General features: G+C 46.8%; 1 protein-coding gene across 1 annotated transcript; it reads left to right on the top strand.

The window, feature by feature from the left end:
* Positions 1-37,035: 37,035 nt before the first annotated feature.
* Positions 37,036-47,431, top strand: LOC140465947 (uncharacterized). The gene is made up of 2 exons (XM_072561931.1): positions 37,036-37,760; positions 42,315-47,431. The coding sequence occupies exon 2, from the start codon at positions 43,114-43,116 to the stop codon at positions 44,617-44,619; it is 1,506 nt and encodes a 501-aa protein (XP_072418032.1). The 5' UTR covers positions 37,036-37,760; positions 42,315-43,113; the 3' UTR covers positions 44,620-47,431.
* Positions 47,432-72,089: the final 24,658 nt, after the last annotated feature.

Here is a 72,089-nt window from a genome sequence, read left to right as displayed (position 1 = left end):
CATTCGGGAGGTGGAGGAGGTTATTGAGAGGAGTTACAGGGAGGCAGTCACTCCTCAGGTACAGGATAAAGGTAGCTGGGTTACCGTCAGGGGACTGAAAGGGAACCGGCAGGCATTGCAGGCTTCCCCTGTGGACATTCCCCTCAATAATAAGTATAGGTTTTAGATACTATTGGGGGAGTTTGGTGGGGAATGACTTACCAGGGGTAAGCTATGGGGTACAGGTCTCTGGCACAGGTCCCTGTTGCTCAGAAGGGAAAGGGGGGAGAGGAGCAGAGCATGAGTCACTGGGGACTCCATAGTTAGGGGGATAGATAGGAGGTTCTGTGGGAATGAGAGAGATTCACGGTTGGGGTGTTAACTCCCAGAACAGGGTTCATGATGTCTTACATCCTGTTTTTGGGATCCTTAAGGGGGAGGGGGAGCAGTCCCACGTTGTGGTCCAGAGAGGCACCAATGACGTAGGTTGGAAAAGGGATGGGAATGTAAGGCAGAAATTCGGCGAGCAAGGGTGGAAGCTTAGAGCTCGAACAAACCGAGTTATTATCTCTGGTTTGTTACCTGTACAACGTGCTAATGAGGTAAGGAATAGGCAGAGAGAGAGGAGTTGAACACTTGGCTACAGGGAGGGTGCAGGAGGGAGGGTTTTGGATACCCGGATAATTGGGGTTCATCCTGGGGTAGGTTGGATCTCTACAAACAGGATTGTTTACACTTGAACCAGAGGGATCCCAATTTCCTGGGGAGGATATTTGCTAATGCTCTTTGGGAGAGTTTAAACTATATCAGCAGGGGGATGGGAATCGAAATTGTCGTTCCAGTGTCCAAGAGGTTGAGAGCAGTGAGGTCAGAAATAAGGTTTCAAGGTCACAAGAGTGCACCAACAAGCAGGAAGGTGGTTTGACGTGTGTCTACTTCAACACCAGGAGCATCTGGAATAAGGTGGGTGAACTTGCAGCAAGGATTGGTACTTGGTACTTCAATGTTGTGGCCATTTCGGAGACATGGGTAGAGCAGGGACAGGAATGGTTGTTGCAGGTTCTGGGGTTTAGATGTTTGGGTAAGAGTAGAGAAGATGGTAAAAGAGGGGGTGGTGTGACATTGTTAGTCAAGACCAGTATTACTGTTGCAGAGAGGATGTTTGATGAGGACTCCACTATTGAGGTAGTACAGGCTGAGGTTAGAAACAGGAGAGGCCACCCTAGTGGGAGTTTTCTATGGGTGTCTGAATAGTTCCAGAGATGTAGAGGCAAGGATTATAAAACTGGTTCTGGATAGGACTGATGGTAACATGGGAGTTGTTATGGGAGATTTTAACTTTCCAAAAATTGACTGGAAATACTATAGGAGAAAGTGAGGACTGCAGATGCTGGAGATCGGAGCTGAAAATGTGTCGCTGGAAAAGCGCAGCAGGTCAGGCAGCTTCCAAGGAGCAGGAGAATGATGGAGATCGGCGTGGGGGCGGGGTTAGGTGTGGTGACGGAGATCGGCGTGGGGGCGGGGTTAGGTGTGGTGACGGAGATCGGCGTGGGGGCGGGGTTAGGTGTGGTGACGGAGATCGGCGTGGGGGCGGGGTTAGGTGTGGTGACGGAGATCGGCGTGGGGGCGGGGTTAGGTGTGGTCATTGTGCAGGTGAGTGATGTCACTGGGGGGGGGGGGGGTGGAAGTTGCTGCGGCGACGGCAGAAACGGTGTTGTTCCCGATAACCGTGGACCCTCCTGAAGAAGGGGTCATGCCCGAAATGTCGATTCTCCTGCTTCTTGGATGCTGGCTGACCTGCTGTGCTTATCCAGCATCACATTTTCAGCTCTGGAAATACTATAGTTTGAGTACTTTAGATGGGTCAGTTTTTGTCCAATTTGTTCTGGAAGGTTTCTTGACCCAGTTTGTAAACAGACCAACAAGGGGCGAGGCCACACTGGATTTGATACTGGGTAATGAACCCAGTCAGGTGTTAGATTTGAAGGTAGGTTAGCACTTTGGTGATGGTGACCACAATTCGGTTATGCTTACTTGAACGATAGAGAGGGATAAGTATATACCGCAGGGCAAGAGTTAGAATGGGGAAAAGGCAATTATGATGTGGCTAGGCAAGATGTAAGATGCATAGGGTGGGGAAGGAAACTGCAGGAGATGGGTACGATTGAAATGTGGAGCTTATTCAAGGAGAAGCGACTGTGTGTCCTTGATAATTATATACCTGGCAGGGAGGGAGTTGTCGAGCGAGGGAGCCGTGATTTACTAAAGAAGTTGAATCTCTTGTCAGGAGAAGGAGACTTATGTAGGGATGAGATGTGAAGGTTCAGTTTGGGCACTTGAGAGTTCCGAGTTAGCCAGGAAGGACCTAAAGAGAGAGCGAAGAAGAGCGAGGAGGGGAGATGAGAAGTTGTTGGCAGATAGGATCAAGGAAGTCCCTAAAGCTGTCTGCAAGCATTCTGGGCAGATTCTTTGTGGGTCATGACCTCCCTTCACAACCCCCCGGAAGAACTACAAGGGAATCCTGGGAAATCCACCAGAAAGCGGAGACTTCACATCCAAGAACCAACATTGCAAAGTATCAGGTCCCCTTTTTGACCCCTCACTGCAGTGGAGGAAAGATGGTTAACGCTGCCCAGACCCTGACCATCCCTTGTATATTCCGACTCAAAACAGCATTAGAGGGTGATGCACATTGTATTCTGTCTTCATTACAGAACTGACGGGTACTTTTGGTACCCCCTCCACAAGGCCGTACATCTCTAGGTTCAGTCATTTGCAGGCTGAGGAGGGCCAGGATTTACATCCACAGATTTCCCATCATTCACTTTAGTAGTTGCTGAGTTGGTGGGTTCTGGATGTTACAGCTGGTTGTGTGCACCCACTCCTTCTGTCCTTCCAATTTAACAGCAGTTTCACGTGGTCAGTAAAACCTTTAACGGTCCCTCCCAACAAGGAGAGAGCACTTTTTTAAGAGACTTAAAGTACACGAAGTGGCTTGGTCTAGAAGGGTGTGCATTTGACCCTGTCACAGCGCACACTGCCCGGCTTCCCAAAGGTGAAGGCTATCCTCATGCAGTGGAATGGGGCAAAACACTGAGCAATGCTCAATAACAGTGGGACAAGCCGAATCCGGGGGAGGGGGGAGGGAGGAAAAGATGACATTGGTATCAGGGACGACCGGTGCCATGGGGATAATAATCTGATTTACTTTGCACAAATCCTGAACAAATCACTCATTGTTCCTGCCCGCTATGGGAATCGGTGAAATGGGATTATGACAGGACTGTGAGTAGGACACACCACCCCCTGAGAGAGCAGAACATCAATAAAGGGGGGGGTGGGTGGGGAGAGGGGGGGTGGGGGGGAGGGGGGGGGAAAGAGGGTGGGGGGGGAGTGGGGGGAGGTGGGGGGGAAGAGGGTGGGGGTGGGGGTGGGGAGAAGGGGGGTGGTGGGGGAGGGGGGGGGAAAGAGGGTGGGGGGGGAGTGGGGGGAGGTGGGGGGGGAGTGGGGGGAGGTGGGGGGGAAGAGGGTGGGGGGGGAGTGGGGGGAGGTGGGGGGGAAGAGGGTGGGGGTGGGGAGAGGGGGGGTGGGGGGGGAGGGGGGGGAAAGAGAGTGGGGGGAGGTGGGGGGGGAGGGGGGGGAAGAGGGTGGGGGGGGAGTGGGGGGAGGTGGGGGGGAAGAGGGTGGGGGGGGGAGTGGGGGGGGAGGGGAGGTGGATGCGAGGACCGGTGGGACACATAATCATGGGGCGAGTGAGGCTAATACTGGCCTCATCAGGAAATACAGTAATCTGAGAGTTCCCACAATGGGTCTCCCGAAGAGATTCACTGCAAGACAAGGATTGGATCATAGCACCAATTTCCTCAGGTTGATGCATGGACTTAATCGAGACAGTGACATGGGGCACCAAGGTGGGACCCAATGTGAACAAAGCTGATTGGACAGTATCAAGCTGGATGGAAGCAGCTAGGCCCACGGGACTGAAATAAACTCACCCATTCTACTCTAATGACCTGACTGGCCTAACCAAGGGGGTCATAAGTCTTGCACATCAATCAGGGACCAGAGAGTGGGTAAAAAGGGCCGTGCGATGGGTAATTACAAGAGTGTGGGATGTCAGGAGAAGATGATGGATAAAGCTGAAACAGGGATTGGTGCTTCCTTCTAAATCCACTATCGGGGGTACAGGAGAGGTTCATGGGGTTGTTCTGTATTTGCCAGCACTACAACAGTGCCTGTGTGACAGGGTGAGAGCACTGCAACAGCAAACTCAGGGCCTACACCACAGAGTGATCAGGGAGCTCCAAGAACAGGCCCTGATCAGACCAGTGGATCGAAGCACCAAGTTTACACAGGACTTGGTGACCCACCAGGGAAACAGCTGGATTCTTGGCAATGACAAATGTCTCCTGGACCTGGAGCTGACCTATCTGAATGGGAGCAGGTTGGGAGAACGATTCCACAATGTGAATTCCGGGTATACCGATGGTGAAGACACACGGGGTGGACAGATAAAATAGTCATGCCTGAGTCAACTGAAACCTTACCACGCCTCCCCTGAGCATCAATTTCTGTTACTGGGTCTTTGAGGGGAGAAGAAGATAGCTGGATCAGTTTAAAGCTATCTCCCCTCCCACTAGCCATCACCATCCGAGGAAAAAGGCTCTCACTATCCACCTTATCGAACCTTCTGATCATCTTGCACGCTGCTATTAAGTCACCTCTTAACCTTATCACTCACAAAAACAGCCTCAAGTCCCTCAGCATTTCCTCATAAGATCTTCCCTCCAGACCAGGCAACATCCTGGTAAATGTCCTCTCAACCCTTCCTAAAGTTTCCACATTGTTCTGATAATACTCCAATTGCAGCCACTCCAGAGATTTTACCAGCTGCACCATGACCTCCAGGCTCCAAAACCCAATCTCTCTGTCAATAAAACCACTCTATACTTTCTAAACAATCCTATCAATGTGGGTGGCAACTTTCAGGAATCTATATACATGGGACACTGAGGTCTCTCTGCTCATCTGCATGACCAAGAATCTTACCATAAGCCCAGTGCTCTTTATTCCTGTTGCTCCTTCCAAAGTGAAACAGCTCACACTTTTCTGCATTAAACATAATTTGCCCCCTCTCAGCCCAGCTCTGCAGCTTATCTATGTCTCTCTGTAATGGACAACATCCTTCCGCACTATCCACAACTCTACCGACCTTAGTGTCATCCACACATTTACTAACCCATCCTTCTAAACCCTCATCTAGGTCATTTATAAAACTGACAAACAGCAGTGGCTCCAAAACAGATCCTTGCGGTACACTAATAGTAACTGAACCCCAACATGAACATTTTCCATCAATCACTGTCCTCTATCTTCTTTCAACTGACCAATTTCTGATTGAAACCATTGGATCACCCTCAATCCTATGCCTCTGTATTTTGTGCAGTAGCCTACCATGGGGAATGTTATCAAACACTTTACTGAAATCCATGTACACCAACTCAACCGCTTTACTCTCATCCACCTGTAAGGTCACATTCTCAAATAAATTCATACGTTTGTGAGGGACAACCTACCCTTCACAAGGCCATGTTAACTGTCCCTAATCAACTTATTGCTTTCTAGATGATTAAAAATCCTATCTCCTATAACCTTTTCCACCACTTTACCCACAACGGAAGTAATGCTCACTGGTCTATAATTCCCAGGGTTGTCTCTACTCCCCTCCTTGAACAGGGGGAACCACATTTGCTACCTTCCAGTCTTCTGGAACTATTCCAGTAAACAAGTTTGACATAAAAATCAAAGCCAAAGGCTGTATAATCTGTTTGCTGGCTTCCCAGAGAATCCGAGGATATATCCCATCCAAACCAAGGGACTTATTTATTTTCATCATTTCCAGAATTGCTAACGCCTCCTCCTGTGAACCTCAATCTTTTCTTGTTTAGTTGCCTGTATCTCAGTATTCTCCTCGACAACATTGACAAATTTCCCCCCAGGATACTCTCACCCCTTTGTTTCAGGTGTGGACCATCCTGTTTGTAGAGGTCCCTCCTACCCCAGAATGAGCCCCAACTATCCAGGAATCTGAATCCCTCCCTCCTGCATCATCCCTGTTGACACGTGTTCAACTCCTCTCTCTCCCTATTCCTCACCCCCCTCAAGCATGTGGCACAGACAACAAACCAGCTTTAATCTTCCAGCTTAGCTCCTAAATTTCCACATTACATCCCTATCCCTTTTCCTACTTATGTTGTTGATGCCAATGTGGACCACGACTTGGGGCTGCTCCCCCTCCCCCTCCCCCTCCCCCTCAAGGATCCTGAAAACCCAATCTGAGACATTGGCACCTGGGAGGGTACACACCAACCGTGAGTCTCTCTTGTTCCCCCTGAACCTTTATCTGTTTCCCTAACTAAGGTGTTCCCAATGACTAATGCTCTGCTCCTTTCTCTGTTTCATTCTGAGCAACACGGACAGACTCTGCCTGAGACCTGTGCCCCATTGCTTACCCCTGGTAAGTCATTTGCCCGGACCCCCCCCAACAGTATCCAAAATGGGTTCCTTGTTATTGAGGGTAACAGCCTCAGGGATTCCTGCACTGCCTGCCGGTTCCCTTTCTGGAGGATGAGGATGAGTGGGAGACAATACCTGAGTAGTGTTTTGGTTAAAGTAACCACCCAAATATGTTCCTTCACTTACCCAGCATTCCCGAGTCTGCTCCTGCTCACCGTGCGCTCCGCCTATTCACGAGGTAAGTTTTTAAATCAATGATTCACCTTCCCGTCAGCCCTGAATCATCACTCCTGCTCTTCCTGCTGCTAAACAAAGGTGCAGGGCCCCTACACTCGAGGTAAGTTTTTAAATCAGTCACTTACGTTCCTGGCTCCACTCCCCCTCCCCCACTCCCCAATTCTGCTGTTGCCAGGGGAGATTGGTCAGTTTGAAAGCAGAGGGTGAGGTGGGGGCTGCTGGGAAGGTCAATTTCCCTCTTCAAGGACTGACCTTGAGCGTGAGCAGCCTTTATTTTATAGACAGCAGCAGAGCGAGAGGTGGCTGCAAGCACCAAGGGGCTGCTGGGAATATATTTGGGCAGCAGCTGAACCTGAGACACTAAACATGCCGTGTCTCCCACCTGCCCTCCTCCTCGAACCAAAACAAAGGGCTCTCTGGTGCGTTGGTAACGTAAGGCTTTTCTATTTACATTTCTGCTGTATCTTGTGTTTAGTTAAAACAATTACTTCTTTTTAATTTATCTATTAATTGTTCGTTTGAATAAGACCAGAGTAGAGAAGTACTAAAAATGATTTAACTCATAAATTTGTATAAATTAATACATGAATTGAGTCGAGGTGACTGGGCAGGTGCTGTGCTGTAGCTGTATGATGTGGGAGCTGACTGATCCCATTGTGAACGGCAGTGACCACATCTGCAGCAAATGCTGGTTGCTGGAAGTTCTCCGTATCAGAGTTGATGATCTGGAATCTGAGCTTCAAACCATGCGGCACATCCGGGAGGGGCAGAGTTACCTGCACACTTTGTTTCAGGAGGCAGTCACACCTGGGAGATTCAGTAATTCACATTCAGTCAGTGATCAGGGACAGCAGGGTGTGACTGTAAGTGAGGCAGATAGGGGGATCCTGAGCTCGGGAGTGGAGGAGTCTCAGCTTTTGACATTATCCAACAGATATGAGGTGCTTGCTCCCTGTGTGGATGAGCAAAAGGACAGTGGGGAGGATGAGGCAGCTGACCATGACACCAAGGTGCAGAAGGCCATTCTAGAGGGGGCAGCAAAAAGACAAGTATTTGTTATTGGGGCTTCTATTATTAGGGGATAGATAGTATCCCTTGTGAGCCGGATCGGGAGTCCCACATGGTGTGTTCCCTGCCTGGTGCCAGGGTACTGCACATCACTGACCGGCTTGAAAGGATATTGGAGCGGGGATGGGAGGATCCAGTTGTTGTGGTACATGTTGGGACTAACAACATGGGCAGCTCTCGCTCTCAATAGGAGTGAGAAGGACTGGGTAGTTGTTAGGGGGGTCTTTAGCTTTCCAAATATTGACTGGGAATACTATCGTTCAACTACTTTAGATGGGTCCGTTTTTGTCCAACATGTGCAGGAGGATTTCCTGACAGAATATGTCAACAGGCCAAAAAGGGGCAAGGCCACAATAGATCTGGTATTGGGTAATGAACCCGACCAGATGCTAGATTTGGAGATAGATGAGCACTCTGGTGATAGTGACCACAATTCGGTTATGTTTACTTCAGTGATGGAAAGGGATAAGTATATACCACAGGGTAAAAGTTATAGCTGTGGGAAAAACAATTATGATACAATTAGGCAAGATTTAGGATGCTTTGGATGGGAAAGAAATGGCAGAGGATGGATACAATTGAAATGTGGAGCTTATTCAAGGAACAGCTACCACGTGTCCTTGATAGGTATGCACCTGTCAGGCAGGAAGGAAGTTGTTGAGCGTGGGAGCCAGAGTTTACTAGGGAAGTTGAATCTCTTGTCAAGAGGAAGAAGAAGGCTAATGTTCAGATGAGACGTGAAGGCTCAGTTAGGGCGCTTGAGAGTTACAAGTGAGTGAGGAAGGACCTAAAGAGAGATCTAAGAAGAGCCAGGAGGGGGCAGGAGAAGTCATTGGTGGATAGGATCAAGGAAAACCCCATCATTTACGATAGGTTTATCAAGAATAAAATAATGACCAGAGAAAGATTAGAGCCAGTCAAACATAATAGTGGGAGGTTGTGCATGGAGTCAGAGGAGAGAGGGGAAACACTAAATGAATACTTTTCATCAGTATTCACACCAGAAAAAGACAATGTTGTCAAATAAAATTCTGAGATACTGACGAATAAATAGATGGGATTGAGGTGCATAAGGAAGAGGTGTTAGTAATCTCGAAGGTATAAAAGTAGCTAAGTCCCTTGGGCCAGATGGGATTTATCTGAGGATTCTCGAGGAAGCCAGGGAGGAGATTGGAGAGCCTCTGGCTTTGATCTTTACATCGTCATTGTCTACAGGAATAATGCCAGAAGACTGGAGGATAGAGTCATAGAGACATAGAGAGGTACAGCATGGAAACAGACCCTTCGGTCCAACCTGTCCACCCCGACCAGATATCCCAACCCAATCTAGTCCCACCTGCCAGCACCCGGCCCATATCCCTCCAAACCCTTCCTATTCATATATCCATCCAAATGCCTCTGAGATATTGCAATTGTACCAGCCTCCACCACATCATCTGGCCACTCATTCCATATATGTACCACCCTCTGTGTGAAAAAGTTGCCCCTTAGGTCTCTTTTAGGTCTATTTCCCCTCTCACCCTAAACCTATGCCCTCTGGTTCTGGACTCGCACATTCTGGGAAAAGACTTTGTCCATTAATCCTCTCCATGCCCCTCATAATTTTATAAACCTCTATAAGGTCACCCCTCAGCCTCTGACACTCCAGGGAAAACAGCCCCAGCCTGTTCAGCCTCTACTTCTCGCTCAAATCCTCCAAACCTGGCAACATCCTTATAAATCTTTTCTGAACCCTTTCAAGTTTCACAACATCGTTCCAATAGGAAGGAGACCAGAATTTCATGCAATATTCCAACAGTGGCCGAACCAATGTCCTGCACAGCCGCAACATGTCCTCTCAACTCTCTTACTCAATACTTTGACCAATAAAGGAAAGTATACCAAACGCCTTCTTCACTATCCTATCTACCTGCAACTCTACTTTCAAGGAGCTATGAATCTGCACTCCAAGGTCTCTTTGTTCAGCAACACTCCCTAGGACCTTACCATTAAGTGTATAAGTCCTGCTGAGATTTGCTTTCCCAAAATGCAGCACCTCGCATTTATCTGAATTAAACTCCACCTGCCACTTCTCAGCCCATTGGCCCATCTGGTCCAGATCCTGTTGTAATCTGAGGTAACCCTCTTCGCTGTCCACTATACCTCCAATTTTGGTGTCATCTGCAAACTTACTAACTGTATCTCTTATGCTCACATCCAAATCATTTATGGAAATGACTAAAGGTAGAGGGCCCAGCACCGATCCTTGTGGCGCTCCACTGGTCACAGGCCTCCAGTCTGAAAAACAACCCTCCACCACCACCCTCTGTCTTCTACCTTTGAGCCAGTTCTGTATCCAAATGTCTAGTTCCCCCTTTATTCCATGAGATCTAAACTTGCTAATCAGTCTCTCATGGGAAACCTTGCCGAATGCCTTACTGACGTCCATATAGATCACATCTACTGCTCTGTCCTCATCAATCTTCTTTGTTACATCTTCAAAAATAGAAATGTTGTTCCCTTGTTTAAGCAGGGGAACAGAGACAACCCTGGTATTTATAGACCAGTGAGCCTTACTTCGGTTGTGGGTAAAGTGTTGGAAAAGTTGATAAGGGAGAGGATTTATAAACAGCTAGAATTGAACAAGTTGATTAGGGATGGTCAACATGATTTTGTGAAGGGTAGGTCCTGCCTCACAAACCTTATTGCGTTATTTGAGAAGGTAACCAAACAGGTTGATGAGGGTAAAGCAGTTGATGTGTTGTATATGGATTTCAGTCAGGTGTTTGATAAGGTTCCCCACGGTAGGCTATTGCACAGAATATGGAGGCATGGGATTGAGAGTGATTTAGCGTTTGGGACCGATGGGAAATGTTCATCCTGGAGTTCAGTTAGTAGTGGGGTACTGCAAGGATCTGTTTTGGCAGCCAGTGCCATTTGTCATTTTTATAAATGACCTGGAGCCATGGCATAGAAGGATGGGTTAGTAAATTTGCAGATGATACCAAGGTCAGTCGAGTGGTGGATAGTACTGAAGGATGTTGCAGGTTACTGAGGGACATAGATAAGCTGCAGAGATCGGCTGAGAGGTGGTAAATGGAGCTTAGTGTGAAAAAGAGTAAGGTAATTCACTTTGGAAGGATTAACAGGAATGCAGAGTACTGGGCTAATGGTAAGATCCTTGGTCGTGTAGATTAGCAGCAAGATCTCAGTGTCCAGGCAGACAGATCCCTGAATGTTGCCACCCAGGTTGAGAGGATCATGAAGAAGGCATACGGTGTGTGATCTTTTATTGGCAGAGGGATTGAGGTTTGGAACCATGAGACCATGCTGCAGCTGTGCAAAACTCTGGTACGGCCACATTTGGGGTATTGCGCACAGTTCTGGTCACCGCATTATTGGAAGGATGTGGAAGCTTCGGAAAAGGTTCAGAGGAGATTTACTAAGATGCTGCCTGGTCTGGAGGAAATGTCTTACGAGAAAAGGCTGAGGGACTTGTGACCAGGCAGCATCCGAGGAGCAGGAAACTTGACATTTTGGGCAAAAGCCCTTCATCAGGAATGAAGGCAGGGAGCCTCCAGGGTGGAGAGATAAACGGGAGGGGGGTGGGGGTGAGGAGAAGGTAGCAAAGAGTACAATAGGTGGATGGAGTAGCAATAGCACCCAACTCAGCACCGTCCTCATGACCTGTCCTACCTGCCAATCTTCCTTCCCATCTATCCACTCCACCCTCCCCTCTGACCTATCACCTTCATCCCGACCCCCATCCACCTATTGTGCTCTTTGCTACCTCCTCCCCACCCCCCTCCCGTTTATCTCTCCACCCGGGAGGCTCCCTGCCTTCATTCCTGATGAAGGGCTTTTGTCCAAAACATCGATTTTCTTGCTCCTCGGATGCTGCCTGACCTGCTGTGTTTTTCCAGCACCACTCTAAACTAGACTCTGGTTTCCAGCATCTGCAGTCTTCACTTTTGCCTGAGGGACCTTAAGGCTGTTCTTGTAAGAGAAGAAGGTTAAGAGGTGACTTCATTGAGACATATAAGATAATCATAGGGTTAGGTAGTTTGGACAGTGAGAGTCTTTTTACTCAGATGACGCTGGCTAGAATGAAGGTACATAGCTTTAAATTGAGGGGTGATAGATATCGGTGAGATGTCCAAGGTAGGTTCTATACTCAGATTAGTTGGGGTATGGAATGCACTGCCTGCAACAGTAGCCAAACTCGCCAACTTTAAGGGCATTTAAATGGTCATTTGATCGGCATGTGGACGACAATGGAATAGTGTAGGATAGATGGGCATCAGATTGGTTCCACAGGTCAGCACAACATCGAGGGCCGAAGGGCCTGTACTGCGCTGGTAATGTTCTATCTTCTAACATAGATACAGTAAGTGGGCAAAGATCTGGCAGATGGAATACAATATTGATAAATGTGAAGTCATCCATTTTGGGAGGAGTAACAGGAACAAGGATTATTAATTGAATGGTAATAAATTGCAGCATGCTGCTGTGCAGAGGGACCTGGGTGTCTTGTGTGTGAATCACAGAGGGTTCGTCAGCAGGTACAACAGGGAATTAGGAAGGCAAATGGAATTTTGTCCATCATTGCGAAAGGGATTGAGTTTAAAAGCAGGGAGGTTATGTTGCAGCTGTACAAGGTGCTGGTGAGGCCACCCCTGGAGTACTGTGTGCACTTTGGGTCTCCTTACTTGAGAAAGGATGTACTGGCACTGGGGTTGGTGTAGAGGGGGGTCACTAGGTTGATTCTGGAGTTGGGGGGTGGGGGTAGTTGGCTTATGAGGAGAGACTGAGTAAATTGGGATTATATTTATTGGAATTCAGAAGAATGCCGGTGTATCTTAGGAAATGGTTAAGATAGAAGTAGAGAGAATGTTTCCACTGGCCGGTGAAACTAGGACAACAGGGTATTGCCTCAACAAGAGAGGGAGCAGAGTTCGGACTGAATTGAGAAGGAACCTCTTCACCCAGAGAGTGTTAATCTATGGAATTCCTTGCCCAGGGAAGCAGTTGATGCTGGTTGAGTAAACGTTTTTAAAGTGAAGGTAGATCATGTTTTGAAAACCTGAAGGAATTAAGGGATACGGTGAGAGTGTGGGTAAGTGGTTCTGAATCCACGAATAGATCAGCCATGACCTTATTAAATGTTGGAGCAGGCTCGAAGGGCCGGACGGCCTACTCCTGCTCCTAGTGCTTCCATCCTTTATGTCACAGATCAGTTCAGGTGGAGCCCGTCCAAATGGTGCAGTCCCATACTGTCCCAATGAAGACATCAATGTCCCATGAATGTGAATCCCTCTTTCCCACATCACTCCTTCACCCATGTGTTCACTTCCCTCATCTTCTCACGTCTTTAGCATTTTACACATTTTCTGGTAATAATTCAGCGATTACATTCCTTGAAGTCCTTTTTAAACAGATTTTGTTCCTAATTACTGAGATTCCCCAAACAGTACCTCTTGCCTGTTCCTGCCGATGTATTTAGTGTTAACAGGCACCATGATACAGCACGGTGACTCCGTCGTGCCTCACAGCGCTAGGATCCTGCATTCGATTCCAACCTTAGGGGTGTGGAGTTTGTACATTCTCCGTGTGTCTGCATGGGTCCCTCTGGGTGTTCTGGTTTCCTCCCACAGTCCAAAGATGCGAACGTGAGGTAGATTGACAATGCTAATTTGCTCAGTCTATCCCCGGATATGTAAGATGGTTGGATTAGCCTATGGGGATTGTGTGGTTACAGGAATGGGGTGATTCTGTGAGTGATGCTCTTCCGAAGGTCAGTGTGGACTCAATGGGCTGAAGGGCCTGCTTACACACTCTGCATATTCTATGATTCTGTACAACAATGAAACCCTCCTGTTCCCTCACCAGAATCTTCTCTATTCCACTCGTGTTGTGCTTCACAGTGGCATCAGACACGCAGTCTCCCATCTGATTTTTTAATGATTCAGTGGCTTGGAAAGAATGTATTGTCCATCCCTTATTGCTGAGAGGGCTGTTAGGAGTAAACCACATTGCTGTGTGTCTGGACTCACATGTAGGTCAGAAACGGGAAGGATGGCAGTTTCCTTCCTGAAAGGAGGTTATTGAACTCTCAGGATATTATTTCCTGACAATCAGCAATGGGCAGCATTAGACCCTTAATTCCAGGGTTTTTAAACTGGATTTTGTTCACCATCTGTCACGAGGAGACTCAGACCCTGAAACTTGGAACATTACGTGGGTCTTGTGAGTAACATTCCTTTGATAATACCACTGGGCCACTACCCCCCTTATGTGTCACTCAAAGGATGCTATCTGTCCTCCTAATTATAGCATTCCCAACCATGATCACTTTCATTGGTGCTCTCCCAGTCCAATGTCTTGGTTAACAACAGGACACTGCACAGTTTGATGGTACACTCTGCAGAGCACTTCCTCGTCTGCCATCTCTAAAATGGTGAGGGATAGTGTGAGCAATGTTAGAAACAGTAACTCCATTACTTTCCAACACAGTTACGTGTATGAATAATTACTCATTCTTAGATCAGACTTGTCCTGTTGTAATGCCTGGTTGACACTCAAATTAGTTCCCTGTTCTGAATATATTTCAACATCAGGGAATTAACCCAGCTGTTGCATTCTGTTTATTCAAACATGACATCAGAAAGAGTGCTGTAACCTCCGATCCTGAGAGAGATCATGCAGGTGATATAAAAAGAGATTGTATCATATCAGAATATGATTTACGTTGACACCCTGACACTTGAAGGAATTTATCATTTCTGGTAGAAAATGCATCTTCCCATTCAGACAGTCAGGGACATATTCTATCTGATCCTTGCTATAATTGGCCTTCCTGGTAAGTGACTATAACCGTTGGGGGTTCTGCATAATTCTGAGTGAGCTGGTTTCTGCCATTAAACTGTGATTGAGAACGTCACTTGCTAATCTGATGGAACTGTTGGAAGGACAGCTCGTCAACAAAACATTTTCATTAATTCAAATATCTTCTGCTCTAAATATTCTGTTTTAGCCTATATCAGAAAAGGCAAAGTTCAGGAATGACGATAGGTTGAGGATGTTAGAACTGTTCTCCGTGAAGGGAAGGAGGCGGAGGTGAGATTTGATTGTGATTTCCAAAATCATGAGCCAGCTGTAAAGAACAGATATGAAGAAGCTGTTGCTGGTGAAATCAAAAGAAAAATGAGAGGGGAACAATTTAATGTGTCATGTGGATTATGATCAATTGAACATGTTTCCATTATATTTCCAGACACTTTACCCTAACTACTGGCCGTGTGAAAAAGCTTGTCTTACAAATCAAAGCGTTCAAAGGGGCAGGGGATCATTATTTGATTGAAATAGTGTGCCACATTCTGTAGAAGAAGCAGGGGATTGGTATCAGGGGAGGTTGCCCGTTTGAGTGGGCTGTGCAGACACAGCACTTCAATAGGAGGCTGTCACAGGATTGCAGAATTGGTACTGCACACGAGGAGACCATTCACCCCTCGATTAGCTGGAGAGGGTCAGACATTGCCTGTGGTTTTACTCTTGCTCCAACCCTCCTTATTTCACAGCAGCTTGGGAAGATTATGTGAGTCATCACAGTGCAGGGTTTTGTCCTGTTGAATGTGAAAGGACACTGTGAGGGAGAGTAAGACTGGGATCATCTTTCAGTGTAGAATATCACTGATCGTGTGTCATCATCATTGTAAGGGCATGTCAACAAATGTCCATGGGTTCATGGCATTAACTGCCCACTAATAATATCGGGAGTGAAGTAGTGTCCTGGAATAGAATGCACCTCTTTGCCCGAGAGATAATTTATTAACTCCTGTAATTGGTATTGAATAATTATAGGCATCCTCCTCGTTCATCGTACCGTCTCTGCAAGCTCAGTTTGACTTAGACCTATCTGGGATTGATTACTCATCCTTCCTGAACAAGGCCATGAAGTCCTTTCATTCGTGGGTCGACACAGCTTTACCAAGTATCCTTATGTGGAAGCACATCGATAATCATCAGATTTAATGTTAGAGCAGATACAAAAACATTTGGAAAATACTGATTAAATATTCAAGCCAAGGAATTGCAGCACACAAACTGTTCATTCGGCAAAACTCTGCTCTGTCTATCTTGAAACCTCCTCCATGAATGGACTGTGTTCGTTGAAGGCTGAGGTGTGACCTGATGGAAGTATATATTATGAGAGACACTATTACAAATTATTTTATGATTTTATGTGAGGTGGATAGTCACAATATCGTCTCCAGGGTGGAAATGTCAAATGCTCGAGCACATAGTTTTACGCTGAAATGGTGAATCTCGAAAGGATCTGAGTGAACTAAATCACTTGTTTTTACAGAGAGGGTGCTCGGTGCCTGGAATGTGCTGCTGGGGAGATGATAGAAATAGATAAGATAACAATGTTTAAGATGCATTTACACAGACACAGAGACAGGCAGATGGCAGAGGGTTATGGAGCATGTGCAGACAGTTGGGATTTGTTCAGAATTGCACCGTGGTTGCCTATAGATCCAGTTCCTGTGATCTACTCTATTGCAATTTCAGACATACCTTTCATTGGCTTGAGGAGCTATTCAATGGACACAATCCAGTTCAAGATTCCCAGCAATATTTTTAAACGTCTCAGGCACGGTGTGATCATGATACCGAATATATGCTCCAAATGTCGATAGTGTAATGAGGTGAAGACAAGTATTGCATAATATAATCAAGGTTTGGGCTCCCCAAACTCTGTGTTATTGTGAAATTTCATTCTGTTTATTGATCGTCCTCTCGCATTGAAAACCAGTTCTTGGAGCATACCTTCACAGGTATTGGAAGTTTAATCTTAAACATTAATTGTCTACACCTATCTATCTGTTATGCACCAATCATCGTGCAATGTCTGAGAAAGCCGAGGGCCTAAAGCCTGACTGTGTTGTACATAATTGGAAGGAAGGTTCCCCAATCCCAGAAATGATCCAAGAGGACGATGGTGATCCCATCCCATCCCAGGGAATTTGTTCAACCTCAGCAGGTGTCTCTCAGTGACCTGCCTTTGGTTTCTTCATCACACTGCAGCTCTGCCTCCTGGGAGCAGCTGATTAGATATCCTGTGTCAGAATGAGAGTTGCACACTTTGTAGCAATATTGTGTTCATGTTTTAGATTCAATAAATACTGCTCTGATCAAAGTTTGTGTGGCCTTCTAAACATTCATCAATTACTAAGAAATGGAATTAACTTTGATCAATAATGTCTAATCTCTTTTCCCTTTTCTCTCTCTTATAGTGAATTTAGTGGCTATTCTGATCTTGTCCAAGGGAAAATGCGGTGTTTCCACTTGTACCACACGCTATTTGGTGGCAATGGCAACGACAGATCTACTGTTCATTATACTTGAGATTATAATGTACCGATTCAATAAGTACTATTTCCCTTTGAATTTCCTGGACATTACCCCTGTTTGCGCTGTTCGCTCTGCCCTCCGCCGTGCGGTCACAGATTGCTCTGTCTGGTTTACTGTTGCCTTTACTTTTGACCGTTTTATCGCCATTTGTTGCTCGAAGCTGAGATCAAGATATTGCAATGAGAAAACCGCAGTTGTGGTTCTCACAACTAGTGGCATTCTGCTCTCACTGAAAAATATTCCAATCTACTTTAGATTTAGGCCTTCTGAGATTTTCAACAATATACCCTGGGAATGTGTGAACACACAAGCTTATTATCATGATCCTGTATGGAGGGGATTCAAACTATTTGACTAGGTTCTAACCCCAATGCTCCCATTCATTTTAATTTTGCTGTTGAACACTCTAACTATCAGACACATTGTTGTAGCCAGTCGTGTTCGTAAAGTACTGATGGGTCAGAAACAGAGGCAGGATCACTCTGACACTGAGATGGAGAGCAGGAGGAAGGGTATGATTTTACTGTTCACCATATCTGGCAGCTTCATCATTCTGTGGCTGTGGTACCTCTTAGTTGTTTTTAGAGTTTTTGACCATTTGTTAGATGATGACTCTGAATATAGGTTTGAAAAAATTGCATACATGCTTCGGGATTTAGGTTCCTGCACAAATACTATTATTTACGTAGTGACACTGTCCAAGTTTCGGGAGAAAATTAGGAACACGGTGAAAGTTCTTTTCTCCTGAGTTGTTCAATGGGACCTGCAGCAAAATCCATTGGGAGCAATGGGGGGCTAATGCTGATTGCTATAAACCGGAAAGAAAATGCCTGGAGGAGAACTAGAAAAGTATAATTATTGACTGTGTGAGCAGTTACGTTGGAATGGACAGTTGGAAATAAACTCACAGCATTAGCTGGATGTTGGAGAGAGCCCGTTATGAAATCTGACACCCGGGGCACCTCAAGTAAGTGAGGAGGAAAAAGATCAATAGGACAATCAAATACATTTAATCTTGTGACCTACAGGTACGAGAATGGTAGAAATTAGTCACGCAAAACATGGTGAGTGTCTTAAAAAAGCTCAGTTTTGAAGAAGTGATCAGAAAGAGTCCAGCAGGTGGGAATGACAGACCCTGCAGCACTGGGAGGGAATTCATGTGTACAGTCCATCCTCCAACTGCAATGTTTGACTTGTCAGCTCCTCATCTCTATTCAGAAAGAACGACATATTCTTACAAAATAAAATTCTGCTCGCTATCAGAGAGCCTCTTGGGACAATCCTTGTTATCACCATTGTTAGTATCATTCTTACTACCATTATTATGATAATAATTAACACAGTTATGACTGTCATTATTCCTATCATTATTGGTATCATTTGTGTGTCATTGGCAGAATTCTAGGCCCTAAACTCATCATGTTGGGACAATATTCATATATTGCGTGCAGTTCAGTGTTATGGAGTTGAAGGTATGTACTGTACCTTTAAGAGAGAGTGACGTTTGCTTGGCAGTCAGAATGCACAGTGAACTGTCATGTAACTGACGAGCAGTCTCAGTGTATTAGAAATTTGAAAATATGTAACATTTGGCTGTGAAATGGATAATTCAGTTGTTTGGACCACCATTTGAACTTAACAAATCAGTTAAAATTATGCTCCAGGAAACTAAAACTCAATCCAATTTGCATGTTACTGTTTTAACACCAATCAATGATGTTTGGGACATAAATAAGTGACATTTTGAAAGTTAGTCAGAGAGAGAGAGAGAGCACCAATGGCTATTGAGAGACTGCCTGAAAAACACATTATATCAAAGATACTTCTTTCATATGAAATACCTTTGCAGCAGAAAACTGAAGACGACCCAGGGGTGATCTACAAACAGAGGAAGACCGACACTGGAGACCAGAGCTGCTGTCTGGATTTGAAAATTAATTTCTTGTGATTTTAACAGGTGGTGTTATTGGATCAGTATTTTATTATAGGATGGGAGGTAAATAACAAGCGCTTAATAGGAAGGAGGTGCAGAGTTGGAAATAGTTGTTGGTTAATGTTCTTTTTTGGAGTCAAAGAATAGAAAGGAAAAGATTTTTCTTTAAATTGTGGAGTTTGGGGAGTTCTCTGACACTCCCCCTTTAACGGATTAGGATTCTTAGATTACTTACAGTGTGGAAACAGGCCCTTCAGCCCAACAAGTCCGCACTGACCCACCGAAGCGTAACCCACCAAGACCAATTCCCCTATATTTACCCCTACACCTCACACTACGGGCAATTTAGCATGGCCAATTCACCTAACCTGCACATTTTTGGATTGTGGGAGGAAACCGGAGCACCCGAGGAAACCCACACAACACGGGGAGAATGTGCAAACTCCACACAGAGAGTCGCCTGAGGCGGGAATTGAACCTGGGACTCGGGCGCTGTGAGGCAGCAGTGCGAGGTGAGCTTTTCTGAGCATCGAGTTGAATTAGCAGGAGGGTTTCCCACCATGTCATATCGGTTTTGGGGGTCGGGTCCATGATTTGGAGAGGTTTAGCCAGATCCAGTCTGAGATTTGGATGGATTTGAACAGATTTGGAGTAAAAGATCCCATCAGATTTAAACACATGCGGATCAGTGTTCGAGGTCTTTAAATAAAATGTCGGTGAAACAATTAGTTTAATGTCAGTTACTTGTGGCTGGTTAAATTAAAAGTGAGAGAAATGACTCTTAAAATTACAAAAGAGGTTCTGGGTTTGATGCCCAAATTTGACAAGAAAGTTTCGATTGAAAGAAAAAAAGACCTTACTTTTCAAATGAGCAAAGAGGTTAGAATTGGGTTTAACAAAAGACAAAATAAAGCTGGAATTGAGAGTTTGTTACTAAAGCACGTAGGTGTGTCAGAGAAATAGACAAGTGCAGTACAGTTAGAAAAACCGAACGCACAATTGAAGAAAATGTAGTTCGACAATAAACAAAGGGAGAGAGCAAGAGAGAGAGAAGAAAGATGGACACAGTAAAAAGAGAGAGGAAAAGAAGAGAGACAGGAAAAAAGGGAGAGATGTCCTTAGCTGAGCAAAGAGAGAGAAGAAAGTGAGAAAGAAAACAGAAAGAAAAGGAAGAGAAAAGGAGAGAGAATTTGAACTTCAGAAGTTGTGACTTCGTCGGGAAAGTCAAATGAACAGGATGGAGGTGAAATGAGGAGGTCGTGATATATATAAATATGTTAAAACTCTGTCACATTTTGATGAGAACGGTGTCGATGTTTCGTTCATTTTATTTGAAAAATTGGCTCGGCAGATGGAGTGGTCAGAGGACATGTGGGTAATGCTGGTTCAGACTGAGCTGGTCGGCAGAGCGAGTGAGGTACTTGCAGCACGGTCAGATGAGGGGTCAAGAGATTATACAGATGTCAAACAAGCTGTTTTGAATGCTTAAGAATTGGTACCAGAAGCAAATACACAGTGATTCAGGAACACAAAGAAAGAACCAAGTCTGACCTATGTTGACTTCGAAAGCATGAAACACGGTAATTTTTAAAAATAGATAAGACTTATGAGGCTGTAAGAGAGATTATTCAGCAAGAGGAGTTTAAAAGCTCCCTCCTGAGATAATAAGAATTCACGTGGATGAACAGAAAGTTCAAGAATTGAGGACAGCAGCAGAGATGGTGGATGAATATACATTGGTGCATAAGGCAATGTTTAGCTTCCAGCAAGAATTCCATCTGTGAGGGTGAGAAATTGGGAGAAGGGGAGGTCCTACACTCCAACACACAGAGTAGAGAACACTGGGAATCGTTTACCACCGGTTAAAAAAGAAGCCCAAGAGGGTGGAAAGGAGGTGAAAGGCCTCATGTGTTTCCACTGTGGTAACGTGGGACATAGCCAGTCACAGTGCTGGTCGGTAAAGAAAGGCATTGTGGGAAAAGAGGCTAAGCCAGAGGCATTAGTGAAAGGAGTAAAGGAAACTCAAAACAATTGAGGAGTGCAGGAGAGTGCACAGCCTACGCAGGGGCTGGGTATGGCGGTTGTACCTGATCTCGATAAAGGATTCACCTCAGTGGGTAAAGATTACTCAGGAAGATCAGGGGAGAAAGGAAAGAAGTTATAATTCTGAGAGATACAGGATTTAACCAGTCCCTAATATTAAGAGATGAACTTATTTGCACTCTGTCTGACCTGTTACCCAACAGAATGCTAAGTAGTGGTACAGATGGACAGAAATTTAGCGTTTGTTGTGGAAGAATCACTCAATGTTGTATTAAAAAAATTACCAGGAAATGCAGAAAATCCTTCATGAAGTTAAACTTTAATCTTGCAAAATCAAAGATGTGGGAGCCAGCAAAATGTTTTCCTGACTTCCCCCAATCTGTTTGATCTCCTGCAATTCATACAGTTATCCTTCCCGTGCCTATCTGAGAGCATTACCATCCCCAATCACACTGGCTTGCTTCACCTTTCTAACCTGATCATCGTCTGCCACACTCGTTCCCTCCATCACATTTAACCGATCACATTCCAACACCATCACCTTCAGCATGAGCTCATCTCCCAGGGATTTAACTAACCGATCACAATGCACTACCATTATCTGTTACTGGAGCCCTGGAACATGATCCCGGGCATACATTGTAACACTAAGTAACTACATAACTGCCAGAATAATGTCCATACCTTCCCCTATGTAAGATCAGGTTGGAGTGCCAACTCTAGACTGGGCAAGTTACAGTGGGAGTGATTGACAGAGCGTCAGTTCCAGGAATCCAGTTTGTTTTTGGGAACAATGTAGTAGGATCCAGGGTGGGAGTGAGATTCCTTGTTGTAGAGAAACCCAAGGAAGACCAGGGAACTGAGGAATTACAAGAAAAACATCCTGGAATTTTCCCAGACTGTGGAGTAACAATATCCCACTGTCATAAGTCACAGCACGAAGCAGAAACTAAAGAGCAAGATGAAGGAGTTGAGGTTCAGTTAGCAGACCCCCTGTTTGATGTAACGGTGCAGGACAAACCTGAACAGACAGAGGGTCAGGCAGAAGTGTTTGGTCCTGAAAGGCTCATGGACCTACAGCAGAAAGACAAGGCAATAAAAGATGATGCACACTCCGAAAAGGAGGCAGAGTATTCCTGAGGGTAATTATCTTAAAGATGAAAATGGAGACCACGGCAGGTTAGTGTCGAGGAGAAATGGGCCGACCTGCACCAGATTGTGTTGTCAGGAGCATACAGACAGGAAGTGACACGGGTGGGGGGGAGGGGTAGCACATGAATGACCAGGAGGAGGTCACCCAGGTGTATGGGAGACTCAGGCTCAGGTACAAAACCATTTCTATTGGCCTGGAATGCACAAGGATGTGGGTAACTTTTGCTGTACGTGTCATACACGGAAAATGGGAGGGAAGCCACAGGCGGGAATAAACCCAGCGACTTTGTTGTCATTTCCCCCATCCCGAAGACCATTTCACCCGGGTTATGGTGGATTGTGTAGGTCCCCTCCTGAGAACTAGATGAGGGAACCAGCACTTGCTCACCGTAATGGATGTGTGCACCAGATTTCCGGAGGCAATTCCATTACGGAGTATGAACATAAAAAGGGTGGGAGAGGAGTTAGGAGCTTTCTTTGTGCAGTATGGATGACCCAGAGAGATTCAGTCAGACCAAGGGGCTGATCCACAAGCCCAACTATCCTGCCTGACCTGTTGTCTTGGCACCGACCTCGACTCCATCCTCTCCCCCTTAGTTCAGGCACTTCCCACTGACATCCGTGATTCCAACCATGTCCTTATTCTCTCCAGCAGCTTCCTGTTCCCCGGCCCCCAGTGCTTTATCTCCATTATGGACGTACAGTCCGTCCATGCATCCAGACCCCACATGGAAGACCTCCACTTCCTCTGCTTTTTCCTCCCCAACAAACCCATCCAGTCCCCCTCCACCATGACCCTCCTCCACCTCGCTGAACTGGTCCCCACCCTCAAAACCCTTCCCTTCACCTCCTCCCATTGCCTTCAAATCAAGGGAGTGGCCATGGGCACCTGAATGGGCCCCGCCTACACCTGCCTCTTTGTTGGTGATATCGAACAGTTCCTCTTCAGTACCTACACAGGCACTGGGCCCCAACTCTTCCACCGTTACATCGGTGACTGCATCGGTGCAGTGTCCTGTACCCAGGCTGAACCGGAGCAGCTCATCGACTTCACCCACACCTTCCACCCCACCCTCAAACTCACTCGGTCCATCTCAGACACCTCCCTCCCCTTTCTTCACCTCAACATTTCCATCTTCCGTGACAGACTCCGGTGACAAACCCACAGACTCCCATAACTACCTGAAGTACTCCCCCCTCCCACCCAGTGTCCTCCATCCCATTCTCCAAATTCCTCTGTGTCAGCAGCACGTGCTCGGACGAGGAGACATTCCACACGTGAGCATCCCAGATATCCCTATATTTTGAACACAGTGATTTTCCTCCCTCCGTTACCCAGACAGTGCTCCTCCACACCATCTCCATTCCCTGTCCCACTGGTCCAAACCCCCCCTAGTGCAATAAAGACAGAGTCCCCCTTGTCCTCACCCACCATCCCACCAATCTCCGCATCCAACGTATTATCCTTAAACAGTTCCGCCAACTCCACCTAGACCCCACCACCAAGCACATCCTCCCCTCCCCCACCCCTCTCTGCCTTCCACAAGGACCACTCACTTCAACAATCCTTGGTTTGTGCCCACTCTCCCCACCGACCCACCCCCGAACCCCCAGGTACATTCTCCTGCAACCAGAAAAGATGCCAAACCAGTTGGCACACCAGCCCCCTCACCTCCACCCAGGGCCACAAACACTCCTTCCAGGTGAGACAGAGAGTCACCTGCCTCTCTTCCAGACTAGTTTACTGCATCAGGTGCTCCCGATGTGGTCCTCTCTACATCGGGGTGACTGAATGTAAACTTAGGCATTCTGTTCACCGAGCATCACAGCCGGGCCCACAGGGGCCAACCGGACCCTCCCAGTCACCACCATTTCAATTCCCCCAACCACTCCCTTTTGAACATGACCTCTTCCATTGCCACAATGAACCACGGCGCAAACTGGAGGAACAACACCTCATCTTCCACCGAGGCAGCCTACAGCCTGGAGGACTCAAAATTGAGTTCTCTAATTTCAAATAACCTCCCTTCCCATCCCCCAACTCCCTTCCCAGCCTCTCCCTTCCCTTCCAATGGTCCCTGCCCCCAACCGGATTCATTCCGCCCATTGACCAAACCAGGTTGTACCCTCTACCAGTCTTCACCTATCCCCACCTGCCCCACCCTTTATCTGCAGCTCCTCCCACACCCACCCCCAGTCCTGAAGAAGAGTTATATCTGGAACACTGACTCTCCTCCTGCTGATGCTGCCTGGCTTGCTGTGTCCTTCCAGCCTCCTGCCTGTCTGTTTTGGATTCCAGCAACTGCAGGGTTTCTTTGTCTCTTTCTTTGTACACATAAGCAAAACCAATGTCGTGTACAAAATCCCATGCAAGGACTGCACAAAACACTACATAGGATAAACAGGAAGACAGCTAACGGTCCGCATCCATGAACACCAACTAGCCACAAAACGACACGACCAGCTATCTTTAGTAGCCACACGCAGATGACAAGCAACATGAGTTCGACTGGGACAACACTACTATTATAGGACAAGCCAAACAGAGAACAGTCAGGGAATTCTTAGACTTTGTGGATGAGTGCCATGCCTCTATCAACAAACACATCAACCTGGACCCAATATACCGGCCACTGCAGCGGACAGCTGGAACTAACAACCGGAAGCGGCAGATTCAAACCACAAAAATTCCGGAGGAAAGATCACAGAAGCGTTTCACAGGAGGGTCCCAAGCACTGAGGATGTCACCTAGACAGGGGACGAAACGTCTGCAACACAAGTTCCCAGCTCGGCGAACACAACCACAACAATGAGCACCCGAGCTACAAATCGTTTCAAAAACGATGTCCCAGGATACTAAATCCCAATCAATTTTGAATTTTGAATTGTTTTGACAGCATCAAACCACTGAGATGAATGATGTTTGGGGTATAAATAATCTGGCATTTTGTAAGTTAGTCAGAGAGAGAGAGAGCGAGAGAGAGAGAGAGAGAGAGCACCAACGGCTATTGAGAGACTGAATGAAAAACACTCAAAGGTACCATTTTCATTAGAAATATCTGTGCAGCAGAAGAGTGAAGATGATTCAGGATGATCTCCAAACAGAGGAAGGCAGACACTGGAGACCACAGCCACTGTCTGGATTTGAAAATTAAGTTGTTGTAATTTTATTAGGGGCTTTTATTGGATCAGTCTATTATTATAGAGTGAGAGGTAATTAACAAACCTTTAAGAGAAAGGAGGTGGAAAGTTGAAAGTTGTTGTTTAATGTTCATTTATAAAGTTAAAGATTAACATTGATATTGTTTTCCTTTCAACAGTGGAACTTGGGGAGTTCTCTGGATTTCACCAGTTTCCTAATTTCCCCTCACCCCCACCTCACCCCAGCTCCAACCTTCCAGCTCAGCACCACCCTCATGACCCATCCCCCACCTCACCCCAGCTCCAACCTTCCAGCTCAGCACCGCCCTCATGACCCGTCCCCCACCTCACCCCAGCTCCAACCTTCCAGCTCAGCACCGCCCTCATGACCTGTCCCCCACCTCACCCCAGCTCCAACCTTCCAGCTCAGCACCGCCCTCATGACCTGTCCCCCACCACACCCCAGCTCTAACCTTCCAGCTCAGCACCGCCCTCATGACCTGTCCCCCACCTCACCCCAGCTCCAACCTTCCAGCTCAGCACCGCCCTCATGACCTGTCCCCCACCTCACCCCAGCTCCAACCTTCCAGCTCAGCACCGCCCTCATGACCTATCCCCCACCTCACCCCAGCTCTAACCTTCCAGCTCAGCACCGCCCTCATGACCTGTCCCCCACCTCACCCCAGCTCCAACCTTCCAGCTCAGCACCGCCCTCATGACCTATCCCCCACCTCACCCCAGCTCTAACCTTCCAGCTCAGCACCACCCTCATGACCTATCCCCCACCACACCCCAGCTCCAACCTTCCAGCTCAGCACCGCCCTCATGACCCGTTCCCCACCTCACCCCAGCTCCAACCTTCCAGCTCAGCACCGCCCTCATGACCTGTCCCCCACCTCACCCCAGCTCCAACCTTCCAGCTCAGCATCACCCTCATGACCTGTCCCCCACCTCACCCCAGCTCCAACCTTCCAGCTCAGCACCGCCCTCATGACCTGTCCCCCACCTCACCCCAGCTCTAACCTTCCAGCTCAGCACCACCCTCATGACCCATCCCCCACCTCACCCCAGCTCCAACCTTCCAGCTCAGCACCACCCTCATGACCTGTACCCCACCTCACCCCAGCTCTAACCTTCCAGCTCAGCACCACCCTCATGACCCATCCCCCACCTCACCCCAGCTCCAACCTTCCAGCTCAGCACCACCCTCATGACCTGTACCCCACCTCACCCCAGCTCCAACCTTCCAGCTCAGCACCACCCTCATGACCCGTCCCCCACCTCACCCCAGCTCCAACCTTCCAGCTCAGCACCGCCCTCATGACCTGTCCCCCACCTCACCCCAGCTCCAACCTTCCAGCTCAGCACCGCCCTCATGACCCGTCCCCCACCTCACCCCAGCTCTAACCTTCCAGCTCAGCACCGCCCTCATGACCCGTCCCCCACCTCACCCCAGCTCCAACCTTCCAGCTCAGCACCGCCCTCATGACCCGTCCCCCACCTCACCCCAGCTCCAACCTTCCAGCTCAGCACGGCCCTTATGACCCATCCCCTAACTCACCCCAGCTCCAACCTTCCAGCTCAGCACGGCCCTTATGACCCATCCCCTACCTCACCCCAGCTCTAAACTTCCAGCTCAGCACCGCCCTCATGACCTGTCCTACCTGCCTATTTTCCTTTCCACCTATCCACTCCACCCTCCTCTCTGACTTATCACCTCCATTCCCACCCCCCACTCACCTACTGTACTCTATGATACTTTCTCCCCACCCCCACCCTCCTCTCATTTATCTCTCCACTCTGCAGGCATCCTGCCTCTATTCCTGATGAAGGGCCTTTGCCCGAAACATCGATTTTCCTGCTCCTCGGATGCTGCCTGACCTGCTGTGCTTTTCCAACACCACTCTGATCTAGACTCTCGTTTCCAGTATCTGCAGTCCTTGTTTTTACCCAGTTCTCTGTCACTCGTACTTTAACAGATGAGGAAGCATGGTGAGCTTCTCTGTGTGTTTTGTTTAATTAGCAGAAGGGTTTCCTGTTGTGTGTAACATCAGTTTATGACCAACGGTAATCCACTGGAGCTGGAGTTTGGAAGATTGAGAGGAATCATTTCTGAAAGATAGAAGATTCTCAGGTGGAAGTGACAGAACTGGATCGTCTATCCACCAAAAGCTATCACACGATGGACACAAACAAAATAAGAGACACCCGACTATCACTCAGAATGAACAATTATGTCCATACAGAAAGAAAACGGCACAAGACAAAATGACAAAGCTCACCAACAGCAGAGAAGACAACACGACAGACACCTAGGGAAGAATACCAGTTATCATGGACAAGGCCGAATATATTCAGAGAGCAGAGAAATTACTTGCAGATACTGACACCTACCTCCAGAGGGAGTGTGACCCCACACCACAGTAACCAATAGAATAAACAACACAATATGGAACCAACAAAAAACAGACTCATAACCAGAAGTGACCGACAAAGGATAAAACCAGAAAGCAATAACACCCCAAGATTTTCTGGATTACCCAAAGTACACCAACCAGTCATCCCACTTAGACCCATTGAGGCACTCTCTCAAACTCCATCACATAAAATGACAAAAGGACTTCAACAAAATCTGGAATAACTTATCAGCGGATCCAAATACTCCGTACAATCATCACAGGAATTCCGAAACAACATCAAGAACATAAACATAGACAAGGGCGAAGCAATAGTCTCATTGGATATAACGGCACTGTTCACTTCAACTGATATAATCCTAGCCAGAGAGATGCTGGAAAAGCACAGCAGGTCAGGCAGCATCCGAGGAGCAGGAGAATCGACATTTCGGGCAAAAGCCCCGACATCAGGATGAAGGAATTTTGCCCGAAACGTCGATTTGCCTGCTCCTCGGATGCTGCCTGACCTGCTGTGCTTCCCCAGCACCACTCTAATCTAAACTCTGGTTTCCAGCATCTGCAGTCCTCACTTCTGCCTTCTAGCCAGAGAGACAATAGCCAAACTCCTGGACAAACAGAACAGACAGCACGATGGGGAACCTATCAACAAGGATATCTGAGAGGCCCTATTCTCTCCCTAGTTACCCTTTGGTCCTTAATGTATTTGTAAAAACCCTTTGGATTCTCCTTAACTCTATTTGCCACAGCTATCTCATGTCCGCTTTATGTCCTTCTGATTTCCCTCTGAAATATATTCTTACTACCTTATTACTCTAAGGAATCACTCGATCTATCTTGTCTATACCTGAAGTACGCTTCCTTCTTTTTCTTAACCAAAGGTAGAAGACAGTGGATGGTGATGGAGGGTTGTTTTTCAGACTGGAGGCCTGTGACCAGTGGAGTTCCACAAGGATCGGTGCTAGGTCCACTACGTTTCATCATTTACATAAATGATTTGGATGTGAGCATAAGAGGTATAGTTCGTAAGTTTGCTGATGACACCATAATTGGAGGTGTAGTGGACAGCGAAGAAGGTTACCTCAGATTACAAGAGGATCTTGATCAGATGGGCCAATGGGCTGAGAAGTAGCTGTTGCAGTTTAACTTAGATAAATGTGAGGTGCTGCATTTTGGGAAAGCAAATCTTAGCAGGACTTATACACTTAATGGGAAGATCCTAGGAAGCATTACTGAATGAAGAGACCTTGGAGTGCAGGTTCATAGCTCCTTGAAAGTGGAGTCACAGGTAGATAGGATAGTGAAGAAGGTGTTTGGTATGCTTTCCTTTATTGGTCAGAGTATTGAGTACAGGAGTTGGGAGGTCATGTTGTGGCTATACAAGACATTGGTTAGGCCACTGTTGGAATATTGCGTGCAATTCTGGTCTCCTTCCTATTGGAAAGATGTTGTGAAACTTGAAAGGGTTCAGAAAAGATTTACAAGGATATTGCCAGGGTTGGAGGATTTGAGCTACAGGGAGAGGCTGAACAGGCTGGGGTTGTTTTCCCTGGAGCGTCGGAGGCTGAGGGGTGGCCTTATAGAGGAATGGATAGGATAAATAGACAAAGTCTTTTCCCTGGGGTGGGGAAGTCCAGAATTAGAAGGCATAGGTTTAGGGTGAGAGGGGAGAGATGTAAAAGAGAGGCCTCAGGGGCAACTTTTTCACACAGAGGGTGGTTGGTGTGTGGAATGAGCTGCCAGACAATGTGGTGGAGGCTGGTACAAATACAACAGTTAAAAGGGATCTGGATGGGTATATAACTGGGAAAGGTTTGGAGGGATATGGGCCAGGTGCTGGCAGGTGGGACGAGATTTGGTTGGGATATCTGGTTGGCACGGACAAGGTGGACTGAAAGGTCTGTTTCTGTGCTGTACAACTGTATGACTCTATGGTGCACACTCAAACTACTAGAGCTGTGCTTGATGACACACTTCACTTTCAACAACCAAATATCTGAACAGATCAATGGGACACCTCTGGGCTCACCCATCTCGGGGCTCACAGCAGAAGCAATGAGGCAAAGACTGGAACAAACAGCTCTCCAACAAATCCAGTCCAAATTGTTGATCAGATATGTGGACTGCATTTCAATTTTCATTAAGAGAACAGAAATCGAGAACCCACACCGATTATACACATCATGTTCACAAGGATCAGATTTACGAGAGAGGGAAAAAACAAAAATCACCTCCCATTCCTGGATGTGATGTTAGAAAGAACACAGAACAGTGAATGCACCATAAACCTAGACAGGAAAGGCACACACACTGACCACGTCCTGAACTACAACCACAACCACCCGAACACACACAAACAAAGCTGCATTAGGACCCTCTTCAAAAGGGCTACAACATACTGCAGGGCTCCCCATCCACGAAGGGAAGAAGAAGAACACATCGACAGAGTATTCCCCAAGAGCAGATATCCCTGTACCTTCTGTTACTACAAGGGATTGCCCCGCTCCGCCCGCCCGTTAAGGTAAATCTGTAACACCGAAATGATTTAACCCCGTGCTGTAATCTGTTAAACTTCGAGAGGCAAGGAACTATTCCCAAAAGTCACTATTTAAATTAAAAATTAACAACTTTATTTTTTAAAACTCTAACAGAGAATAATTAATTAACAACCAGTTACAACTCCTTTCTCGAACCCATCTTTTACCTTCCCCTCTACGATATTAATCCGATAAACCCCGGATTAAGATTTACCGGAAAATTCAAACTTCAAAACCAGCCAACAGCTGGATCTTCTCCTTGTACCTTCCTGTGTAGGTTTACTCTCCAGGTCAGTGTTGATATTTTTCTCTGTGCAAACTCCTTCTCTGGACAGGTCCTTCTCAGAGAGTTCTCACCAGCAGCCTACATTTGTTGGTCTTTTGGCAGTTCTCCTCCAACTGTTCAATTTTTGTTACGGTTTGATATCCCAAAGTATCGGATCATTTCATTTGTGTTAATGTTGTCAAAATACTAAATTCAAAATTGATTCGTGTCGGACCTTGGCTCAATCTACTAACTTACTTTCTTCTATGTGTGAGCCAAGTCCTGCGTGTTCTTTAAATGAAGCAATAGGAGAAGATATTCAGCCTCACACTTTTAAGTTTATTTTAGCAGTAAGTGGATAAAGCATTCAGAGCTCTGGGTCTAGACCTTTCTGTCCCTGATAAACAGCAGAGTGTGTCAGTTCATGAAGTCTGACCCCTATCCTGCCCTGACCCAGTCTTTTATACAGTACAAAATGTCATGTAATCACAGAACATTGTGCAAGCATTGAGGTGTGGTTGTCTTCTTGATTGACTGTTGACCTGACTCCATTCTCCGCCTTCTCGCGTTCCTGGATATCTGACCCCATGTAACCTCCTTCTGCAGGAGGTGGTGTGAAATAGTTCTTGTTTTTTTACCACAGTTTACAACATGTCCTGCATCTGCACCCACAGGGCGGCAACACCCCCGCTGTCTGCCTCGCTCTCCCAGCCGCTACCAAGGCTGCCAGTACACACTGCTCATTATTAAAAGTCATTCCTATTGTGGGTTTACATCAGCATATCTTTACAAGTCAGATGTACTCAGTACTTTACCACTGTCTGTTCGTACATACAAGGGTTACACTACACTGTGCTAGTTAATGGTTAAGTATAACATTGTATTATAAATACTGAAACAAATATATCATTAAAGGCTTCTGAATGCCTCGAACTAAGCCATATATTTACAAATCCCCCTTTTGGTCTCATCAAAATGAGACCAACAAACCAGTTTGATGCACAGTCTTCCCTTCCTACCAGAGCCATGGTTTCCGTCTCCATCTGTGACATCTGGTAGGGCGGGGGAGCCTTCCCTTCAATGGCTGTGATGATTATCCTGTTCAGTCTGACCGCATGGGATATCCCGTCCTCCACCCTGTAAGGTCCTGTCCACCTTGGCTCCGACCACTTCCGTATGATCACCTTCAGCAGGACCCAGTCCGTGGTAGGTGGCACCTGGCTCTGTCGGTCCCCCTTTTCCAATCCAACCTGTTTGGAGAAAACTGACACCAAAGCTGTTAGTTGATCATAGTAAGGTTTGTACCTTAGAGAGCCTCCTCCTCCCTCTAACATCTGTATTCCAGCTCCTGGTCCCGGGAACCGCTGCCCTGTTGTTAGCTCGTTCGGGGTAAACCCTATGATGGAGTTTACTGAACTTCTAATGGACAGTAAAGCTAAGGGTAGGGCCTCCACCCAACTTAACTTTGTTTGGGCACACACCTTTCCTATTTTTCCTTTTATGGACTGATTCATTCTTTTCACTTTTCCCTGTGACTGAGAATGGTACACTGTTCCAAATGCATGTTTCAGTCCTAAAGCTGCTTCAACTTCTTACAGGTCTTTGTTCTTGAAATGTGTGCCATTATCTGACCTGACTATCTTTGGAAACCCATGCATTGGAATGTATTGGTTTATCAAGAATTTGATCACTGTTTTTGCGTCTTCCTTTTTCGCAGGTATCGCCTCTGGCCAACCAGTGTATGCATCCACAGCTACCAAAAGGTACCGGTATCCGTTTACTCTCTCTATCATGTCAGTGTAGTCGATCATTATTTCCTGACCTGGTATTCTTGGGAGATGGAATTTTCCCTTGTGTGGTTTCACTGTTGGTCTCACATTGTATTGTGTACACGTTCTACATTCCCTGATATAATTTTCAATCATAGCTGGCAAGAACAGATGCCACCAATGTGTCAGATACCTCTGCATCTGTGTTTTTCCACAATGGGTCAACCCATGAGCTTCCTGGAGCATGGAAGCTATCAAACCTGGGGGTAGGACTGGTCTACCGTCCGATGACCTCCAAATCCTTTCTGACTCTCTGGCCCCTCTCTCTCTCCAAACTGTCAGTTCATGAGGAGAGGTTTTCTGCTGCTCTTTGATTAACACATTTACATCACAGGCAGACAGTAGGTCGTACACTGTTCTCTCTGTTTGCATCATTATATAGTGTGGTGTATACTCTGCTGCTTTCTTTGCTGCTGAGTCTGCTTCCTGATTGCCCTTCGCTACTACTGTATCTGCTTTATCATGTCCTCTACACTTGACCACCGCCACTTCTGCAGGTTTCATTAGGGCCTCCGCTAATCTTTTCATATCTTTTTCATGTTTAATTGGGGTTTTCGCTGCTGTTAAGAATCCTGCTCTAATCCATTGACTGAGTTCGACCTGTATGGCCCCTACCACATATGCAGAGTCGGTGTAGATAGTTACTCTTTTTCCCTCTGACCATTCTAACGCAGCAATCATCGGCTGTAGTTCAGCCAACTGGGCTGATTCTTTGCCTGTCACTTTTCCTGTCAACACTTCCTCAAATCCCTCCCTTGTCTGTCACACCACTGTATAGGCTGCTTTAGGTCCTTCAGTTGGATGTCTGTAACAACAACCATCTGTGAACAGCACTTCTTCTGGGTCTACGAGTGGAACTGCCTGTAAATCTGCCCTAACTTTGACGTCTCTCTGTATCCTTTCCTCACACATATGTGGCTCTCCTTCTCCCATGTTGTCAGCCATGTTAATTCCTTCGTGTGTAAAAGTTATATGTGGTGCAGTCAGGATTTTCTCTAACCTGGTTTGCCGCAGTGACGTCATTGTAAAGGCTGTTGAGTTCCCATAGGCCACTATACTATGTGTCGTCAGTCCCGTTAGTGAATGGTCCATGACTATATGTGCTACCTTTTGGAGAATGTTTGCTACCCCTGCTGCATGTCTTGTACATGGTGGGTGTCTGTCCTCTATTGGGTCAAGGGTAACACTTACATACATCAGCACCTGCCTGCCTCCCCCTTTTTTCTGAAAAAGAACACCATTTACTGTGTGTAATCCTTCAGAAATATCGAGGAAAAATGGATCTTTGTAATCTGGGACCGCTAAATCAGCAGCCCGCGTTAGGGCCTGTTTAAGAGAGATGAAACTTTCGTCTGCCTCCGTGGTCCACCGCAAATGGGCCGACAAATTTCTCATGCCTTGTTCATTAAGCATGGCTCTGAGATGGAAAGTGAGCTCCCCATATGATGCAACAAATTGTCTGCTATATCCTGCCAACCCAAGAAATGAAAGTATGTCCTTTACAGTGATCGGTTTGGCGTGATGCAGAATGGAGGATCTATGGGACGGAGAGAGACCTGTTCCCTTAGCGGAAATCACTCTACCCAAAAAAGACACCGTTTGTCTGCAGCATTGTAATTTAGCCCGTGAGACTTTGAAACCAACTTCATACAGGCGAAGCAGCAACGGCTTTGTGGCTGCCAGACAAGAAACATAATCGTGTGCCGCCAAAAGAATGTCATCCTGGATCAATGTCACCCCCTTTGGGAGTGATATGTCGTTCAGTTGCTGTTTCAGTACCTGATTAAACACCCCCGCCGACAAAACGAATCCTTGAGGGACCCTTGTATAACATAGTTGTTGGCCTTTATAGGTGAACGAAAAAATGTCCCTCAAATGATCAGCTAAGGGCAAACAGAAGAACGCATTGGCCAGATCAATGCACGAGAACCACTTATGGTCAGGAGTCAGCACAGACATTGCAGTGTAGGGGCTTGGAACTGGAACTGTTGGAGTAGAAACGACGCTATTGATCCATCTAAGATCATGGGCCATCCGATATTTACCAGTATTCTGCTTCTCTACAGGTAAGATAGGAGTGTTCCAGGGTGACTGGGAGGGTTCGAGCACCCCTCCTGCTAACAATCCTCCAATTGTGTCGGCAATGCCGGCTTCAGCCTCTGGTTTGTGTGAATATTGTCTCTGCCAAATCGGAGTGTGGTCAATCAAATTGAATGTGATTGGTGTGATGTGTTTGCAGTGACCAACATCCGTTGAACTTGCTGACCACAAAGTATCTGGCAGAGCGTCAAGCATTGCTGCAGCCTGAGGATGGTCTGTCTTCTCTCGACCATGAAACTTTTCAATCTGCCGATGTTCCAGCAGCACCTTGTCAGTAGTCCTGTACATAATTCTGTAGGCTTCCTCTGATGGTGAATATTGTAAACCGGGTAGCTGAGTCCAAACCCAATCAGTTAGCGCCATCAAACGTTTAGACATAGGTCCCAGACCCTTGGCCTGATATTTAGCATGCACGGCCAATGTGAGATGAGGTATAGCTTCTTCAGACATCTCATACCATTCCAACTGTTCTGCAGTAAGTTCAACAACCCCCACCACACCTTCTTTCCCTATCAGAATACAACTAGAGGAAATATCCCATTGTGTCCCTTCTAAATGCTGATAGAATGCATGCTGATAGATGTCACTACCATCAGGATCATAATACAGGGTAACGTGAAGGGGATCTGCAGGAGGAGCAAAGGGATGCAGCATCTGAACCCAGGGTCGCCATTGGCTGTATAAAGACTGTATACCACTGTTCTGCCTGTTTTCCGGTTTGAGGAGTCCCCAATATATATCTGCCCACTGCCCTTGTGCCATTGGAGATGTGTCCGGTGATAGCATCATTTGGGATCCAGAGTGAATCATTGTCATAGAACAGTTGACAGAATAGCCATTAGGAAAGGTCACTACCAGCCCGTCTAGCCCACACAGGACCGAGACCCCACATCTCACCAGCAAGTCATGACCCATCAGATTCACAGGGCATGAAGGTGATGAAATATACTGGTGACGAAATGTCTGTCTGGACACTGATGTGATCAGTGGCGATGGCAAAGGCAGATTTTCTGGTTTGCCCGAGAACCCTACCAACTGGACGCTAGAGGACGACATATTTGACCGAGGTATATCACAAGTGATGGTAGAAAATCTTGCACTCGTGTCAACCAAAAAAGACAGAGTCTTGTCCATTACCCTCATTTGCATATAGGGGTCTGCCAACCCCACATGCCCCTGGATTCTTGGGCCCCGTCAATATTCGTACCCCTGCCCTTCCGGCATAGTTTGGGGGTACTGTCCTTGCACTGGGGCTGCAGCTACATGTGGGACTTGGTAAGGCTGAGCAGCCTGTTGAAAAGGAGGCTGACTTGATCGGACATACTGTCCTCAGATCAATGCCCGCCCTCCCTGGGGTCCCCACAGCATGGGACAATTCCGTCTCCAATGCCCGAGCTGGCCGCATACAAAACAGGTGTTGGGTGGCTGACCTCTTGGTGCTCCACGGCCCCTCCCTTTACCACGCAGTCCTCCTGAAACACCTATCGGCTTGCCCCCATATTGGGAGTAGGGAGGCATCCCATCAGGTGTTGAGTCCAGACTGGGCAGGATGTTTTGTGGCGACAGTCGCTGAACCATCTGATTAGTCGTTTTTTGGGAGGCCTTCCTTGTATCATTAGCCTTCCTCCTAGCCTCATCGAGCTGTAACTTCAGCAACTGTGCTTGAGCTGACTCATTAATCTGTTTATCTTCATCCTGTTTCATCCTGTAACGCTTCATGTGGTGCGTCAAGTGTTTCTCCCACTGTTCTGTAGAACAACCTGGGATATCAGGATTACTCTCCATTGCCTCTTTTACTTCCTTAGGCATCCCTGCCATAACAGCATTCCTAAATAATGTGGTCTGTAGCTGACCCGACCCTGGATGGCTCCCCGCAGTATCTGTCCACGTGCCCTTACACCGAGCCAAGAAGGCAGGCATATCCTCACCCTCCTTCATTGTGAAGGTGAGTGAGTGCATCGCTCCTGGTGGAATTGGAAATCTATCCCTCATTGTCCTACCCACACAGGTGGCATGCTGCACAAACGGTTCTGAATCAGGTAGTAAGGTAGTCCCTGCAGACGCTTCAATCTGCTATATTTCCCACATATTCAATTTCTTGCCCAACAATACTCCCCAATCGCCCATAGCTAACTTGTGCCCTCATGTATATTGGCAAAATTTAGTCATCCAAGGCCCACCTCCCTCCATGGGTGGGGGCATTTTATCCGGGATGCAGTTCATGTCAGTAAATGTGAAGGGCTGATAAACATCCCCCAAATAAGAGCCTCTGTAAATTAATGGCATTTGGTGGTGCTGATACTGTACGGGCTGCCGTAATGTGTCTCTGGGACGCAGGCTGTAACCTGGTTCACATAGGGGTGTAGGGGGTAGTGTAATTTTTAAACGGTTAGCTGCCTTTTAGTCTTTTCTACCTCATAGTAAACACAAGCAGACACTCAACTGTTGCCGGACCTCCCCCACGTTTATATGAATGAAACAGTTGTAACAGCTTTCCTCGATAGTTGAGAGGCCGCCCTTAACCACAGTTGTACAACATCATCCATATAAGGGAAGAACGGGAAGCTCAAACACTGATTGGCCAAGTGAATGATAAAAGAATCCCAGGCACCAGAACCCAAATAAGGAAAACAGTGGGGAATCCGAGCACTCGTTGGTCAAGACAGCAGTAGGAGACCCAGCCCACATATACATGTATATAATGTGTGGAGATTACTATGCTTGTGTGTGTGTACCTTTGGGAACAGCACCCGACTTTGCAAAGTTGAATGAAAAGTTTTGGACTGACTCCTCCGTGTCTTTGTTCCTGGGAAGGGAAATAAAAAGTGCCGTAGATGGGGCTGGACAGCCACTTATCTCGCACAATTGGGGGCTCCTCCGGGATGAAATAATTATTGCCGGGGGGGGCAGTCTCTTCGGCTCACGGATCAAGCCTGATTACAACAAAGACGCGTCTAGTATATATTTATACTTCTCACTGATCGGCTTGGTCCGTTGGCCGTCGGCCAAGAGACGATGTGACCCGGCTCATTTAAAAATAATTTTGAATCCTGGAAAAGGAACACACGGACGAGTGCTGGGACGACCGGTTAGTGACTATACACGGGGGTACACACATTTAAAAAGGCCAGACAACTCCGTGCACGGATCAAGGTAAGAGATTCTTTTGTTCTTCCTTGTTGGCCGCGTGGTTTTGACGGTCATCTGTGAAAACGCTTTGGGCGTTTAAGACCAGGACTGAAGATAAACCACGGGAAATTGTGGTTTTGACGGTCATCTGTGAAAACGCTTTGGGCGTTTAAGACCAGGACCGAAGATAAACCATGGGAAATCAGACTTCTAGATTTACTAAGGAAAAGTCAGGGAAGACTGCAAATGGGAAAGAAATACCCCCCGATAGTCCATTAGGTCGGAAGTTAAGTCTATGGACGGACAGTAGTAGAACGAAGGACTTAAAGAAAGAGACCATGATAAAATATTGTTGTTTTATATGGACCAAAGAACCTATCCGCGCCCCCTCGGTAGTTTGGCCCGAGTATGGGTCTGATGAAGACTGGGTGTGTCAAATCCTAAATGTATATGTTAACAGAAAACAACCGTTTGACCCAGAGGATAGCAAATATGCCGCCGCCTGGTTGGCGGGAGACGGCGAGAGTCCCACGCGTCTCTATCCTCTGATTCCCCAAACAGACCCGAGGAAGCCCCAGAAGTCTTGGGACATCCTCACCGACGGTTTGCCACCGTCTTCCCCGCCCCCGTATATACCACCCGCGCACGACCAGGCGTCCAGCGCGGACCTCCCTCCTGCGATGGATAATTCCGAGTCCCAGCAGGCTACGACCAGTGAGGAAGGGACTGCTGGGGGGGGTACAGGAGGGGGCACAGAACTCACCCCAGGCACTAGGAAATCAGTCCGACTCGAGATGCGGAGAGGTCGAGAAGAGGGATTGAGAGCTGGGAGGAGTGACAATATTGAACAGCTGAACCCCTTACGAGAGGTGCCGTTTGGGAACGAACGGACCGGGTTCGTAGTACAACCTTTAAATTCTGGGGATATCCGGCAACTCCGTAATGAACTACCCCGTCTACTGGACGACCCCGTCAGTGTGGGAATACAACTGGACCAATTTCTGGGGCCCAGTATATACACATGGGCTGAACTGCAGGCCATGATGAGAATACTATTTAATTACGATGAAATTGTTATGATCCGGAATAGTGCAATGGCCATTTGGGATAGGGAGCATCAGGACGGCCCTCAGCGTGGAGAGCAGAAGTACCCCTTAGAGGACCCCCGGTGGGATCATAACGACGCGGGGGGAAGGGCCAATATGACAGACCTCAGAAGCCTTATAATCAGGGGAATCCAAACCTGCGTGCCCAAACAGCGGAATTTAGCAAAAGCATTTGAAGTTGGACAGAAAAAGGATGAATCCCCGAGTGAGTTTTTAGACCGTTTGCGGGAGTCCATGCGAAAGTATTCAGGTTTAGACCCCGATGGGGAAATAGGCAAGAGCATGCTTAAGGTGCACTTTGTGACTAAGTCATGGCCTGACATTCAGAAGAAATTACAGAAAGTGGAGGATTGGGCTGAAAAGGATGTTGCAGAATTATTACGGGAAGCACAGAAGGTGTACGTTCAGAGGGATGTAATAAGGGAGAAACATAAGACAAAAATGATGGTGGCAGCCGTACGGGAAGCTTGTAAGTCCACCGGAATGGGGGAGGGAGGTTATGGGGTGGAAAGAGGAACGTCGAAGAAAAGTTGGAGAGGGAGAGAAGCGAGACGGGGCAGAAGTGAGAGAGGAAGAATTAGCCGTTACCATGTCATACCTTAGTGAGTCCCGATTGACAGAGATAGACCCTAGGGTTTGGGTCGCCAAAGGGAACTGGGGGGGACTCGCAATTCGACCTGTGGAGGTAAAATTAAAGCCCCAGAGCCCCGACGTCAGAGTGCGCCAATACCCCATCTCTTGGGAAGGGAGGCAGGGCCTGAAGACAGTTATGGAAGACCTAATAAAAGATGGATTGGTAGAGCCCTGTATGTCACGATACAATTCCCCCATCCTGCCGGTCCGGAAGTCGGATGGGAGCTACCGAATGGTCCAAGACCTAAGGGAGGTAAATAAAATTGTCCAAGTACGGCACCCTGTGGTACCGAACCCATACACTATTCTGGGGCGAATCCCCCCGGACCACGGCTGGTTTAGTGTTATAGACTTAAAGGATGCCTTCTGGGCGTGTCCCCTGGACAAGGACAGTAGGGATCTTTTTGCTTTTGAATGGGAGGATCCTGATACTGGCAGAAAACAACAGTACAGGTGGACCGTACTCCCCCAAGGATTCACTGAGTCCCCGACTTTGTTCGGGCAGATTCTGGAACAATTATTGGAGGGACTAACCTTGTCCCCGGCCCTTAAGCTTATACAATACGTGGACGATCTCCTTTTATCCGGACCGGCGGAGGAGGACGTCCTACTTGGGACTAATGCCCTGTTAAATTACCTAGCTGAGAAGGGTTTAAGAGTGAGTCAGAAGAAGCTCCAATATGTCGAGAAAGAGGTTAAGTACCTGGGACACTTGATAAGCCAGGGACAGAAACGAATAAGTCCGGAAAGAGTGCGGGCAATAATCGAACTAGGCCTCCCAACGACCAAGAGGGAGTTGCGGAAGTTCTTGGGACTCTTAGGCTATTGTCGGTTATGGATAGACGACTATGCCCCCCTTACTAAAGACTTGTACCGAAAACTCATTGAGGAGGCACCCAACAGAATAAAATGGGAGGAGGAGGAGAAAAAGTTAATTGAAATCCTAAAAGGAAAATTGATGGCCGCACCTGTTTTAAGCTTGCCGGATTTTAGTAAGACATTTCGCCTCTTTGTGAACTCCAGAAAGGGAACCGCTCTTGGAGTATTGACCCAGGACTGGGGGGGTAAAAGGAAGCCCGCGGCTTTCCTGTCAAAAATTCTGGATCCAGTCTCCCGAGGGTGGCCGGAGTGTGTCCAAGCGGTGGCAGCCACGGCAAAGCTGGTAGAGGAAAGCAGGAAGTTGACTTTTGGGGCCCCCTTGACAGTCACTACTCCCCACCAGGTTAGACCTATCCTGAATCAGAAGGCCGGGAGGTGGCTGACTGACTCGAGAATTCTGAAATATGAAGCCATATTGTTAGACCGAGAGGACCTCCGAATAGAAGTCGGGGTCTGCCAGAACCCGGCGGACTTTCTTTGGAAAGGGGAAGGGGAGGAGGAACTGGAACACTGCTGTTCAGACATAATAGAGTACCAGAGTAAAGTGAGGGAAGATCTGAGGGATACCCCCTTACATGCAGGTAGGCGGTGGTACATTGATGGGTCCTCTCGAGTGATAGATGGGAACAGACACAACGGTTATGCAGTCATTAGTGAGACTGGTTGGGAATTAGTGGAAAGTGGACGGCTACCGAATGCCTGGTCCGCACAAACGTGCGAATTGTATGCCTTGCACCGGGCTCTGAGGAATTTAAAGGGAATAGCTGGGACAATCTACACTGACTCTAAGTATGCCTTTGGGGTAGTACACACCTTTGGGAAGATCTGGAAAGAAAGGGGAATGATAAATAGTAGAGGAAAGGAGTTGGTCCACGAGGAACTAGTAGCCATGATCTTGGAGGATTTGTTGCTGCCACAAGAGATTGCTGTAGTACATGTGAAAGGACACCAGCAAGACGATAAAATAGAGACCCTGGGGAAACAATTGGCAGATGAACAGGCAAAATTGGCTGGGATGGGGAAGGAAGTAATAAACTGCCTGGTAAGGATTCCACAGATATCCGAAATTACCGAAGTGCCCACGTTTACTGACAAAGAAGAAACTCTTCTCGCGTCTCTGGGGGGTACAAAGGATAGGGAAGGCAAGTGGACCTTACCCGATGGCCGCCAGCTACTAAATCGACCGTTGACGCGGGACATTATTGCCCGTTTACACCAAGGGGGTCACTGGGGCTCCCAGGCACTGTGTGATGCCTTCCTGCGCCGATATGCTCACCCTGGTCTGTACACGGTAGCCAAGCAGGTCACAGGAAATTGTATAACATGTCGAAAGATTAACAAAAGGGGGCTGCGGCAGCATGCAGGACAAGGGGGTAGGAGTCCGGCCTATAGGCCGTTTGAGTATGTTCAGGTAGATTACACTGAGCTCCCCCCCATAGGTCGTCTGAAGTATCTATTAGTAGTGGTAGATCACCTGACAGGATGGGTGGAAGCTTTCCCCACTACCACGGCAACGGCAACTCAGGTTAGCAAGATTCTACTCGAGCAAATCATCCCATGATTTGGGCTACCCCGCGCTATTGACTCTGACCAGGGGAGCCACTTCACCTCGACCGTCCTCCAGAATGTAGTGCAAGCAATGGGGATTGACTGGGATTTGCACACCCCCGGGCATCCCTCCTCCTCGGGCAAGGTCGAAAGAATGAACCAGACCATCAAAAAGCAGCTAACCAAGCTCACTAGTGAAATCGGCCTGCCTTGGACCAAATGCCTACCCCTTGCCCTGCTGCAAATTCGCACCCAGCCAAGGCGGGATTTGGGCGTCTCCCCTTTCGAAATGTTATTTGGCCTCCCGTTCCATGGGCCGAAGGGGGAACCTCCTGTATTTGAGTCTCGGGATATGTTTGTGCAAAAATATGTGGTGGCTCTGGGGTCTGCTCTATCTCGTTTACGCCAACAGGGACTTTTGGCACAGACACCGCCCCTCGAGTTTGCGGTGCACACCGTCAAGCCGGGTCAGTGGGTCCTGATTAAAAGCTGGAAGCAACGTACCCTCGAACCAACTTGGGACGGTCCCTTCCTGGTACTTTTGACGACCGAAACGGCTGTCCGTACGGCCGAAAAGGGCTGGACACATTACACTCGAGTCAAGGGACCAGTGCCACAACCGACGGAGGACGAACGAACCTCTCTGACAAAGGCATCTAAGGAACAGAGACTCTGAGAACGAACTAATCGGACTTTGGCGAGTCTAAAGGAACTGTGCCCTCGGGCTACGGGTGTCGCGACAAAATGCGGTCAATCGTATTGTTAACTTGCTATGCCATTGTCCTTGGGCTGGGTCATAGTGTGCGTGTTACCCAATTTGGCCTCCGGATGAAACAAATAGAGGACCGTCAGTGGTTCACCATCTCCGTGCTTGCCAACCAATCAACACAGACACTTAGCTTAGACCTATGTGAGTTGGTGCCCTGTAGGACTAAAAGTCAACTGAATCAAACTAAGCAGAATCTAGAGAGAGAAAGGGGATTCCAGGGTCAGACGTTAGTATTACAATTGTATGGTAGGGAAGGCCTAAGTAGGCTTCCAGCCCCCGGGGTCCAGGCTATGGTGTCAGTTGTCCGTGATCCCATCACCCCTGGACGAGATTGTGGGCATAATCGGTGCAATCCGCTTTATCTGACCATAAAGAACTTGGAAAAGAACGAGGCGAGACTTAATAGAACAATACTGGGTATTAGAGTTGGGGGCCAGGCAGGATGGGGGGGGGAATGCAGCTGTGCTGCACGTATATCACGGTCATTGAAGCTGAGTCTGGGGGCTCATCCCCCACTGGTAAGCAGGAAAAGATTAGAATAATTGAGACAACGGATTTGGAAAAGACCTTTGAAATAGAAACGGGATACGGGGAGGCGAATGCCTGGATGGAATGGGTCAAATATACTGTGAGGAGCATGAAAAAGAGTGATTGCTACGCATGCACGAGTGCCCGCCCTAACCCTCAGGTGGTCCCATTCCCGCTGGGATGGGAGAAACACCCACGAGCCATGGACTGCATGATAAGGCTGTACCAGGACCGAGAGGCCTGGAACGACCCCACTTGTCGACCCTTGAGTTTGAAGTTTCCCCCCGTCAGGTCTGAGGGGGCGCCCCGCCCGCCATCATTCTCAGGGGTAACGGGTACGCACCAGGCCTGCGTCTCTCGGACGGGACTACAGTGGGACGACGATGTGGGGACATTTGACAAGTGCAGCGGATCAATCCGGCTGGTCAATGAAACTACCGGGGGCGGGAATTACTCCCACATTCATGTACCTAGGGCAGACCTCTGGTGGTACTGTGGTGGGAGGGTTCTGCGACCGACCCTGCCCCAAAAATGGACGGGCACTTGTGCGATCGTTCAATTGGCCATCCCATTCACCCTGGCATTCGAAAAACAAGAGCAACCCCGTTCTAGTGGAAGAACTGAGAGAGCTTTGGAGACCTCTTTCGATGATAACATATATTTAGATGCCATAGGGGTCCCCAGGGGTGTTCCTGACGAATACAAGGCTAGGAACCAGATAGCGGCGGGTTTTGAGTCGTCACTGTTCTGGTGGGTGACTATCAATAAGATTTTGGATTGGATTAATTATATTTACTACAATCAGCAGAGGTTCATTAATTATACCCGGGATGCAGTGAAAGGAATAGCAGAACAACTGGACGCCACTAGTAGGATGGCGTGGGAAAATAGGTTGGCCTTAGACATGATGTTGGCAGAAAAGGGGGGTGTTTGTGTCATGATAGGAACTCAGTGCTGCACTTTCATCCCCAACAACACAGCCCCTGATGGGTCCATCACCCGCGCCCTGGATGGACTCACCACATTGGCGGACGAACTGGCCGAAAACTCGGGCATCGACTCTGGCCTCACGGACTGGTTGGAAGCTTGGTTCGGTAAATGGACGGGGGTGGTCATTCCCTTTCTTGTCTCATGTATAGTGGTGGCAGGGGTACTCACTGCCCTTGGGTGTTGCGTTATTCCCTGTGTCCGGGGATTAACCCAACGACTGATCGAAACCGCCCTTACTAAGAAGGATGTTCCCTATGGGCAGGTTGAACGAATAAATCTCGAGATGGAACAACGTGAATCCAGCTTGGCCGGGGGTAGTATTAGAGAAGGGCAGTTTGATGAACAAGCTCGGGAGTTATTAAATGCCCTGGAGAAGAAACTTACGGTTGAAAAATTACAGGCCGTAAGAAAAGACACGGGGGATTTGTAGGGGGTAGTGTAATTTTTAAACGGTTAGCTGCCTTTTAGTCTTTTCTACCTCATAGTAAACACAAGCAGACACTCAACTGTTGCCGGACCTCCCCCACGTTTATATGAATGAAACAGTTGTAACAGCTTTCCTCGATAGTTGAGAGGCCGCCCTTAACCACAGTTGTACAACATCATCCATATAAGGGAAGAACGGGAAGCTCAAACACTGATTGGCCAAGTGAATGATAAAAGAATCCCAGGCACCAGAACCCAAATAAGGAAAACAGTGGGGAATCCGAGCACTCGTTGGTCAAGACAGCAGTAGGAGACCCAGCCCACATATACATGTATATAATGTGTGGAGATTACTATGCTTGTGTGTGTGTACCTTTGGGAACAGCACCCGACTTTGCAAAGTTGAATGAAAAGTTTTGGACTGACTCCTCCGTGTCTTTGTTCCTGGGAAGGGAAATAAAAAGTGCCGTAGATGGGGCTGGACAGCCACTTATCTCGCACAGGGGCTGCATTGGAGGGCCATGTTCAGCATGTATTGTGAGTGAGCCTTTCAAAGTGATGAGGTAGGTGTGTGGGTCATCCTCTGTCAGGGATTCTGCATCCTCAATATCTGTACTGTTTTCAGATTCCCCCCCCATCCAATTTGTCTCTATGTCGTTGTTCCCTCAAATCTCTCCTTCTTCTGTCTGAGAACCTGTCGTCTAATAACTGACCTGAATTATGTAATCTTCCCTTCCTTTCGCCCTCAACACTATACGGTATCGAGTGAGCATCTGGCTCTGCCAATAATGAATGTCTCCCTTGTTTCGGCTGTTCTTTGTTTCTGTTGTGCGTCATTATCACCCTGCTTGCCTCCTTCTTTAACTCTCTGTGCAGCTTCTAGTGTTAGTTTTTCTACCTTCCTAATGCTATCTTCTACTGCCTCCGCAAGTCTCTCTTTTACTGCTTCGTACTCTCTTGTTCCAACTTCTTGCACATCTAACACCCCTTCTTGAACATACATGAGTGGCATTTGTGTTACAGGATATGGGGGCGGTGGTTGTACCCCAGGTAATTTAGGATATAATGACTCAGATGGTCGTGACTTTTCTATCTCCTTCACCAGGTTTGGGTCAGAGGTACCACCCACCCTCTTTTGTAATGTTTCTCCCGCCATACAGGCTAACGTCATATTATGCAGTCAAATCCTCCTCTCTTCTTTCTCCTCACCTTCTTTTGTCCACTTTCTTCTAACTAATATTGACCCTTTCTTTCCCTTCATGTACTCTTCAACTTCTAATTTAGCTTGCTCTTCTGCTTTTCCTAAAAACGGTGACAATTTCTCCCTCTCCTCATCTTTAGGGACTTTGCCCTGTTGTTGTAATTCGTCCCAAATCTTATCATATTTCTCCATCATTGTTTCTTTTGTCCTTTGCAAGCCCACTAACTAACTGAATTCTAGCTTTACCCCACTGACGTTTTACAGGCAACATTAAGTCAAAAGAACATCCTCCGTATTCCTCACACTCTTTATCAAATTCCCCTTTCATCTTATGTATTTTATTTTAATCCTCATGTCCAGCAGTCAATTGGTTTGGATGTAATATAACTGCACAACTAACCCAATCAGAGACAAATCCGGTGGCCAGTCAGTTTGTATAGAGTACACCCGAGCAACTGACCCTTTCAGCGAGATTTATCAGCAGTGTCGCTGTTGTTACTGTTAGATTCCCACTGCCAACTCTCTCTCTCTCGCTGAGACACCACAGTCCCTTACTTCAAAACACTACTGGCTTTTCTGCCACCCTCTGTACATTCTCCAATATAAATTTTAAAACATACAACACATCAATCATACACCACAATTTGTAAGCATTGCTTTTATGAGATCCTGCTCAATGGACTTTAAACCTCCTCACTCTTACGTAACTTGTTGCTTTTATGGGGACTCTAACCCCATGGGACTTTTAACCTGTACATACTGTAATCAATACTTTATCCACTTACTCTTACTAGGACACTTGCAGTATAATGACAACAATCAATTTAGTATTTCCAATTGCAGAACTTTGATATAAACAGGCGTCTGCTCACCTTTTTTATGTGGCGCTGCTTGTTGTTGTCATCAAACATCAGTTGTCCGTTGTTTCTATTTTCTCTCTTTTCCGTCACTTCTCCTTCTTCATCACGTCGGGGTCACCAATTGTCGGACTTTGGCTCAATCTACTAACTTACTTTCTTCTATGTGTGAGCCAAGTCCTGCGTGTTCTTTAAATGAAGCAATAGGAGAAGATATTCAGCCTCACACTTTTAAGTTTATTTTAGCAGTAAGTGGATAAAGCATTCAGAGCTCTGGGTCTAGACCTGTCTGTCCCTGACAAACAGCAGAGTGTGTCAGTTCACGAAGTCTGACCCCTATCCTGCCCCTGACCCAGTCTATTATACAGTACAAAACGTCATGTTATCACAGAACATTGTGCAAGCATTGAGGTGTGGTTGTCTTCTTGATTGACTGTTGACCTGACTCCATTCTCCGCCTTCTCGCGTTCCTGGATATCTGACCCCATGTAACCTCCTTCTGCAGGAGGTGGTGCGAAATAGTTCTTGTTTTTTTACCACAGTTTACAACATGTCCTGCATCTGCACTCACAGGGCGGCAACACCCCCGCTGTCTGCCTCGCTCTCCCAGCCGCTACCAAGGCTGCCAGTACACACTGCTCTTTATTAAAAGTCATTCCTATTGTGGGTTTACATCAGCATATCTTTACAAGTCAGATGTACTCAGTACTTTACCACTGTCTGTTCGTACATACAAGGGTTACACTACACTGTGCTAGTTAATGGTTAAGTATAACATTGTATTATAAGTACTGAAACAAATATATCATTAAAGGCTTCTGAATACCTTGAACTAAGCCATATATTTACATTGGAGATTGGTATTTTGGAGCATAGTTTAAATTGATTGCTGAATTTGTATTTTTTTCTGTCACATGGCAACCTAGGTACTGCTAGCTGCTGGACACATGTAACATTGTAAATTCTCCAGCAGTCTGTGTGTTTGCTAAGTCCTTCAACTCTCTTAAAGGTACAGTACCCCTTACACCTTCATAACACTTCATCCAAAGATGCTTAACCGACAAACTATGCAACAAGGCCATAAACTAACTCACTAGCCACGCTACCCTTTATAAAAACCACCTCAGCACTGTCAGCCAGAATTCTCCAACCACTCACATTCATGACAGGGCATAAACTGACAGCCACGCCCAATCAACAACTCACCAGGATAAAGGAGCCTCTACCCATCATGTGCAAGACAAATGTAACTTACAGAATTCCATGCCCAAGCCTGCACACAACACTGTGTAGGACAAACAGGCAGAAAACTAGCAATCCACATCCACAAACACCACCAAGCACTAAACGCCATGAATGCTGTCCCCAGTAACCAGACACACAGATGACAAAGACTGCAAACTCGACTGCGATAACACAATGATCATAGGACAAGCTAAACAGAGGATAGCCAGAGAATTCCTAGAGGCATGGCACTCATCCATGAACTCCATCAACAAACACATAGACATCCACCCAATACACCGGCACTTCAATGAACAACAGGAACTGGCATCTGGAAGCTGCAGGAATGGAACCAAATAACTTCCAGAAGACACATGACAGCAGCACTTCACAGGAGACTCCAAAGCACTGAAAATGTCATCGAGACAGGGAAAGAAACATCTGCAAATCAACGTCCCAGCTCGGCGAACACACCCACAACCATGGCAACTGGCACCCGAGTTACAATTCTTTACACAGGCTGGGATTGGCATCTAGTCACATACACAAACACTTGGAATCTCTCAGTTCAGATCAGCATTCACTCTCTCTGAAAGATATAGTACATACAGAGTCACAAAGTCACAGATGTACAGCATGGAAACAAACACTTCGGTCCAATCCGTCCATGCTGACCACATATCCCAACACAATCCAGACCCACCTACCAGTACTTGGCCCATATCCCTCCAAAACGTTCTTATTCATATACCCCTCCAGATGCCTTTTAAATGTTGCAATTGTACTAGCCTCCACCACTTCCTCTGGCAGCTCATTCCATACACCTACCACCCTCTGTGTGAAAACGTTGCCCCTTAGGTCTCTTTTATATCTTTCCCCTCTCACCCTAAACCTTTGCCCTCTAGTTCTGGACTCCTCCACCCCAGGGAAGAGACTTTGTCTATTTATCCTATCCATGCCCCTCATGATTTTATAAAACTCTGTAAGGTCACCTCTGACACTCCAGGGAAAACAGTCCCAGCCTATTCAACCTCTGCCTGTAACTCAAATCCTCCAATCCTGGAAACATCCTTGTAGATCTATTCTGAACCCTTTCAAGTTTCACAACATCTTTTCGATAGGAAGGAGACCAGAATTGCACACAATATTCCAACAGTGGCCTGCCCTTAAGGTTCCTTTTATTCTTTCCCCTCTGACCTTAAACTGATGCCCTCTAGTACTCAATTTCCCAACCCTGGGGGAAAAAACCTGATGCATTCACTCCATCCATGCCTCATATGATCTTACATAAGACCCTTCGATAAGATCCCCCCTCACTCTACTACGCTCCAAAGATAAATGTTTTAGCTTGCCTAACCTCTCCCTGTAACTCAGGCCGTTGGATCATGGCAACAGCTTTGTACATTTCTTCTGCACTTTTTCCTGTTTCATAACATCGTCCTGACAGCAAGGTGACCAAAACACAATACTCCAAGTGCGGCATCGCCAATGTCCTATAAAACTGCAACATAACTTCCCAACTTCAGTGCTCAATGCCCTGACTGATGAAGGCCAATGTTCCAAAAGCCTTTTTCCCTGCCCTGTCTGCCTGGGACTCCTCTTTCAGAGGACCATGTCCCTGAACTCCAAGGTCCCTCTGTTCCACTACACTCCTTATGGCCCTACCATTCACCATGAAACTCCTTCCTTGATTTTATTCTCCAAAATGCAAGTCCTCACACTTATCTATATTAAACTTCATTTGCCATTTCTCAGGCCACTTCTCCAGCTGATCAAGAACCTTCTGCAATTTCTGATAACCTTCCTCATGGTCGATGATATAATATTATCATCTGAAACCTTACTAATCATGTCTAGTACATTCTCGTTCAAATTATTGATGGAGATAACAAACAGTAATGGGCCCAGCACTGACCCCTGAGGCATTCCGCTAGTCACAGGCCTCCAGTGTGACAAACATCCTTCCACTATTACCCTCTGCTTCTGACCATCCAACCAATTGTGTATCCAATTTGCCAGCTCCCACTGGATTCCATGTAACCTAACTTTCCAGAGCAGCCTACCATGTGGAACCTTATCAAACGCTTTACTGAGATTCATATAGACTACTTCTACTACCCTGCCCTCATCAATTTTCCTGGTCACTTCATCAAAGAACTCTGACAGATTTATGCGACTTGATTCCCACACACAAAGCCATGCTGACTACTCCTAACCAAACCCTCTCTTTCCAAATGTATGTATACCTTATGTTGAATTGGGGTCTTTCATTGTCCGTGTGTCTGTCCAAGTGATAACTGGTCATGCCTCTTGGTGGCTGGCTGGTGTTTGTGTACCCTGGTGGCTAATTTCCTTCCTGTTTACGCTATGCAGTGCTTTTGACAGTCTTAATGTGGTATTTTGTCTCAATTCACCCGTGTTAGTGCTCTCTTCTTCCTTAGTGAATTGCATGCTGGGAAGGATGTTGTTTGTGAGTTGATGGGTTTCCTTGGCATCAAATGGACAGATAACCACACTCCAGCAAGAAACGATATGTGGCAGACTGGCCTGTCCATTCTATACTGCATTGCCATGGTTAGACAAGAGTCTGCCTTGGGAGGCACAGTAGCTCAGTATTTAGCACCTGCTGCCTCACAGTGCCAGGGAGTTGGGATCGATTCCAGCCTCGGGATAGTGTCTGTGTGCAGTTTGTACATTCTCCCCGTGTGTGTGTGTGTTTCCTCCAGGTGCTCCGGATTCCTGCCACAATCCAAAGATGTGCAGGTTAGGTGAATTGGTCACACTAACATAGCCCAGAGTGTTCAGGGATGTGTAGGTTAGGGTAAATGGAGAGTAGAATGGTAGGGAATGATTCTACTTAGGATCCTCTTCAGAGAGTTGGTGTGGACGTGTTGGGCCAAGTGATTCCACTCTTAGGGAATCCATGATTCTGTCATCCATTAGGAAAGTAATTGATCATCCGTCAAGAGAATCTCCTTTGGAACATATGTCTGGGCATGCAATGAATGTAAAAGTGTGTTTTTGAGAATGCAAATAAAACAAAACATCATCATTCGCAAAATGTTTTATCAAATTATCATATCATATTAAAACACCGAAAGTACAAGAGTAATGAACAATTAATATCTGAACTTTGATCTAGGTTTGGCTGACAACCAACTTATCTAACTGTATAAGAGGGCTGGAATATTCTTTGATGACCTAATTGGTTAATTGGAGATGTTTCATTCCAAATAGCCTGACGTTACATTCATATATTCCACCCGGGTACATCGGACCTGATAGTCATTAAATATGGCAGGTCACCAAATGGGACAATGTGCCCATGTTTCTGAAACTCAGCCTTTTTCAATCATCACAATAGAGTCCTCCAAAACACAAATCACAAACTGACTGTATTGTACCTTTCCTACACTGTTTGTGTTTTGATTGTTTCTTGAATCATTTTGATATTTCTTTTCAGCTCAAACATAAGAAGTGAACTTCAGCTACAGACTGTGTTTCTCTCATGTCACCGTCCATCCTGAAACTGATTTGGAGATGTCGGTGTTGGACTGGGGTGTACAAAGTTAAAGACCACACAACACCAGGTTATAGTCCAACAGGTTTAATTGGAAGCACTAGCTTTCGGAGCATCGCTCCTTCATCATGACAACCACCTGATGAAGGAGCGACACTCTGAAAGCTAGTGCTTCCAATTAAACCTGTTGGATATAACCTGGTGTTGTGAGGTTTTTAACTTTGTACATCCTGAAACTGATCTTCTTCTCGTTTGAAATTTCTTCCCTGAGAAAATCGGCCGGCATGTTGTTGTCAGAACCCAGGCATTAAAATCCTTCAGGTATATCGGGCTACAGCAGAAAACACTTACACCTGAAATGCTATCCTTCACATCTCATTCTTGTGCTGCGTTAAATGGCTCTGTAAAACTTTCCTGAATTCTGACTTTGTAGAAATGACTTAATCCATAAGAGATACTGAGCTCTGACTGAGGCAAAATTATTCACTCAGATAATCAATAGGAAAGGTATGTAAACATAGATTTAAATATTTATTCCAAGAAGATCAAAGCACAGCAGTTGTTCAGACTGCATGTAGTTTTTGACTGACGTCATTAAGTAAAAATCCTTTTCATTTCTCAATATGGTGAACAGGAAAATCTTTGTGCTGCACTACAGCATAATGATGAGCTATCTGCTGAGTTGGCCATGAGATACTCCATGCAGAATCACTGTCTCTGAAACATTAATGCAGTTCCTGTTCAGGATGCTGCCAGACCTGCTGTGTCTCCCTTTATTCTTCTATCCAGACTCCCCGGATCTGCAGTTCTTTATTTTATTGTATTTAATTATATGGTGATTCCTTGATGGACGGCACACATTTCAGAGACATCATGAAACCAGACTTTGATTTGACAGAACACTAACTCTGTGGTCGGTAATGCTCCTCAGTGGTTCAGGTATTGTCCTTTGTAAAACTTTAATAAAACCTCGAAAGCCTTGAATGAAGTTCCACATTTGGCTCAAAGTTGCCGTGTTGCCCCAGAATTCATGGCCTGAGCTGAGTCACACACTGGAGACTATCCAGAGAATGAACATTCGTGAAATTAGTGACCAGAGGCCTCACTCAATGCAATGCTGCTCAGAAACTTGATGGTACATATACCCAACATTGTTTCACCCTTTTATAATCTTCACGACTTTGTCTTTCCCCCAGTTTCATCTGAACACATTTGTGGTGATGAAAGAGCATTTCTTTATAAATATGGAAAGCACCAATGGGTGGTCTTTCCTTTCATTGATGTTTTCTTCCTCCCTTGTCAGATTAGTGGGTTTGATCATTCATTTCTGTTCCGTCCTGTGTACGGCTGAGGATCAATGTTCGACTCTGTGAGAATTCTTTTGAGTGGACAGGAGATGGAAAATGAACATGGCTGAATCTGTACGGAAATATTTCAAGATTGTTGAAGTGAAATGTTCATGAAATAACTTTCTTTATGGATTATGATACCTTTGCAAATCAATGTCAGAAACAGATTGTGTATAATCAGCGAATATCGATGGAATGCATTTTTGTCAGAATGTGCAACTATTCTGCATAATAGATATTCCACACGTTTGCAAGAACGATGAGTTGCTAACCAATGAGAAAGGTAGGATGAGATCAACAAAATGGGAACTGAAGAATCAATATGATAGGTGTGTCTGATAATTATAAATATTTAGACAGGTGAAGTAACTCCAATGAGACTGGTACCCAGTCACCAAGTCACCTTTCCTTTACACGTGTATGGTACATGGAGTCTGCCTCCCTCACTCAGAGCCAGGCCCTAGAATGAGGCGATTCTCTGAATCTCCTGGATGTACCTATTAGCCAGGGCTCTCTGGCCCAGGGGAACAAGCGCAGGCAAAGATCTCATTATCAATGAAATCCACCTGGCCCCAGTCCCAGGGATGGAGGCCTGTTCCTTACCATGTCGCTTCTCCTGGGATGTTCTCACCTCCGGTCCAATTCTTCTGTCTCTGACTCAGACGTGATTGTCGTGTATCAGACTGTAGCCCATCTGTTGTATCTGAAGAGGCCACACTTAGAGCTTTGCATTCAGTTCTGTACGCCACATTACAAAAGGGAAGAGGAGGCTTTGGAGAGAGTGAAGAAGAGGTTTGCCAGGATGCTGTCTGGCTTAGAGGGGATGAACTATAAGGGGAGATTAGAAAACTTAGGTTGCTTTCTCTGGAGGGGTGGAAGCTGAGGGGAGATTTGATAGAAATATATAAGATTATGGGATGTACAGATAGGATTGATGGTCACAGTATTTGCCTCTGAATTGAAATGTCTAATACTGGGGAGCATGCATTCAAGGTGAGAGGGGGTTAGTTCAATATCTTTTTACACAGAGAATGGTTGGAGTCTTAAATGTGCGGAATCGACGTTTTGGGCAAAAGCCCTTCATCAGGAATAAAGGCAGTGAGCCTGAAGTGTGGAGAGATAAGCTAGAGGAGGGTGGGGGTGGGGAGAGAGAAGCATAGAGTACAATGGGTGAGTGGGGGAGGAGATGAAGGTGATAGGTCAAGCAGGAGAGGGTGGAGTGGATAGGTGGAAAAGGAGATAGGCAGGTCGGACAAGTCTGGACAAGTCAAGGAGACATTGCTGAGCTGAAAGTTTGAAACTGGGGTGAGGTGGGGGAAGGGGAAATGAGGAAGCTGTTAAAGTCGGGGACCATCTCTGACACCTCGCTCCCATTCTTGGACCTCCCCATCTCCATTAGTGACGACCGACTTGACACTGACATTTTTACAAACCCACCGACGACTCCCACAGCTACCTGGATTACACCTCTTCCCACCCTATCTCTTGCAAAAATGTCATCCCGTATTCCCAATTTCTCCGCCTCCGCCAGATCTGCTCCCAGGAGGACCAGTTCCAGATGGCCTCCTTCTTTAGAGACCGCAATTTCCCTTCCCACGTGGTTAAAGATGCCCTCCAACGCATCTCGTCCACATCCTGCACCTCCGCCCTCAGACCCCACCCCTCCAACCGTAACAAGGACAGAACGCCCCTGGTGCTCACCTTCCACCCTACAAACCTTCGCATAAACCAAATCATCCGCTGACATTTCCACCACCTCCAAAAAGACCCCACCACCAGGGATATATTTCCCTCCCTACCCCTTTCCAACTTCCGCAAGGACCGTTCCCTCCGCGACTACCTGGTCAAGTCCACACCCCCCTACGACCCACCCTCCCATTCTGGCACTTACCCCTGCCACCGCAGGAACTGTAAAACCTGTGCCCACACCTCCTCCCTCACCTCTATCCAAGGCCCTAAAGGAGCCTTCCACATCCATCAAAGTTTTACCTGCACATCCACTAATATCATTTATTGTATCCATTGCTCCCAATTTGGTCTCCTCTACCTTGGGGAGACTGGATGCCTCCTAGCAGAGCGCTTTAATGAACATCTCCAGGACACCCGCACCAATCAACCAAACCGCCCCGTGGCCCAACATTTCAACTCCCCCTCCCACTCTGCCGAGGACATGGAGGTCCTGGGCCTCCTTCACCGCCGCTCCCTCACCACCAGATGCCTGGAGGAAGAACGCCTCATCTTCCGCCTCGGAACACTTCAACCCCAGGGCATCAATGTGGACTTCGACAGTTTCCTCATTTCCCCTTCCCCACCTCACCCTCGTTCTAAACTTCCAGCTCAGTAACTGTCCCCATAACTTGTCCGGACTTGTCCGACCTGCCTATCTCCTTTTCCACCTATCCACTCCACCCTCTCCTCCTTGACCTATCACCTTCATCCCCTCCCCCACTCACCCATTGTACTCTATGCTACTCTCTCCCCACCCCCACCCTCCTCTTGCTTATCTCTCCACGCTTCAGGCTCACTGCCTTTATTCCAGATCAAGGGCTTTTGCCCGAAACGTCGATTTTGCTGCTCCTTGGATGCTGCCTGAACTGCTGTGCTCTTCCAGCACCACTAATCCAGTATTTGGTTTCCAGCATCTGCAGTCATTGTTTTTACCTCTTAAACGTGCGGCCAGGAGTCGTGATGGAGGTAGGTATGATCGGGGTGTTTAAGGGTCTTTTAGATATAAATATGCATGAATATGCAAGGAATGGAGGGCTAAGACAGGCAGAAATTATTAGTTTAATTTGGCATCAAGTTTAACACAACTTTATAGGCTAAAGGGCCCATTCCTGTGTTTTTTCAGTTCTATGTTGTATGTTTATTTTTGGAGGTTAAATACAAGAGGAAATAATACAGTCGATGACAGGATCCTTCGGAGTATTGATTTACAGAGGGATCTCGGAGTGACAGGATACAGCTCCCTAAAGTGGAAGTACATGTCGATAAGGTGCTGTAGAGGGTGTATGGCATGCCTGTGTTCATTCATTGGGACATTGTATATAAAAGTTGGCAACTCATGCCGGTTGGCAGCTGTAAGTAAACAGTTAGGTTCCAGTGCAGTAGGGAATGTTGTTCTGGTTATCACCCCATAGGCAGGATATGGAGGCTTCGTGTGTAACATTATGAGAAGCAGGAATAAAGTGCAGAGTCGGAGTCATGTTTCGAGGATGGAAATGTCAAATACAAGGTTTTATTGATAAGGTGAGAGGGAGAAAGTTTAAAGGAAGTGTGTGAGGCAACAGTTTCTTTCCTGCGATGTGTGGTTGATGCCTAGAAGGTCCCGTGATAATAGCAGACGTGATAGTAACACCTGAGAGGCATTTAGATGGGGATGTGCCCAGGCTGGAATAGAGGGAAATGGGTCCTGTGCAGCCAGATGGAATTAGATTAACATTGAATTATTGTCAGCAGAGACATGATTGGCTGAAGGGCCTTTTGCTGTCCTGTGCTGTGTGCTAGTATGACCACACTAATTTGATTTTTTTAAGAAAACTTTCATCACAGTCTGCCAAGTCAGAGGACTGGCTCAGTGCAATCCTGTATTTTTCTGTCTTTTTTTCCCCTTTATTAGAGTCAAAGAATCATAGAGATATACAGCATGGAAACAGACCCTTTGTCCAACTCGTCAATGCTGAACAGATATCCTAACCTCATCGAGTTCCATTTGCCAGCACTTGGCCCATATCTCTCGAACCCCTTCCTCTTCATATACCCACCCAGATGCTTTTGATTGTCCCAGCCTCCACCACTTCCTCTGGCAGCCTCATTCCATACAATGCACTACCCTCTGCATTCAAGGTTGTCCCTCAGGTCCCTTTTAAATCTTTCCGCTCTCACCCTAAACTTTTGCTCTCTCGTTCTGGTCACCCTCACCCAGGGAAAAGACTTTGTCTATTTACCCTAGTCATGTCCCTCATTATGTTATAAACCTCTATGAGCTCACCCCTCAGCCTCCAATGCTCCAGGGAAAACCTTCCAACTCCCAACTCCCAGCAACATCCTGGTAAATCTGTTATGAGAGAGAAATCAATATTTCAGATGGAATCGTTCTTCAGTCCTAAAGAAGGGGGAATACCCGAAATGCTAACTTCTCCACCTGCTGATGCTGCCTGGCTGGCTGTGTTCTCCCAGCCTCCTGCTTGTCTACTTTGGATTCCAGCATCTGTCATTTTCTTTCTCTCTAACGAATGGCAGAGTGGACTCGATGGGCCGAATGGCCAAACTTCTGCTCCGATGGTCTTGTGGTCTGAGGTTTCTGTGGATCATGTCAGTCCTTGGCTCAAGGAGCTGCAGTGCTCACTGGGAGCAAAGCTCATAGAATCCCTACGGTGTGGAAACAGGCCCTTCGGCCCGACAAGTCCACACTGACCCTCCGAAGAGTAACCCACCCAGACCCATTCTCCTAACCTATTACTCTACATTTACCCTCTGACTAATACACCACAACTACACATCGCTGAACAATATGGGACAATTTAGCTTGGATAATTCACCCTAACCTGCACATCTTTGGACTGTGGGAGGAAACAGGAACACCCAGAGGAAAGCCACGCAGACATCGGGGGTGGGGGTGGGGGGGGGGGAACGTACAAACTCCACACAGAGAGTCACCTCTAGGGTTAGATCGAACCCAGGTTCCCGTGAGGCAGCGGTGCTAACCATTGAGCCACCGTGCTGCCCCTGAGCCACCGTGGGGTGGGGGTGGGCTGTTGGGTGAACGAGGGGTTGGGGGTCAGTCCAGCAGAAAACTAAAAAAGCCCACCGACTCTCCCACTGCACCCATTGTCTTGTTAAACTGTTATTAAAACCATGTCAGGACATCTTGTTCTTGTTCAATGTTCCATGTGACTGTCAGCCCCATTTTCAGGATCTCTGGGCTCGGACATGACTGTATATTAGAGGCATGTGCTTATTACTTCAGCATCAGATGAAGTGGTAACAATGTGAAGTTTGGTCCATTCTGTGTGTACATGTTACTGGTATGGACTAGGCCTGACCACTCAAAACATTCTGAAACAGGCAATCCAGACCAGACTGTGTAACTTGTTTCGGTATGTGTACAGTGAAAATTACCCAGAGTAAGGAGCTATGTTGACTCCCACGTTTCAAAACAGGCAAACATTTATTTGCAAAATTACACAATGAAACACATAGAACAGAATAAAGAACCCCTTCAGAACGTAGTCTCTCCAAACTAGACTCAACTATGTCGTTGCGAACATACATAACAGTCCCAATAAGCAAATCCCCTTAAAAAACAGTGAAAATAGAACAAATGCTTACAGGAGGGCAGAAAGAGAGAGAGTGTTCGCAGCCTGTTTCCACACAACTGAACTCCGAACTTGTTCTGGATTAAACTGCTCAGTTCGAGAGCTGACCACGCCCCTTTCATTATACAGGTCACTTCGAAAACATGACCACTTTGGCCTGAAGTCTCGTCTGTTTACACATAAACAAAAAGACCTCACAATACTCTTTAATCTCTGTAAAAAAACAGTCTAATTAGAACCAGGGCTGTTTATGACCACTCTGAAAAAACCAAGGACACAAAATCCTTGAGAGAAGGAACAGCTTTTAGAAAAAAGGGGTCGGCTTTGTGACTTTGCTGATTTATTGTTTTCGATTATTTATTACGGGATGCTATTCGATACAAAACAGGCAGATCACCAGACGCGGCTGTGCCAGAGTAGGCAAAGAAGTTGGTTCTAATAGCACTCCAGTGAAATGTAGGGTCGGTCAGTCAGAAAGGAAAGCAAACAGCTGCAGTTTCATCCAGGTGGATGGGTTTATAAAGGGATGCTGTAGTGACAGAGTTTGAGACAAGTGCTGAGTAAACGGTTATCATTTTCACTGCAAGAAATGATCTATTCTGGTTCAAAAACACCATTCTCTTGTCTGTACAGATGCAAAATGTCTGCTCAACATCTTTCTGAGGCTGCACAGTGTTATGAAGTTGAAGGTATTAGTGATATTTCACGAACTTGATTGAGTTTTTTGAAGAAGCAACAATGGGGATTGATGAGGGCAGAGTGGTATATGTGAACTATATGGACTTCAGTAAGGCATTCAAGAAGGTTCCCCCATGGGAGACTGGTTAGCTCATGGAAAACAGGGAGAACTAGCCATTTGGATACAGAACTGGCTCAAATGTAGAAGACAGAGGGTGATGGTAAAAGGTTGTTTTTCAGACTGGAAGCCTATGACCAGCAGATTGCCACAAGGATCGGTGCTGGATCCACTATTTTTCATCATTTATATAAATGATTTGGATGTGAACATATGAGGTATCGTTAGCAATTTTGCAGATGACACAAAATTGGAGGTGTAGTGGACAGCAAAGAAGGCGACCTCAGATTACAATGGAATCTTGATAAGATGGGACAATGGGCTGAAGAGTGGCTGATGCATTTTAACTTCGATAAGTGTGAGGTGCTTCAATGTGGGAAAGCAAATCAGAGCAGGACTTATAGACTTAATGGTAAGGTCCCAGGGAGTGTTTCTGAACAAAGAGACCTTGGGGTGCAGGTTCATAGCTCCTTGAAAGTAGAATCGCAGATAGATCAGATGATGAAGAAAGTGTTTGGTATGCTTGGCCAGACGACTGAGTACAGGAGTTGGGAGATCATGTTGTGGTTATACAGAACACTGGTTAGGGCACTTTGGGAATATGTGTGCAATTCTGATCCCCTTCCTATTGGAAGGATGTTGTGAAACTTGAAAGGGTTCTGGAAAGATTTACAAGGATGTTTCCAGGATTGGAGGATTTGAGCTACAGGGAAAGGTTGAATAGGTTGGGACTGTTTTCCCTGGAGTGTCAGAGGTGACCATATAGAGTTTTATAAAATCATGAGGGGCATGGATAGGATGAATAGACAAAGTCTCTTCCCTGGGCTGGAGGAGTCCAGAACTAGAGGGCAAAGGTTTAGGGTGAGAGGGGAAAGATATAAAAGAGACCTAAGGGGCAACATTTTCACGCAGAGGGTGGTAGGTGTATGGAATGAGCTGCCAGAGGAAGTGGTGGAGGCTGGTACAATTGCAACATTTAAAAGGCATCTGGAGGGTTATATGAATAATAACGTTTTGGAGGGATATGGGCCGAGTACTGGTAGGTGGGTCTGGATTGTGTTGGGATATGTGGTCGGCATGGACGGATTGGACCGAAGTGTTTGTTTCCTTGCTGTACATCTCTGTGACTTTGTGACTCTGTATGTACTATATCCTTAAGAGAGAGTGAATGCTGATCTGAACTGAGAGATTCCAAGTGTTTGTGTATGTGACTAGATGCCAATCCCAGCCTGTTCATGGCCTGTGTAAAGAATTGTAACTCGGGTGCCAGTTGCCATGGTTGTGGGTGTGTTCGCCGAGCTGGGACGTTGATTTGCAGATGTTTCTTTCCCTGTCTCGGTGACATTTTCAGTGCTTTGGAGTCTCCTGTGAAGTGCTGCTGTCATGTGTCTTCTGGAAGTTATTTGGTTCCATTCCTGCAGCTTCCAGATGCCAGTTCCTGTTGTTCATTGAAGTGCTGGTGTATTGGGTGAATGTCTATGTGTTTGTTGATGGAGTTCATGGATGAGTACCATGCCTCTAGGAATTCTCTGGCTATCCTCTGTTTAGCTTGTCCTATGATCATTGTGTTATCGCAGTCGAGTTTGCAGTCTTTGTCATCTGTGTGTCTGGTTACTGGGGACAGCATTCATGGCCTTTAATGCTTGGTGGTGTTTGTGGATGTGGATTGCTAGTTTTATGCCTGTTTGTCCTACACAGTGTTGTGTGCAGGCTTGGGCATGGAATTCTGTAAGTTACATTTGTCTTGCACATGATGGGTAGAGGCTCCTTTGTCCGTGAGCTGTTGATTGGTTGTGGCTGTCAGTTTATGCCCTGTCATGAATCTGAATGGTTGGAGAATTCTGGCTGACAGTGCTGAGGTGGTTTTTCTAAAGGGTAGCGTGGCTAGTGAGTTAGTTCATGGCCTTGTTGCATTGTTTGTCGGTTAAGCATCTTTGGATGAAGTGTTATGAAGGTGTAAGGGGTACTGTACCTTTAAGAGAGTTGAAGGACTTAGCAAACACACAGACTGCTGGAGAATTTACAATGTTACATGTGGTCCAGCAGCCCGCAGTACCTAGGTTGCCATGAGACAAACAAAAATACAAATTCGGCAATCAATTTAAACTATGCTCCAAAATACCAATCTCCAATGTAAATATATGGCTTAGTTCGAGGCATTCAGAAGCCTTTAATGATATATTTGTTTCAGTATTTATAATACAATGTTATACTTAACCATTAACTAGCACAGTGTAGTGTAACCCTTGTATGCACGAACAGACAGTGGAAAAGTACTGAGTACATCTGACTCGTAAAGATATGCTGATGTAAACCCACAATAGGAATGACTTTTAACAAAGAGCAGTGTGTACAGGCAGCCTTGGTAGTGGCTGGGAGAGCGAGGCAGACAGCGGGGGTGTTGCCGCCCTGTGAGTGCAGAGGCAGGACATGTTGTAAGCTGTGGTAAAAAAACAAGAACTATTTCGCACCACCTCCTGCAGAAGGAGGTTACATGGGGTCAGATATCCAGGAACGCGAGAAGGCAGAGAATGGAGTCAGGTCAACAGTCAATCAAGAAGACAACCACACCTCAATGCTTGCACAATGTTCTGTGATAACATGATGTTTTGTACTGTATAATAGACTGGGTCAGGGGCAGGATAGGGGTCAGACTTCGTGAACTGACACACTCTGCTGTTTGTCAGGGACAGAAAGGTCTAGACCCAGAGCTCTGAATGCTTTATCCACTTACTGCTAAAATAAACTTAAAAGTGTGAGGCCGAATATCTTCTCCTATTGATTCATTTAAAGAACACGCAGGACTTGGCTCACACAAGAAGAAAGTAAGTTAGTAGATTGAGCCCAGGACCGACACCAATCAATTTTGAATTATGTATTTTGACAACATTAACACAAATGAAATGATCCGATACTTTGGGGTATCAAACCGTAACAAAAATTGAACAGTTGGAGGAGAACTGCCAAAAGACCAACAAATGTAGGCTGCTGGTGAGAACTCTCTGAGAAGGACCTGTCCAGAGAAGGAGTTTGCAAAGAGAAAAATATCAACACTGACCTGGAGAGTAAACCTACACAGGAAGGTACAAGGAGAAGATCCAGCTGTTGGCTGGTTTTGAAATTTGAATTTTCCGGTAAATCTTAATCAGGGGTTTATCGGATTAATATTGTAGAGAGGAAGGTAAAAGATGGGTTCGAGAAAGGAGTTGTAACTGGTTGTTAATTAATTATTCTCTGTTAGACTTTAAAAAAATAAAGTTGTTAATTTTTACTTTAAATAGTGACTTTTGGGAATAGTTCCTTGCCTCTCGAAGTTTAACAGATTACATCACGGGATTAAATCATTTTGGTGTTACAGATTTACCTTAATGGGGGCGGAGCGGGGCTATCCCTTGTAGTAACAGAAGGTACAGGGATATCTGCTCTTAGGGAATACTCTGTCGATGTGTTCTTCTTCTTCCCTTCGTGGACGGGGAGCCCTGCAGTATGTTGTAGCCCTTTTGAAGAGGGTCCTAATGCAGCTTTGTTTGTGTGTGTTCGGGTGGTTGTGGTTGTAGTTCAGGATGTGGTCAGTGTGTGTGCCTTTCCTGTCTAGGTTTATGGTGCATTCACTGTTCTGTGTTCTTTCTAACATCACATCCAGGAATGGGAGTTGATTTTTGTTTTTTCCCTCTCTCGTAAATCTGATCCTTGTGAACATGATGTGCATAATCGGTGTGGGTTCTCGATTTCTGTTCTCTAAATGAAAATTGAAATGCAGTCCACATATCTGATCAACAATTTGGACTGGATTTGTTGGAGAGCTGTCTGTTCCAGTCTTTGCCTCATTGCTTCTGCTGTGAGCCCCGAGAAGCGTGAGCCCAGAGGTGTCCCATTGATCTGTTCAGATATTTGGTTGTTGAAAGTGAAGTGTGTCATCAAGCACAGCTCTAGTAGTTTGAGTGTGCACCATAGAGTCATACAGTTGGACAGCACAGAAACAGACCTTTCGGTCCACCTCGTCCATGCCAACCAGATATCCCAACCAAATCTCGTCCCACCTGCCAGCACCTGGCCCATATCCCTCCAAACCCTTCCCAGTTATATACCCATCCAGATCCCTTTTAACTGTTGTATTTGTACCAGCCTCCACCACATTGTCTGGCAGCTCATTCCACACACCAACCACCCTCTGTGTGAAAAGGTTGCCCCTGAGGCCTCTCTTTTACATCTCTCCCCTCTCACCCTAAACCTATGCCTTCTAATTCTGGATTCCCCCACCCCAGGGAAAAGACTTTGTCTATTTATCCTATCCATGCCTCTATAAGGTCACCCCTCAGCCTCCGACGCTCCAGGGAAAACAACCCCAGCCTGTTCAGCCTCTCCCTAATGCTCAAATCCTCCAAACCAGGCAACATCCTTGTAAATCTTTTCTGAACCCTTTCAAGTTTAACAACATCTTTCCGATAGGAAGGAGACCAGAATTGCACGCAATATTCCAACAGTGGCCTAACCAATGTCTTGTACAGCTGCAACATGATCTCCCAACTCCTGTACTCAATACTCTGACCAATAAAGGAAAGCATACCAAACGCCTTCTTCACTATCCTATCTAACTGTGACTCCACTTTCAAGGAGCTATGAACCTGCACTCCAAGGTCTCTTCATTCAGTAATACTTCCTAGGACATTCCCATTAAGCGTATAAGTCCTGCTAAGATTTGCTTTCCCAAAATGCAGCACCTTACATTTATCTAAGTTAAACTGCATCAGCTACTTCTCAGCCCATTGGCCCATCTGATCAAGATCCTGTTGTAATCTGAGGTAACCTTCTTCGCTGTCCACTACACCTCCAATTATGGTGTCATCAGCAAACTTACGAACTATACCTCAAATGCTCACATCCAAATCATTTATGTAAATGATGAAACGTCGTGGACCTAGCACCGATCCTTGTGGAATTCCACTGGTCACAGGCCTCCAGTCTGAAAAACAACCCTCCATCACCATCCACTGTCTTCTACCTTTGGTTAAGAAAAAGAAGGAAGCGTACTTCAGGTATAGACAAGATAGATCGAGTGATTCCTTCGAGTAATAAGGTAGTAAGAGTATATTTAAGAGGGAAATCAGAAGGACATAAAGGGAACATGAGATAGCTGTGGCAAATAGAGTTAAGGAGAATCCAAAGGGTTTTTACAAATACATTAAGGACCAAAGGGTAACTAGGGAGAGAATAGGGCCTCTCAGATATCCTTGTTGATAGGTTCCCCATCGTGCTGTCTGTTCTGTTTGTCCAGGAGTTTGGCTATTGTCTCTCTGGCTAGAAGGCAGAAGTGAGGACTGCAGATGCTGGAAACCAGAGTTTAGATTAGAGTGGTGCTGGGAAAGCACAGCAGGTCAGGCAGCATCCGAGGAGCAGGCAAATCGACGTTTCGGGCAAAAGCCCTTCATCCTGATGTCGGGCTTTTGCCCGAATCATCGATTCTCCTGCTTCTCGGATGCTGCCTGACCTGCTGTGCTTTTCCAGCATCTCTCTGGCTAGGATTATGTCAGTTGAAGTGAACAGTGCCGTTATATCCAATGAGACTATTGCTTCGCCCTTGTCTATGTTTATGTTCTTGATGTTGTTTCGGAATTCCTGTGATGATTGTACGGAGTATTTGGTTCCGCTGATAAGATATTTCAGATTTTGTTGAAGTCCTTTTGCCATTTTATGTGATGAAGTTTGAGAGAGTGCCTCAATTGGTCTAAGTGGGATGACTGGTTGGTGTACTTTGGGTAATCCAGAAAATCTTGGGGTGTTATTGCTTTCTGGTTTCATCCTTTGTCGGTCAATTCTGGTTATGAGTCTGTTTTTTGTTGGTTCCATCGTGTGTTGTTTATTCTATTGGTTACTGTGGTGTGGGGTCACGCTCCCTCTGGAGGTAGGTGTCAGTATCTGCAAGTAATTTCTCTGCTCTCTGAATATATTCGGCCTTGTCCATGATAACTGGCATTCTTCCCTAGGTGTCTGTCATGTTGTCTTCTCTGTTGTTGGTGAGCTTTGTCATTTTGTCTTGTGCCATTTTCTTTCTGTATGGACATAACTGTTCATTCTGAGTGATAGTCGGGTGTCTCTGATTTTGTTTGTGTCCATCGTGTGATAGCTTTTGGTGGATAGACGATCCAGTTCTGTCACTTCCACCTGAGAATCTTCTATCTTTCAGAAATGATTCCTCTCAATCTTCCAAACTCCAGCTCCAGTGGATTACCGTTGGTCATAAACTGATGTTACACACAACAGGAAACCCTTCTGCTAATTAAACAAAACACACAGAGAAGCTCACCATGCCTCCTCACCTGTTAAAGTACGAGTGACAGAGAACTGGGTAAAAACAAGGACTGCAGATACTGGAAACGAGAGTCTAGATCAGAGTGGTGTTGGAAAAGCACAGCAGGTCAGGCAGCATCCGAGGAGCAGGAAAATCGATGTTTCGGGCAAAGGCCCTTCATCAGGAATAGAGGCAGGATGCCTGCAGAGTGGAGAGATAAATGAGAGGAGGGTGGGGGTGGGGAGAAAGTATCATAGAGTACAGTAGGTGAGTGGGGGTGGGAATGGAGGTGATAAGTCAGAGAGGAGGGTGGAGTGGATAGGTGGAAAGGAAAATAGGCAGGTAGGACAGGTCATGAGGGCGGTGCTGAGCTGGAAGGTTGGAGCTGGGGTGAGGTGGGGGACGGGTCATGAGGGCGGTGCTGAGCTGGAAGGTTGGAGCTGGGGTGAGGTGGGGGACAGGTCATGAGGGTGGTGCTGAGCTGGAAGGTTGGAGCTGGGGTGAGGTGGGGGACAGGTCATGAGGACGGTGCTGAGCTGGAAGGTTAGAGCTGGGGTGAGGTGGGGGACAGGTCATGAGGACGGTGCTGAGCTGGAAGGTTGGAGCTGGGGTGAGGTGGGGGACAGGTCATGGGGGCGGTGCTGAGCTGGAAGGTTGGAGCTGGGGTGAGGTGGGGGACAGGTCATGAGGGCGGTGCTGAGCTGTAAGGTTGGAACTGGGGTGAGGTGGGGGACAGGTCATGGGGGCGGTGCTGAGCTGGAAGGTTGGAGCTGGGGTGAGGTGGGGGACGGGTCATGAGGGCGGTGCTGAGCTGGAAGGTTGGAGCTGGGGTGAGGTGGGGGACAGGTCATGAGGACGGTGCTGAGCTGGAAGGTTGGAACTGGGGTGAGGTGGGGGACAGGTCATGGGGGCGGTGCTGAGCTGGAAGGTTGGAGCTGGGGTGAGGTGGGGGACGGGTCATGAGGGCGGTGCTGAGCTGTAAGGTTGGAGCTGGGATGAGGTGGGGGATGGGTCATGAGGGTGGTGCTGAACTGGAAGGTTGGAGCTGGGGTGAGGTGGGGGGAGGGGAAATTAGGAAACTGGTGAAATCCAGAGAACTCCCCAAGTTCCACTGTTGAAAGGAAAAAATATCAAGTTTAATCTTTAACTCTATAAATGAACATTAAACAACTACTTTCAACTTTCCACCTCCTTTCTCTTAAAGGTTGTTGTTGTGGTTGTGTTTGCCGAGCTGGGAATTTGTGTTGCAGACGTTTCGCCCCCTGTCTAGGTGACATCCTCAGTGCTTGGGAGCCTCCTGTGAAGCGTTTCTGTGATCTTTCCTCCGGAATTTATAGTGGTTTGTATCTGCCGCTTCCGGTTGTCAGTTCCAGCTGTCCGCTGCAGTGGCCGGTATATTGGGTCCAGGTCGATGTGTTTGTTGATTGAATCTGTGGATGAGTGCCATGCCTCTAGGAATTCCCTGGCTGTTCTATGTTTGGCTTGTCCTATAACAGTAGTGTGTTGTCCAGTTGGCAGTTGAACTGCTGGCAGTTCAATTCGATCATCACCTTCCTGTTGACATAGCCCATGTGGGGTAACAAACACAGAAATTTATTTCACTCTCACTGATAAAGATACCTGCCAATTCCACGCAGCAAGTCTAACTTTGTGATGTAACTGGTTTGCCCAACTGTCTCTATACTGTCCTCCAATCTTGGTTCTGGGTTTGAGTCTGATTTTGTTACGGCGTTGACCTTCCAATAATCCACATAGAATTGTTGACTCCCGTTGGGTTTGGGAAGTTCGGCGATTGGTGAACTCCACTCACTCGGACTCAGTTCGATGATATCCTCATTGAGGATCACATGCACCTCCTTCTGGACCTGTGTGTCTTTGAAAGGATTAAGTCTGTAGGGGTGTTGTTTTATTGGAACAGCATTCCCTACATCTACCTCATGTACAATAGCATTAGTCCTCCCCATCTTATTCCTGCATGTGTCCTCATACTGCAGCAACAAGCCTATCAACATCTTCACATGACAGACCCGATACAGATTTTTTTTTCCGATCTGGCATCTTTCCCAGATAGTTTACCTGGCTTAGCTTTTGCTCAGTTTGATCAGGATCGCTAAACCTTGCTTCGGAAGGATCTCTGATCACTCTTGACAATATTAATAAGTCATCCCAACGGGAAAACATCCAAATTCCAGAATGTTCACTGACACCTGCTTCATTCTACACTGTGCCCTCTTCAGGTGCTGTTTCACTAACTCACTAACCTGATTTCCGCTCTCCCTCACCTCTGATATATAATCCAAGTGTGAGATCTCGACTTTGTCCTGTCAGTTTCTCAAAGACCTTGTCACATCACATCCAAATATAAACTCAAAGGGTTTAAACTGAGTAGATTCATTTGGGGCATCTCGAATGGAGAACAATACAAATGGGATACCTTTATCATAATCATTCAGGTCATCCTGACAGGATGGTCTTCCCATGATCTTCAGGGTGTGATGCCACCTTTCTACAGCTCCCTGGGATTCAGGGGGATACACACTTGATTTAAAGTGCTATCTGCTGAAGCTATCCATGACTTCCTTCAGCAGCCTGAGAGACAAAGAAACCCTGCAGATGCTGGAATCCAAAACAGACAGGCAGGAGGCTGGAAGGACACAGCAAGCCAGGCAGCATCAGCAGGAGGAGAGTCAGTGTTCCAGATATAACTCTTCTTCAGGACTGGGGGTGGGTGTGGGAGGAGCTGTAGATAAAGGGTGTGGCAGGTGGGGACAGGTGAAGACAGGTAGAGGGTCCGACTTGGTTTGGTAAATGGGCGGAATGAATCCAGTTGGGGGCAGGGACCATTGGAAGGGAAGGGAGAGGCTGGGATGGGAGTTGGGAGATGGGAAGGGGGGTTATTTGAAATTAGAGAACTCAATTTTGAGTCCTCCAGGCTGTAGGTTGCCTCGGTGGAAGATGAGGTGTTGTTCCTCCATTTTGCGCCGTGGTTCATTGTGGCAATGGAAGAGGTCATGTTCAAAAGGGAGTGGTTGGGGGAATTGAAATGGTGGTGACTGGGAGGTCCGGTTGGCCCCTGTGGGCCCGGCTGTGATGCTCGGTGAACAGAATGCCTAAGTTTACATTCAGTCACCCCGATGTAGAGAGGACCACATTGGGAGCACCTGATGCAGTAAACTCGTCTGGAAGAGAGGCAGGTGACTCTCTGTCTCACCTGGAAGGAGTGTTTGTGACCCTGGGTGGAGGGGAGGGGGCTGGTGTGCCAACTGGATTGGCATCTTTTCTGGTTGCAGGAGAAGGTACCTGGGGGTTCGGGGGGGGGGGGGGGGGGTCGGTGGGGAGAGTGGGCACAAACCAAGGATTGTTGAAGTGAGTGGTCCTTGTGGAAGGCAGCGAGGGGTGGGGGAGGGGAAGATGTGCTTGGTGGTGGGGTCTAGGTGGAGTTGGCGGAACTGTTTAAGGATAATACGTTGGATGCGGAGATTGGTGGGATGGTGGGTGAGGACAAGGGGGACTCTGTCTTTATTGCACTAGGGGGGGTTTGGACCAGTGGGACAGGGAATGGAGATGGTTTGGAGGAGCACTGTCTGGGTAACGGAGGGAGGAAAATCACTGTGTTCAAAATATGGGGATATCTGGGATACTCACGTGTGGAATGTCTCCTCGTCCGAGCACGTGCTGCTGACACAGAGGAATTTGGAGAATGGGATGGAGGACACTGGGTGGGAGGGGGGAGTACTCCAGGGAGTTATGGGAGTCTGTGGGTTTGTCACCGGAGTCTGTCACGGAAGATGGAAATGGTGAGGTGAAGAAAGGGAAGGGAGGTGTCTGAGATGGACCGAGTGAGTTTGAGGGTGGGGTGGAAGGTGTGGGTGAAGTCGATGAGCTGCTCCGGTTCAGCCTGGGTACAGGACACTGCACCGATGCAGTCACCGATGTAACGGTGGAAGAGTTGGGGCCCAGTGCCTGTGTAGGTACTGAAGAGGAACTGTTCGATATCACCAACAAAGAGGCAGGTGTCGGCGGGGCCCATTCAGGTGCCCATGGCCACTCCCTTGATTTGAAGGCAATGGGAGGAGGTGAAGGAAAGGGTTTTGAGGGTGGGGACCAGTTCAGCGAGGTGGAGGAGGGGAATGGTGGAGGGGGACTGGATGGGTTTGTTGGAGAGGAAAAAGCAGAGGAAGTGGAGGTCTTCCATGTGGGGTCTGGATGCATGTACGGACTGTACGTCCATAATGGAGATAAAGCACTGGGGGCAGGGGAACAGGAAGCTGCTGGAGAGAATAAGGACATGGTTGGAATCACGGATGTCAGTGGGAAGTGCCTGAACTAAGGGGGAGAGGATGGAGTCGAGGTCGGTGCCAAGACGACAGGTTAGGCAGGATAGTTGGGCTTGTGGATCAGCCCCTTGGTCTGACTGAATCTCTCTGGGTCATCCATACTGCACAAAGAAAGCTCCTAACTCCTCTCCCACCCTTTTTATGTTCCTACTCCGGAATGGAATTGCCTCCGGATATCTGGTGCACACATCCATTACGGTGAGCAAGTACTGGTTCCCTCATCTCGTTCTCAGGAGGGGACCTACACAATCCACCATAACCCGGGTGAAAGGGTCTTCGGGATGGGGGAAATGGCAACAAAGTCGCTGGGTTTATTCTCGCCTGTGGCTTCCCTCCCATTTGCCGTGTATGACACGTACAGCAAAAGTTACCCACATCCTTGTGCATTCCAGGCCAATAGAAATGGTTTTGTACCTGAGCCTGAGTCTTCCATACACCTGGGTGACCTCCTCCTGGTCATTCATGTGCTACCCCTCCCCCCCCTCCCCCCCACCCGTGTCACTTCCTGTCTGTATGCTCCTGGAAACACAATCTGGTGCACGTCGGCCCATTCCTCCTCGACACTAACCTCCCGTGGTCTCCATTTTCATCTTTAAGATAATTACCCTCAGGAATAGTCTCTGCCTCCTTTTCGAAGTGTGCATCATCTTTTATTGCCTTGTCTTTCTGCTGTAGGTCCATTATCCTTTCAGGACCAAACACTTCAGCCTGACCCTCTGTCTGTTCAGGTTTGTCCTGCACCGTTACATCAAACAGGGGGTCTGCAAACTGAACCTCAACTCCTTCATCTTGCTCTTTAGTTTCTGCTTCGTGCTGTGACTTATGACAGTGGTATATTGTTACTCCACAGTCTGGGAAAATTCCAGGATGTTTTTCTTGTAATTCCTCAGTTCCCTGGTCTTCCTTGGGTTTCTCTACAACAAGGAATCTCACTCCCACTCTGGATCCTACTACATTGTTCCCAAAAACAAACTGGATTCCTGGAACTGACGCTCTGTCAATCACTCCCACTGTAACTTGCCCAGTCTAGAGTTGGCACTCCAACCTGATCTTACATAGGGGAAGGTATGGACATTATTCTGGCAGTTATGTAGTTACTTAGTGTTACAATGTATGCCCGGGACCATGTTCCAGGGCTCCAATAACAGATAATGGTAGTGCATTGTGATCGGTTAGTTAAATCCCTGGGAGATGAGCTCATGCTGAAGGTGATGGTGTTGGAATGTGATCGGTTCAATGTGATGGAGGGAACGAGTGTGGCAGACCATGATCAGGTTAGAAAGGTGAAGCAAGCCAGTGTGATTGGGGATGGTAATGCTCTCACACAGGCACGGGAAGGATAACTGTATGAATTGCAGGAGATCAAACAGATTGGAGGAAGTCAGGAAAACATTTTGCTGGCTCCCACATCTTTAATTTTGCAAGATTAAAGTTTAATTTCATGAAGGATTTTCTGCATTTCCTGGTAATATTTTAAATACAACATTGAGTGATTCTTCCACAACAAACGCTAAATTTCTGTCCATCTGTACCACAACTTAGCATTCTGTTGGGTAACAGGTCAGACAGAGTGCAAATAAGTTCATCTCTTAATATTAGGGACTGGTTAAATCCTGTATCTCTCAAAATTATAACTTCTTTCCTTTCTCCCCCGATCTTCCTGAGTAATCTTTACTCACTGAGGCGAATCCTTTATAGAGATCAGGTACAACCGCCATACCCAGCCCCTGCGTAGGCTGTGCACTCTCCTGCACTCCTCAATTGTTTTGAGTTTCCTTTTCTCCTTTCACTAATGCCAATGCCTTAGCCTCTTTTCCCACAATGCCTTTCTTTACCGACCAGCACTGTGACTGGCTATGTCCCACGTTACCACAGTGGAAACACATGAGGCCTTTCACCTCCTTTCCACCATCTTGGTCTTCTTTTTTAACCGGTGGTAAACGATTCCCAGTGTTCTCTACTCTGTGTGTTGGAGTGTAGGACCTCCCCTTCTCCCAATTTCTCACCCTCACAGATGGAATTCTTGCTGGAAGCTAAACATTGCCTTATGCACCAATGTATATTCATCCGCCATCTCTGCTGCTCTACTCAATTCTTGAACTTTCTGTTCATCCACGTGAATTCTTATTATCTCAGGAGGGAGCTTTTAAACTCCTCTTGCTGAATAATCTCTCTTACAGCCTCATAAGCCTTATCTAGTTTTAAAAATTACCGTGGTTAATGCTTTCGAAGTCAATATAGTAGGTCATCCCTGGCTCTTTCTTTGTGTTCCTGAATCACTGTGTATTTGCTTCTGGTACCAATTCTTAAGCGTTCAAAACAGCTTGTTTGACATATAATCTCTTGACCCCTCATCTGACCGTGCTGCAAGTACCTCACTCGCTCTGCCGACCAGCTCAGTCTGAACCAGCTTTACCCACAAGTCCGCTGACCACTCCATCTGCTGAGCCAACTTTTCAAATGAAATGAAGGAAACATCGACACCGTTCTCATCAAAATGTGACAGAGTTTTAACATATTTATATATATCACGACCTCCTCATTTCACCTCCATCCTGTTCACTTGACTTTCCCGACGAAGTC

The sequence above is a fragment of the Chiloscyllium punctatum genome, chromosome 42 (genome assembly GCF_047496795.1).
Source record: "Chiloscyllium punctatum isolate Juve2018m chromosome 42, sChiPun1.3, whole genome shotgun sequence".
NCBI lineage: Eukaryota > Metazoa > Chordata > Chondrichthyes > Orectolobiformes > Hemiscylliidae > Chiloscyllium > Chiloscyllium punctatum.
The sequence above is the reverse complement of the archived record's forward strand: the minus strand, read 5'-3'. Positions and strand labels throughout refer to the sequence as shown.

Coding starts and splice junctions, on each gene's coding strand:
- LOC140465947 (XM_072561931.1), top strand. CDS start 43,114: ATGGGGGGGGGAATGCAGCTGTGCTGCACGTATATCACGGTCATTGAA.